The sequence below is a fragment of the Tiliqua scincoides genome, chromosome 9 (assembly GCF_035046505.1).
Source record: "Tiliqua scincoides isolate rTilSci1 chromosome 9, rTilSci1.hap2, whole genome shotgun sequence".
Lineage (NCBI taxonomy): Eukaryota > Metazoa > Chordata > Lepidosauria > Squamata > Scincidae > Tiliqua > Tiliqua scincoides.
The window spans coordinates 26,255,262-26,326,875 of NC_089829.1; the positions used below are offsets into that span (position 1 = coordinate 26,255,262).

The window sequence follows — 71,614 nt, forward strand, 5'->3', positions numbered from 1 at the left end:
GTTAAGTCAGATAGAGGTTAAAAGAGAAGATGTTTCAGATCTCATTGATAAATTAAAGATCAATAAGTCACCGGGCCCTGATGGCATTTACCCAAGAGTTATTAAGGAATTGAAGAATGAAGTTGCAGATCTCTTGACTAAGGTATGCAACTTGTCCCTCAAAATGGCCACGGTGCCAGAAGATTGGAGGATAGCAAATGTCACGCCTATCTTTAAAAAGGGAAAGAGGGGGGACCCGGGAAACTATAAGCCGGTCAGCCTAACATCCATACCGGGTAAGATGGTGGAATGCCTCATCAAAGATAGGATCTCAAAACACATAGACGAACAGGCCTTGCTGAGGGAGAGTCAGCATGGCTTCTGTAAGGGTAAGTCTTGCCTCACAAACCTTATAGAATTCTTTGAAAAGGTCAACAGGCATGTGGATGCGGGAGAACCCGTGGACATTATATATCTGGACTTTCAGAAGGCGTTTGACACAGTCCCTCACCAAAGGCTGCTGAAAAAACTCCACAGGGAATTAGAGGACAGGTCCTCTCATGGATTGAGAACTGGTTGGAGGCTAGGAAGCAGAGAGTGGGTGTCAATGGGCAATTTTCACAATGGAGAGAGGTGGAAAGCAGTGTGCCCCAAGGATCTGTCCTGGGACCGGTGCTTTTCAATCTCTTCATAAATGACCTGGAGACAGGGTTGAGCAGTGAGGTGGCTAAGTTTGCAGACGACACCAAACTTTTCCGAGTGGTGAAGACCAGAAGTGATTGTGAGGAGCTCCAGAAGGATCTCTCCAGACTGGCAGAATGGGCAGCAAAGTGGCAGATGCGCTTCAATGTCAGTAAGTGTAAAGTCATGCACATTGGGGCAAAAAATCAAAACTTTAGATATAGACTGATGGGTTCTGAGCTGTCTGTGACAGGAGAGATCTTGGGGTGGTGGTGGACAGGTCGATGAAAGTGTCGACTCAATGTGCGGCTGCAGTGAAGAAGGCCAATTCTATGCTTGGGATCATTAGGAAGGGTATTGAGAACAAAACGGCTAATATTATAATGCCGTTGTACAAATCTATGGTAAGGCCACACCTGGAGTATTGTGTCCAGTTCTGGTCACCGCATCTCAAAAAAGACACAGTGGAAATGGAAAAGGTGCAAAAGAGAGCAACTAAGATGATTACGGGGCTGGGGCACCTTCCTTATGAGGAAAGGCTACGGCGTTTGGGCCTCTTCAGCCTAGAAAAGAGACGCCTGAGGGGGGACATGATTGAGACATACAAAATTATGCAGGGGATGGACAGAGTGGATAGGGAGATGCTCTTTACACTCTCACATAATACCAGAACCAGGGGACATCCACTAAAATTGAGTGTTGGGCAGGTTAGGACAGACAAAAGGAAATATTTCTTTACTCAGCGTGTGGTCGGTCTGTGGAACTCCTTGCCACAGGATGTGGTGCTGGTGTCAAGCCTACACGCCTTTAAAAGGGGATTGGACAAGTTTCTGGAGGAAAAATCCATTACGGGGTACAAGCCATGAGGTGTATGCGCAACCTCCTGATTTTAGAAATGGGTTATGTCAGAATGCCAGATGCAAGGGAGGGCACCAGGATGAGGTCTCTTGTTATCTGGTGTGCTCCCTGGGGCATTTGGTAGGCCGCTGTGAGATACAGGAAGCTGGACTAGATGGGCCTATGGCCTGATCCAGTGGGGCTGTTCTTATGAACCCCAAAACGTAGAATATCCAAGAAAAATGTAAGACGTAACAAAATAAAAGCTAAAAACACTCGTAAATAGATTTCATGTGGTTAATTGAAACCACATTGAAACCATATTGCTGATTATGAAATTTAAAACTATATTACATATAGTTATATTACCTATAATTTATTGCCTAAAATTTATAAATTACAAGAAGGCTATGAGCTGCCTGCAGGGGCCCGGTCACAGGGAAAAGGAGGACATATAAGTTCTTTTCCAGGACCCGAGGCTAAAAACAGGACATGACCTGGAAAAAGAGGGTGTCTGATCAGCTTGCTGTGCACACGCCAGGATACGGTGAGTGGGGAACTTGCACTCTGCACATCGCCAAAGGCACTCTTTCCCTTCCCTTGCCCTTCAGCAGGAGTGCCAAGTGTGAGCCTAGAGAATAAGCTTTGGAGAGGGTGTGGGGAGGAAAGCTGAGACCTGGATGGGCACTGGAGACCACAGGCACAAACACCACTTGCAGTCATGCACCAGCTGGAGGCTTCAGAAGAGGAAGCTGCAGAGAGGGAGAGGGAGGGGAGGAGGAAGGCGGTCCATGCGCTGCGCATGCGCAAGTAGAAGAGGCTCTCTAGGAATAGAGGCGAAGGCTCGAATGCTCGCACCAGACACTTCCGGTTTCCATTCCGCCGCCGCCATTTGCGGGGCAGTACCACTCTGAGCATGAGTGGGCACCGCGGAGTCTTCTTTCCCGTAACCCCTTTGAAGCCGGGCGGCCGGCGTCGTGCGCATGCGCCTCCCGTTCCCTCGGAGGGCTGGGCCTCTGAGGGCGTGGCGCATGCGCGCTGAGCAGGGCTGGCTTCCTGGGCTCGCGCTCGCTCTGGCTTCTCAAGACGGCGGCGGGGTCCGGACCGGCGGCGGCTTCTCACACGGCCTTCGCTCGGCGGGCCCTGAGCGGCCGCGTTGCCGCCTCTCGTCCCGGGATGGGCCGGAGTCCGGCACGCGTTACCCCCAACTGTCGTCGACCGAAGCGAAGGTGAGTCTGTGAGGAAGGGGCCAGGTGTGAGGGAGTGAAGCCACGCCCCTTCGAAAGCTCCCTCCTGGCCACGCCCCTTCGAACGCTCCCTCTTGGCCACGCCCCTTCCTCTGTTAACCTGTGAAGTGCATCCCCGACCAATCCCTCCCTCCTGCTCCCTTGAGGCCACGCCCACTCGCTCCTCCCTCTCCTTTTTAGGGCGGGGCCATAGTTCAGGGGCACAGACCTTGCTCCCCATGCAGGGGGACCCAGCCTGGAGCTTTGGCAGCAGCCCAGCTGCAGGTGAGATGGGCAGAGCTCCCCCAGTCCCAGACAGGCACTGCCAGTCTGTTGACAGTGCTGCCTTGGACAGGCAGTGGATGGGGTGCTGGTGTTCTTTTCCCACGCACACCACACCAGGGGGCACCCCCTTAAATGGAGTGTCTGCAGAACTCTTTGCCACAGGATATGGTGATAGAGTGGATAGGGGGATTCTCTTTTCCCACTCATGCATCACCAGAACCAGGGGACAGCCATGAGCATTGAATATCTGTGGAACTCCTTGCCACAGGATATGGTGATAGAATGGATAGGGGGATCTTCTTTTCCCTCTTACACAACACTGGAACCTGGGAGCATCCACTCAAATGGAGTGTCTGTGGAACTTGCCACAGGATATGGTGATAGAATGGATAGGGGAATCTTCTCTTCCCGCTCACACAACACCAGAACCAGGGGACAGCCATGAACACTGAGTGTCTGTAGAACTCCTTGCCAAAGGATATGGTGATAGAATGAATATGGGGATGTTCTTTTCCCTCTTACACAACACCAGAATGGATATGGGGATGTTCTTTTCCCTCTTACACAACACCAGAACCAGGGAGCTTCAACTAACATTGAGTGTCTGTGGAACTCCTTGCCACAGGATGTGGTGACAGATAAAGAGGATATGGGGACCTTCTTTTCCCTCTCACACAACACAAGAACCAGGGGCAACCACTAACTTTGAGTGTCTGTGGAACCCCTTACCACAGGATATGGTGATAGAGAGGATAGGAGAATCTTCTTTTTCTTATCACATACCCCCAGAACCAGGGAACACCCACTAAAATGGAGTGTCAGGAGATTTCGTACAGACAAAAGGAAATCTTTATCTGTGGGACTCCTTGTCACGTGATATGGGGATAGACATTATGCAGCGGATAGATAGAGTAGATGGAGAGGTGTTCTTTTCCATCTCACACAACACTGGAACCAGGGAACATCCACTAAAATTGAGTGTTGGGAGAGTTAAGACAGACAGAAGAAAATACGTCTTTTCCCAGCACGTGATTAACCTGTTGAACTCTTTCCCACAGAATGTGGTGATGGCATCTGGCTTGGATGCCTTTAAAAGGGGATTGGGCAGATTTCTTTACAAGTCATGGTTGGTATGTGCAACCTCCTGGTTTTAGATGTAGGCTGCCTCAGAATGTCATGTACAAGGGAGTGGAAACAGGAATCGGGTCTATTGAAGCACCTGAGGGGGGACATGAGATGTACAAAATTATGCAGGGGGTAGAGTGGATAGAGGGATGTTCTTTTCCCTCTCAAATAACACCAGAATCAGGGGATATCCACTAAAACTGAGAGTCAGGAAAGTTAAAACAGGCAAAAGAAAACTTTTCTTTACCCAGCATGTAATCAGTCTGGAACTCCTTGCCACAGAATGTGGTGATGGCATCTGGTCTGGATGCCTTCAAAAGGGGATTGGGCAGATTTCTGGAGGAAGCGTCCATCACAGGTTATAAACTGTGATGGGTATGTGCAACCTCCTGATTTCAGAAGTAGGCTGTCTCAGAATGCCAGATGCAAGGGACGGCACCAGGATGCTAGTCTCTTACTGTCTTGTGTGCTCCCTGAGGCATCTGGTGGGCCACTGTGAGATATAGGAAGCTGGACTGGATGGGCCCCCTTTGGCCTGATCCAGCGAGGCTGTTCTTATGTTCTTATGTCAGACCAAGGTCCAGACTCGTAGGCAGCTTCTTATGCCCCTTTCCTAAATGCTTCTCCTCTCTTTCCCCCCCCCCAGCCTAGGAGTTTGCATCCCTCAACAACTCTCCCCGCCCTCCTCCAGCAGTGCTGCCTAGTGACTAGGGGCCTAGTCCTATACAATTTTCCAGTACCAGTGTAGCCGAAGTGCAGCCCCGAGGTAAGGGAGCAAATGTTCCCGTACCTTGAGGAAGCCTCTGTGACTGCCTTCCCCCCATAGGATGCAGTGCACACCCCATTGGTATGGCTGTACTGGCACTGGAAAGTTGGATAGAATTGGGCCCTAGAGCAGTGGTTCTGGAACCTTTTAACACTGGGACCCACTTTTTAGAATGATAATCTGTTGGGTCCCACCAGAAGTGATGTCGTGGCCAGAAGTGACATCATCAGTTTAGGTTTCAGAGCTAAGCCGCAATCAGCCCAAGGTCCCATAACACAGTGTGCTCCTGCTGTTATTTTGCATAGCTCAGAATTCAAACATTCCAGCTTGGAAGTCAAAGCAGAACACAGATTTGGATCCTTCCCCAACCACGCAGCCCTCAGCCCTCCCCCACCTTCCATCATCTCATCTTCACCCCTATTTAGGGCAAAGCACCATGCCTCTCTCCCACTGGGAGCCCGCCGTGCCCAGCAGCTCTGTACATTTTCAATGGCAGCTGAACTAGGTGCTATGAGACCCATCTGAAATTGGCTTGTGACCCACCTAGTGGGTCCTAACCCACTGTCTGAGAAACGCTGGACTAGAGTGTTGGATGTGGCCCTAGGTTTCAATTTTTTCTCAGTCATTAAGTTTGCTGTTTCTCACTCTACCTTGCAGTGTGGTTGTGATGGTAAAAAAGTGGTGGAGGGAGAAGGACAGATTCTTTGACAAGAGCACTCAAAGTTTTAGTGAATGACTGGATCCCATAAATGAGAATTGTGAATCTTGATGATGATGATGATGATTAGAATTGCTGTAAAATCCCTAGCTTTTCCATATGTATTGGTCCTAGTTGATGCCTCATTGTACTGAGAACAAGTATGGGAAGTCTGTGCTTTGTGTTGGTATTTCCCTATAAAAGCTTATTGCATAAACTCTCCAAACCATGAGTGACCCTAATGAACTCTATATATGAATCACAGATTTTGACGAGAGCTCTTGAATTCTTATCCCAGGCACAAATAACTCTGGCTCAAGTGACATAGTGTACTTGTTCTTGGCCGTTCAACATGATGACTCTTTATGTGGTAAAATTGCTGTTTAAAAAAGACACACACCTTCAGAAAAAAAGTTTTGTAAGCTGGCAAAACTTAGGAGTCAGCAGTTGAGTTGGCTGTGATGCGTACTCTCACTTGAACTTTGATTTGAAGTACTGCACACCTGAAACAAGAAGTTATGTCAAGCGTTTTATGATAGTGTCAATGGAGGCAATCTACTAATCAAAGAGATATGAAGTTGCTTCTATTGAACTGAGTCAGTCCATTTTCCCCCCAGTTTTAGATTCAGTTCCTAGTATCTCCAAGTAGGAATGGGAAAGACTGCATGAGACTATGGAGTCCCCACCAATCAGTGTGGACAAATATGTGGTGGATCAAAGATCTGACTCAGAAAGAGACAGCTTTGTATGTCTCTATGAGCTCCATTGCTAAGGAAGCATCAGACTCCAGTTGTCCTGGGCTGAACTTAATGTCCACTAACTCTCAGTTCAGGGTAATTTTAAGGGATGGTTTCCTTTGTTCTGTAACCACTCCTACCTTGTACGTTCACAATTCTCTAATGGTGGTAGCACTCAGGCAGGTCCTTGCTGAATAAGATGGCCTGCTGGCTTTCCCTCCCCTCCCTAGCAGGAATTTGAAGTATCTGGCTGTGTGACATCATTGTTTCACACAGTGTGGCTGGGCATGTCGCTGAAAGTGACTGGGGCTGTGAGCTTCTGACAAACCTCCATCTCAAGCAAGACCTTCTCCAACTTCCATGATGTGATGACATCATGCAGCACAGGGCAGGCCAGGGCAACAACTCAGAGGGCTGCAGGACCTCCAAGCCTTCCTCTACCACATAGCCAGAACACCTCACCCTTGTGAGTAGTCTGTGCGTGTGTGTATTTCCCCTTTGGTGAAGGAGAGAGTGCACGATGAAAGCATTTTGTGTGTGCCACACAAGGTATAATGCTAAAACCCCAGAAGACATGAAATGGAAAAGCTAGCATAACATTTCTTTATTTTGGCACATGTTGTATTGAAAAGCTGCATATAAATATTCTTAGTAACTATTATAGTTACACACACACACACACACACACACACACACACACACACACATTCATTGGTTTTGCTAAAGGTTAGCCAATGCTCGAAAAGGCAAGCTCTCACATAAGAGGTGTAACTTCAAGAATATTCTGACTATTCAGTTGCTGAAAAACTGGTGGTAGGCCAACTATAGCCTTGAGCATGGTCTACTTGGAATACACAGTTGTGGAGGGTGCTAATTGGGCACTTAGGTTGCGCCTGCTGCAGCTGCTGCTTTCCCATGGAAGGCCAGTCCCTGAATTACGATATTATGAAAATGACTTGCCTTTTTGTAAGGCAGGAGATGCTGACTGATTAGTAGAGCCCACTTCCAGTGTGATTTTTTTTTAGTGCAATAACTGTGTGTGACATCCTCTTTTGCATTGTCAAAGTGGACTATTTTATTAATATTTTCACAGGTGCCCACATTCAAAATTATGTAGTGTTTGCTGTGGACACTCCTTGTAAAATCTAAACTTTTAAAGCCTTCTTTTTAACTCTTAAGGCCTAATCAATGAAAATGATGATTTTTTTCTCCCCCAATTCTGTTTATGGCCATAGATTCGCAAGTGCTAGAACCTCTGGAAGAGCTGTGAGGCGACATGGTGCTTGAGAGTTTTCCTACTTTGTGTGCCCCAAGTTCTATTGTTCTAGTGAGCAATAGCAAACACCTGGTGCTGACATAATGTTTAATCTTGGTTAGCTAAACTCAAACTGGGTTGCATTGCCTGTGGTCTGGTTGATGCCATTGTAACACTTAACCATGATGGGATGTGATAGACGGTTTGGCACAATGAGAGAATGCAGGGATAAAGAAGCTAATAAGCAGCCCATCCTGGGGCATTCCATGTACAAATGCTTTTATGCAAATGCCCGAAGTCTCCAAACAAAGATGGGAGAACTGGAATGTCTGGTGACTAGGGAAAACATTGACATAGTGGGCATAACGGAAACCTGGTGGAATGCGGAGAATCAGTGGGATACCGCAATCCCGGGCTATAAACTCTACAGGAGGGACAGGGAGGGGCGTGTTGGAGGTGGGGTGGTCATTTATGTTAAGGAAGGGATAGAATCCAGCAAAGTAGAGATTGAAGGTGGCTCCGACTCCACCATAGAATGTCTATGGGTTAAATTACTAGGCCTGAGGAGTGATGTAGAACTGGGGGCATACTATCGTCCTCCAGACCAGAAACCGGAAGGGGACCTTGAAATGAGGAAACAGATCAGGGAGGTGACAAGGAGGGACAGGGTTGTAATCATAGGGGACTTCAATTATCCTTGTATTGACTGGGTCAATTTGCGTTCCGGTTTCGAAAAGGATACTGGATTCCTTGACATGCTAAATGACTGTGCCTTAGAGCTGCTAGTCATGGAGCCTACCAGAGGACAGGTGACTCTGGATTTAATATTGTGCGGTACTCAGGACCTGGTTAGAGATGTCAGTGTTACAGAGCCATTGGGAACAATGACTATGCTGCGATCTGTTTTGAGGTGCATGTCGGGGGAAGAGTACCGGGCAAATCTCTCACAAAAACCCTTGACTTCCAACAAGCGGACTTCCCTCAGATGAGGAGGCTGGTTAGAAGGAGGTTGAAAGGAAAGATAAAAAGAGTCCAATCTCTCCAGAGTGCATGGAGGCTGCTTAAAACAACAGTAACAGAGGCCCAGCAGAAGTGCATACCGCAACGGAAGAAGGGCTCGACTAAGTCCAGGAGGGTGCCCGCATGGCTAACGAGCCAAGTTAGAGAGGCCGTAAAGGGCAAGGAAGCTTCCTTCCGTAAATGGAAGTCATGCCCTAATGAGGACAATAAAAAGGAACATAAACCATGGCAAAAGAAATGTAAGAAGGTGATATGGGAGGCCAAGAGAGACTATGAGGAACACATGGCCAGCAGCATTAAGGGGAATAATAAAAGCTTCTTCAAATATGTTAGAAGCAGGAAACCCGCCAGAGAAGCGGTTGGCCCTCTAGGTGGTGAGGGGGGGAAGGGGAGATAAAAGGAGACTTAGAGATGGCAGAGAAATTAAATGAGTTCTTTGCATCTGTCTTCACGGCAGAAGACCTCAGGCAGATACCACTGCCCGAACGGCCCCTCCTGACCAAAAAATTAAGTCAGATAGATGTTAAAAGAGAAATGTTTCAGACCTCATTGATAAATTAAAGATCAAAAAGTCACCCGACCCTGATGGCATCCACCCAAGAGTTATTAAGGAATTGAAGAGTGAAGTTGCTGATTTCTTGACTAAAATATGCAACTTATCCCTCAAAATGGCCATGGTGCCAGAAGATTGGAGGATAGCAAATGTCACGCCAATGTTTAAAAAGGGAAGGAGAGGGAACCCAGGTAATTATAGGCCAGTCAGCCTAATATCTATTCCATGTAAGATGGTGGAATGCCTCATCAAAGATAGAATCTCCAGACACATAGACAAACAAGCCTTGCTGAGGGAGAATCAACATGGCTTCTGCCTCACGAACCTTTTAGAATTCTTTGAAAAGGTCAACAGGTCTGTGGATGCGGGAGAACCCGTGGACATTATATATCTGGACTTACAGAAGGCATTCGACACGGTCCCTCCCCAAAGGCTACTGAAAAAACTCCATAGGGAATTAGAAGGCAGGTCCTCTCATGGATTGAGAACTGGTTGAAAACCAGGAAACAGCGAGTGGGTGTCAATGGGCAATTTTCACAATGGAGGGAGGTGAAAAGTGGTGTGCCCCAAGGATCTGTGCTTTTCAACCTCTTCATAAATGACCTGGAGACAGGGTTGAGTAGTGAGGTGGCTAAGTTTGCAGACGACACCAAACTTTTTGGAGTGGTGAAGACCAGAAGTGATTGTGAGGAGCTCCAGAAGGATCCCTCCAAACTGGCAGAATGGGCAGCAAAATGGCAGATGCGTTTCAATGTCAGTAAGTGTAAAGTCATGCTCTTTGGGGCAAAAAATCAAAACTTCACATATAGGATCTAATGGGTTCTGAGCTGTCTGTGACAGATCAGGAGAGAGATTTTGGGGTGGTGGTGGACAGGTCGATGAAAGTGTCGACTCAATGTGCGGCGGCAGTAAAGAAGGCCAATTCTATGCCCATTAGAAAGGGTATTGAGAAAAAAAACTGCTAATTTTATAATGCCATTGTACAAATCAGTGATAAGGCCACACCTGGAGTATTGCTTCCAGTTCTGGTCGGCACATCTCAAAAAGGACATAGTGGAAATGGAAAAGGTGCAAAAGAGAGCGACTAAGATGATTACTGGGCTGGGGCACCTTCCTTATGAGGAAAGGCTACCACGTTTGGGCCTCTTCAGCCTAGAAAAGAGACTCCTGAGAGGGGACATGATATAGACATACAAAATTATTCATGGGAAGGATAAAGTGGATAGAGAGATGCTCTTTACACTCTCACATAACACCAGAACCAGGGGACATTCACTAAAATTGAGTGTTGGAAGGGTTAGGACAGACAAAAGAAAATATTTCTTTACTCAGTGTGTGGTTGGTCTGTGGAACTCCTTGCCGCAGGATGTGGTGATGGCATCTGGCCTAGATGCCTTTAAAAGGGGATTGGACAAGTTTCTGGAGGAAAAATCCATTACGGGTTACAAGCCATGATGTGTATGTGTGACCTGATTTTAGAAATGGGCTATGTCAGATGCAAGGGAGGGCACCAGGATGCAGGTCTCTTGTTATCAGGTGTGCTCCCTGGGGCATTTGGTGGGGCCGCTGTGAGATACAGGAAGCTGAACTAGATGGGCCTATGGCCTGATCCAGTAGGGATGTTCTTATGTTCTTATAACCATAGTTAGCACAAACTATGGTTTCACATCTTTGTTTGTGGCCTGCCTCTTATGCCTGGAACTGTTTTTCAGTATGTTCTCATGATGCTGCAGTATATCCGCATGATGCATCTTTAAATCCCTTCATTTTCATGAAATCTTTGACACAATCCCTTAGCCCTTGAATTCCACGTTAACTGCACCAAAAGTATTATAACTGAATAAAGATATGTTAAGGCCCAGCATGAGTTGCACTCAAACTGTCCGTTCTTCCTTTTTACTTCTAATTTTGCCTGCGTGCACCCTGACCCTGCCCCCAACCATTGCCTTTTATTCTTCCTTGCCCACTCAGTTGTTTCTTCAGGACACGCGTGACAGAACACACAGAGGGGCAGAGAAAGTCGCCCGCCCAGTCTGTTTCAAATTGGAGGTTGAGCAAGACAGGGAAGTGAAGCGGTGAGAACAGGGTCACATTAGACCCCTGCTTTCTCCTCCAACCCTGCTGTCGCATTTGCTTGCTTATGGCAGTGGTAGTGGAGGAAGAGATAGGTCACCATTGCTCCAGTTATTTTTTGGCCAGGGGAGGTGGCAAGCAGTCCCACCAATTGGCTGCCTTCCTCATGTACATGAGTACTTCAGTTCAGATGGAAAGCCTTATCCAGAGCTAAGGAAGGCACACTCAAGGTCAGAGGTGTCAAATTCATTTTCGATAGCGGGTCAGAGTTAGCATACATACCCCTGCTGTTTGGGTAAGAGGCACTTTTTCAAGTGGGTGCTCCTCTTTTTAGCAGGGGGAGAGTAACTGGCCCGCCTCACCCCAGCAGTGTCTTTTCTAGTGGCTGTCTGCTGGTGTTCTTTTTGCATCTTTTTAGAATGTGAGCCCTTTTGGGACAGGGAGCCATTAGTTATTTGATTATTCTCTGTAAACCGCTTTGTGAACTTTTAGTTGAAAAGTGGTATATAAATACTGTTAATAATAATAATAATAATACATGGCACCTGCTGAGGGCTGGAAGTGACATCATTAAGCAAAAAGTGACATCTTTAACCCTTTTCTGCCCAGCCCACAGGTGTACACATTTTATCCCTGTTGCATATATGCAACGTTGGGCAGAAGTGGCTTAAGCAGATTCAGAAATAAGCACTTTGTTCTCTCATAGAAACTCATTAGCTGCAAATGACAGAAGAAAAAAGTGCAAAACTTGTTCATAATTTCGAGATATGAGAGAGCTCAGTTAACATACTTAGGAGAGCCCAATTATAATGGGGGCCAGATAAATTGCTTCCAGGGCCCACATTCGACCCACGGGCCTTATGTTTGACACCCCTGGTCTAGGTGGCTTATATTTCCCCAGAACCTAGCTGGAGTTTTAAAATGGAGACTTATAATGCCGAAATCTGACTTAAAATGTGCTGTTTCACTGCCTTCTCAGACAATCTTATTGGCTAGATTTAGTATTCAATTAATGTGTTGCCTTTCGTTTTTTTTGTTTTTTGCTTAGCAATGGGATTGAGAAAAGTCAAGTGGCGACAGCATGTTCTTCACCAGAGTGTGCCAGGTTTCCAGAGTGCAAGAGAGAGTGCCAAATCAGCATGTATTTTTCACTGCCTTCTTTTCATCCCACTGCTGATTCATATTACTTGGTCTGCATTCTGCTGAAAGTCAAAGCTTGCTTTAGACTGCAGCCATGTGCACACTTACCTATGAGAAAATTCCATTGGATTTTAGTTTTGTATGCTTAGGCTTGTGTTGTAATCCTAAGTACGCATACAAGGGAGTGACAACTTCCTCACTGAGTGAGAAGAGAGTGACTAGGAAGATGTCCTTCTTGCTAAAAGTGACTAGGATTGTTGCACATGAGCATTCAAAATATAAGTGCTTAAACCATTAATATGATGGGTATATCAGTCTTTGAACAGGGAAAGAATAACTTAAAATGGTGTGGTTCCCAAACTTTTTCGACTGGTGGCTCCCTTGACTTACTAGGCCAGCGGTTGCCAAACTTGTGACCACTGTGCACCACAAAACTGGTCCCCATTCAGACCGGAGCTTACCGTTCTGCCTCCACACCACATGAGTGCCATGTAAATCTGGGCACAAGGACACTCTGAGCAGTTGCATCTGTTGCCTGGTATCTCAGAATGCTGTGCAACAAGACATCCGGGCAGATGTGACTTCCCAGGATGTCCCTGTGCCCAGACCTACATGGCAGTCAGGTGGTGCCAAGGGGTAACAGTAAGTTCTGCTCATGGAGCAGAGAGCTTTCCCCACGCCCTGGAACTGGCCCCTGGGCTTGGTTTTGGAAAGCCTTGTGCTAGGCCATTGGTCGTGGCTCCCCATTAGGGCTACAATTCTAAACATTGTATAGGGTGGCAAGTTTTTCGTGAGGATTCTATGGCTCCCCTGGCTGGTTTCCATGTTTCCCCAGGAGCAATGGCTCACAGTTTGGTAACCACTGGTATACCATATTCTATAATTATTTGGTAGTACACTTCAGTGGAATTAGTCATAGGGATAAAATGACAAACGTGTGTGCCTTTTTAAACACAGTGATTTGATCCAGTGATGCTGAGATGCATGCAGTCAGTGTCTTCAGCTCACAGAGGCATTGTTTTACACTTCATGCTATTGTGGTGCACAAAAAAGTGAAACTATATCCAAGGCTGCTTGCACATGAAATTGTATATATGGAAACATGAGAATTGCCATTAGAACACTGCTTGAATTCTTGCACAGAAAGGAAAAAAAAAAACACTTAATGGTTGCTTATTTTGCAGGTGTGGGTCTATAGAATTCATCGTGGTTACCAACATGCAAACAGTAACTTTAGAGTGATCAAGGGCTTATGTAGAACCCATCGCAGTTTGCCAAAATTTCCAGAGTGATAATAAATTATCATTCCACTGAATGATAATAAAATAATGTCAAAATCATCATCGAACCCCCTCAAAATAAATAACAGAAGGGCAACATAAAACCAGTAAAATGTAAAACTCTGCAATAAAAATCAAAAGCAGCAGGGCAAATGGTTGGAGTCTGAGATTTCCTGAAACAGCTGATGGTTGATAATGCCTATCACTAACAGTGATCTCTATTCAGGAAAATGTGCCCCCCCTTTTCCCTCGAGATTCATTACATCCAAAAGAGAAGTGTAGAAGTTTGAACTTGATAAGCCAATCGGAGGTCAGAGTGAAAGTTCTTTTCCAATTATCGCAGTTTTCTGTGTTCTCCTGGTGTGTACTGTACTTCCATCTTATGCAGTAACTGTCTCTGGTTGAAATACCCTTGATGCTACGGTTGTGACTAATGAGTGGCTTTGTTATGTCTGTGCAGATTACATCAAATATGACTACATGCCTCCTGGAAGCCCAAAGGAGCAGCAAGATGTCAGAGTAACACTTGCACCCCTTGTCAGGTACGTGTTCATTCTGGATTCTTCACTGAGCCTTCCCCAGAGGCTCAGGGTGGGTCACAAACAGAAGCACCAACAATTAAATACCTTTATGCCCGTAATGGCGAGTCTCTGGTCTTCAGTGAGCTTTTTTTTTTCAGAGTTGTAAAAACAAAGCTGTCCATGCAGGTGCGATGACTTCCAACCAGCTGCGACAGAACACCTTAAATCAACACTGTAGGGAGGTTCCTTCAGCTGGCAAAACTAGACCAGCAGTGTGCCACTATGAACTGGTGTCACACAGAATCCCACTGTGTTTCACCTAGCAAGCTGCTGCACTCAGAGGACTACTCCTTTGTGTACATTGGACATGTACATGTAGGAGGTTCAGGCTACAATGCTTTGGGTGTTTTGAGGCTTGGTTCTCATCTGGAGAACCAGTGACTTTTAGGAAGCAAATTAATGCTCTAATGTACAAGGGTCTGTGTTATTTTGTCTCACAGCAGCTTCCTTTTAGAAACTCTTAAAGTGGTCAGTATTTGATTAATATTTTGGGATAACTGAACAGTGGTGCACAAGTACATCAAACGTACATCAGAAATGGCGTTAAATCTTGCTAGCTATTGGTCACGGAAACTGCCATGAGGTTTCAAGGAGGAAAAACAGCAAGGCATCTGCTTGGATATCACCAAATCAATGCAGAGCTTTCAGGTTGCTGTCTGGCATGGTCCTTAATAGCACCAAATCAATAGGGATTTGGGGACTGAATGTGCTTCTAGGGTTTCATGCTATTCCTGGCACATTTGGGGTTGGACTGCAGTCTGTTCATAATACTTTGATTTTCAACATAGATAGTTGGAGACTCGCTGGGACCTCCTTCCTATCCCTGGCGCGATTTGATTTAATGAGGCAAGATGCGATTAGAGGAAGCTCATTATAGCTCCACTCAAGACACCAAATGTAGTTCAGCGACTCCCTGGTTCTTGCTGGCAATGAAAGGAGAAGGGAAGAAAAGCAGCTACGTGTGCTCAGAGAAGAGGAAGGTTGTAGTCAAGCTAGGCAAAATGAAAACTAGCAGAGTGGATAAAAGTCAGTTGGTTGTATTGGGTTTTAAATTCAGATTTAAAAAAAAAATCAATTGTAGTGCCTTTCTTTAAAATGTAGGTAACGAACCTGGTTTGAAAGGAAATCAGAATTTAATACAGTCAAACATATTCAAGTCTGTACTTGTGATCTTTTCAGATTAAATCATGACCCATCTATCAAGTTCATTGAGACCTGCATTTTCCCTCCTTCCCACATGTTAGAGAGAAGACACCCCCTCCTGGTTTATTGGCAAACCAGGGTTACACTGTTACTTCTGATTCTGGTTTGCGGCCAGCTGGGAGCTGATGTGATGATGAGAGTGGCAGACTATGAATGGGGAGACCCACATTCAAATTCATATTCAGCACCCACAGAGCTCAGTGGCTGTGGGCCATTCACTGCCTCTCAGCCTCACTTATCAGGTCATTGAGAAGAACCACGAGTATGGTCATGACTTCCAGGAGAAATAGCAATATAAAAATCTAAGAAGTAGTAAGAGATTTCTGGGTTTGGTGGCTATGGTTTGTTGCTGGACAGGAAGATCCATGATTTCCATCTCTTACAATCAGAAAGTACCCAGTCGGGGATCTGGCTGTCCACTCGGTGTAACTACCTGGATGGGGGTTGGACTCAGACCTAAAAATCCAGTAGTTGCTGCAAGAACTGAAGGCACATGAGATACTGCTTTGATAATGCTTTAAAGATCCTTGCCTCATCAATTAGTCATAACCTTTTTTAAAAACAAAAAACAAACAAAAATCTGGACAGATGCCTACCCCCTAGATGGCTTCAGTCACCTTGACTTAAATCAGTCTGTGCTGAGGACTAGCCTAAACCCAGTATTTAACCTTAAGCAGCTTTTATGAAAAGGAAAAACAAATCTCATCCTATAGGGCAGGGAAAACATCCTGCTCCACCAAGGACTGTTTCTAAAACCCCAAACATGTGAGCAGCAAAAAGAACATCTGTTCTCTGGATTAAATTGCAGGTTGAAAATGCTGAGCGGAGCACAAGGCCCTTGTAGAGCTCTCACAGCTGCCAAGCCTGGAGTCATCAGTGCCCCCCCCCATTATGCTGAGTCATTGTGTAACTTGAGATGTGGTTTACTTTTACTGTGCGGGCCTTCTTGGCCGCCTCTACTCTCCAGCACCATATGGGATTGATTGTGCACTTGGGCTCTTGCTGGCTCTCTCTGTTCTCTCCAGCTACACAGAGGTATATTTTGAGTTTGTGACCCAAACATAGGAATGCAACTTCGCGTTCATGTAGTTTGATTTTATACTTCTGTCCATAACAGCTTACAAGGCAACAATATACAGACCTGGCTTCTCACCAGCCAATCGCATGTTGAAAACATCACATCACTACAGCACAATTTATAACATGACAGTAAACAAATCCAGCACCAGGTATTGATAAAACCAGAACAAATAATGCCAAATAAATAACTTTATGTTACTGTTAGATTTTTTTTTATTTTTAATTTTTTGAGATTGTGAGCCTCTTGGGGCAAGCACCACCTGTCTAGTATAACTACGAGATGTTTCACCAGGTAGAATATACTTGGGTGGTTGAAAAGGAAGGAAGGAAGGTTCTCAACCTATTACTGTTCTTATGTTTCTGAAGTAAGGTCAAAGTGGGGTCATACAGAATGTGCTTTCTATTCTAAAGTTGGCATCAGGTGGAAGTTAACCAGCGTAAATTTTCTCCTTAAGTAAAACATTGTCTCTCTTAAAAAGTTGTTTTTCTAGCTTGTCTTTGTACTTAAAGGAAAAGCTAAGGGGTGCAGAGAGTCTTTGGGTGGGGAAAGAAACTAGAATAGCTGAAACACAGGGGTGCAGAATGATTTGTAGTGGTGCAAAGAAGCAAAGATAGGCATCGTCGAAAAATGAGGCTGCAGAGCATGAGTGAGGAAACAGGAAAATTGAAGCAAAGTTATCATGCAGAGGGAGAAAGAAGGGAGCATGCAGTTTGGGGTGCAGGAGAAGAGGGAGCACAGCAGAGGGAGAAAAGAGAGAATTTACCTCAGAATGCCAGATGCAAGGGATGGCACCAGGATGCAGGTCTCTTGTCTTGTGTGCTCCCTGAGGCATTTGGTGAGCCACTGTGAGATACAGGAAGCTGGACTAAATGGGCCTGTGGCCTGATCCATTGGGGCTGTTCTCATGTTATTAAAGTGTGCCTTATGGAGTGCAGAGAAAAAAGTGGATTAAGAAAATCCTGGTGTAAAAAGTGCTTTGAAAAATACATTCTCATTCATTTCTCTTGAGCAGGTAAAATGCAAAAAAGACCTATAGAGGGACTTGCGTCATGCCCCATTGGACCAGCTTACTTGTATAATCTTACAACCGCAGCAATTCTGTGCAAGAGAGAGGAGTGGGAAAGACACAGGACAACTGTGACTGAAATCTTAGAAGAGACCCTCCAAGAGGCCTCTCCTTAAAAAGGTCACAGAGTTGTCATCTTTATGTTCAAACCTGCTTGCCTCCCACCATAATGGGACCTGACATCTGCTGTCAAAGTGCCTCAGTACATTGTGACTCTCCTGTTATTTTCCCGCAGGGTCAGTCTAGAAAACCATGCAGTCATCTGGGCACAGGTTCCGCGATGTCGAACATCACCCTCTGCTTGCCGAAAATGACAACTATGATTCTTCATCGTCCTCGTCGGAGGCCGACATGGCCGACAGGGTTTGGTTCATCCGTGATGGCTGCGGGATGGTCTGTGCAGTGATGACTTGGCTGCTTGTGGTGTATGCGGATTTTGTGGTGACGTTTGTCATGCTGCTGCCTTCCAAAGACTTTTGGTACTCGCTCATCAATGGAATTCTCTTCAACTGCTTGGCAGTGCTTGCGTTGTCCTCTCACCTGAGAACGATGTTGACCGATCCTGTGAGTAGGAGTGTTCCTCTCAAATTGGCTTGCCATCTTGTACCTATTGAAATCAGTGGCAGGCCGAGCATTCTTCATAGGCAGAATAATTTCTCAGTTGTTTAAATAGGGCCATCCATGCATGAGAGACTTACCAACAGATCGGAAAACAGGTCCCTGCTCCGAGGGCCTCCTATTCCAGAAATGGACATGGGAACAGAGGAAGGGAAGTGCATTTGATTTCAGTGACTCCTGTATGACTGAATGCCATTCTGTCATTTTTTAAAATGAGCCACCCTAGTAGCATGCTAGAGGCATACTAGAAACGTCACTTCCTCCTATTTGCTATTAGAAAAATGAATGCAGCCCCAGTAGGCACAGTTTTGAGGAGGGAGTTAAAGGAAATAATGGGAGGTCCTGTGAGGGAGGCATCAAGCAGGAGGCAGAATTATTTGGTACTTCTGTAGCAGATCAAATAGGAAGCTGAGGCCATTTGCTTTAATAGCTTTTAGTGGCTAAGAAGACTCTGCCCTCCGGCTTTTGAAAACGTCTGGTGTCCCTGTCCCCCTTCTCCTTCCTGATCCTGCCTGACCCACTCAGATCCTTTCGGGGAGGCCCTGCTCCACATTCCTCTGCCAACCAAACTCTGGTTGCTGACATGCCTGTCTTACTCTGTGAATCTCTGTGCCAATAAATGCAAGTGATTCTCAATAACAGGGCGCTATCTGCCTTTCCATTTACAATGCTGTAGGGGGCTGTTCCCAAAGGAAACGCCACAAAAGAGTACATGGAGAGTTTGCAGCTCAAGCCTGGCGAAGTGATCTACAAGTGTCCCAAGTGCTGCAGCATCAAGCCAGAACGTGCCCACCATTGCAGGTACGACCTGGACATTGTTCTCTGCCCAGACCATGAGTGGCTTCCGCTACCTGGGAGGTACCTACTCCTCTCTGGGCACTATCCTGGAGGTGTATTTTGTGCACATTCTTCTATTAAACGTTCTTTGATTCATGGCTAGCTGTTCCCAGTGGTGTAGCTGTGGGGGTGTGGAGTGGTAAATACTGCAGGTGCTACAACATGTAGTGTAAGCAACCTCTCCGAATCAGTGATAGCAATGCTCAGGAGCACTTCTGTGTGCTCCTAGCCCCTCCCCCCCAGCTACATCACTGTTCCTCCTGAAGCAGCTGCAGAGACTTTGAGTGGCTTCCAGAGTCCCTCCCTCTTACAGAAGGGCAGGGCCTCCTTTAACCATTTAAAGGCCAGCTGTTCAATTTGAGACTGCTGATGAGTAGCAGTTTTTTTTTAGGGGGGAGGTAAGGCTTGAGCTTTTTTCAAAAGAGATAGCTGCAGTGCAGTTCTAGGTTGCTGCCACTTCCCTGCTACCTGTGCAAAGGCGAGAGACAAGGCCATTGTCCTCAAACAGAAAGCTGCAAGGTCATTCTCTGGCTACTCGGCTGCTGAGTGCAACTGCTCCTTTAGTTCTGGGAAATTCAAATGAACACTTAAGAACCCTCCGCCTGAGTAGATCCCAATAAGGCTACAATTATTGCTGGTTAGAAAATCTCTCAGTCTCTGGAGCTCTACAAAAACAGTGCAGTAGCTTCATGAGGAATGCCCAAAAGCAATAGAAAGATCATTTTCCGAAATCTGTAGCCTTGCGTTTATAAGGCTGTGCTTCTTAAGCATTCGTTGTCACCTGTAAGAAAGCAAGGTCCTGTACACTGTTTTTTCCCTGTAACACACACAAAACAGATGTTATGGAGTTGCATTATGCTACTTGGATGTTTGCATCACCTTTATTCTGGAAACCTGTGGGCAGCTGTATTGGTGTCCAGCTCAAGTTCTGAAAGCTGCTTTGCTTCGCTGTCCTGTGCCCTGCGTGCCAACACCTGAGATCTTCAGCCAGGCAGACAACCCTCAGTAAGATGTCCGTAGTGCAGAGCCCAACTATGTTTGCTTTCTCCCTCTGTTAGTATTTGCAAGCGATGTATTCGGAAGATGGATCATCACTGTCCATGGGTTAATAACTGCGTGGGGGAAAGAAACCAGAGGTTTTTTGTGCTGTTTACGGTGAGTAGGAATTTTATTTTTTCCCAGGTTGGGGAAAAAAAAAACCTCTAACTAAATTGATAGTGGGAGTAAATCTACAAATTGGAATATACAGGAGCCCCACAATTCCACTCACTTCCCTTGCCATGTGAAAGGTCACCTTGGTCTCTGCCAAGGATAATGAGAGGAACATCGGCCTTCCTATCTAGATAGGAAATCTGGAAGGGGGCTGGTGTGGGGTGGTTGCCACACCGCACACCTGTGGAAAAGGTCCCCTCCCCCCGACTTCAGGGAAGAGACAGGCTGACTGTTTTGGTAAACGACTGCTATAACACTTGGGGTGCTGCCACCCACAGTCAGATACAGCTCTAGTTTCCCTGTTTAGCTCCATATTTGGAGCTGGAAGGGAAGAAGTGGTGATTGTTCACGTGATTGCAATGGTCTTCCAAGGCCCTATAGAGCCCAGAAAAACTGAAGGGGTGATTCCCTAGCCCCCTGCCCTATAGGGAGAGCTGGGCATTTCCCCTGATGTCTCACCCAGGAATATACAGCCCAATCTTTGCTTCTCTAGCTCCAGCATCTTCAGTCACCCAAAGGTCTCCCTGGGAACTCCCTCCCAGAGCAAAACCCTTCAAAACCCTCCTTGAAACTAAACCCTTTTTGTGAAGGCTTCTGCACAGCGTTCTGGTTTCCATACTACAACTTAGCCGAAGCATATGCATATCACGCTTCCCTTGTCTCTCTTTTTAGATTGTCAGCCCCTCCCATGTGTTTCAAAGCACCCTGTGCTTAAATGATGCTATGTACATAAGTAATCTGGCTGACCAATGTTGGACTTTGGCTTGCAGCAGAGAATTTTGCTTTGTGAAGTGGTATAGTAGTTGACCATGATGTGGATAAAAAAACATTGTATTAGGCCCATGCAGACGTTCAAGTTAACCAAAAATATATTTATTCTTAGACCCTGGGTGTGACATGTATGTGAATTAGCAATAAGGGATGCTTATGTCGATAACACAGGCCTACAAAACTGAGCGTCAGAAAAGTTTTTCCCAAACTTTATGGTGGTTTGATATGAATTTGGGGTGCCAGTTCCCAAAATGGCATCCATTTTGTCCTATCACGTCTAGTTTTGGGGATATAGTATAGCCTCATTAGTGAGTGGTTCAAGCAGCTTCCTCATGAGGAAGCCATGGTGTTGGTTTCCTCATGAGGAAGCTGCTTGAACCATTCACTAAAGAGGCTATGTCGTGTCTCCAAAACTAGATGTGATAGGGCAAAATGGATGCCATTTTTGGAATCAGCACCCCAAATATACCCAGGAATTGGTGTAACATTTAAGGAAGCAAAATGTGTGTTGGCCTGTGTAATAGACGGGAACCTGCCTTACCAGACTGTTTTCCAAATCTTCCTTCCAGATGTACATAGCTCTGATTTCAGCTCATGCTCTCATCCTGTGCGGGTTTCAGTTCTTCTCTTGTGTCAGAGGACAGTGGATTGGTAAGTATGTGCTTGAATCACTGTCATAATATGGCCTTTGATTTGATTGGCAACTCACTTCTCTGTTTTGGAGCTACATCTTGACTGTGCACTCACTCCAGCTGAGTTCTTACTTCAAGTCCTCTCCCTTTTTCAGAATGCAGTGATTTCTCTCCACCTGTGACAGTGATTCTGCTGATCTTCCTGTGCCTTGAGGGCTTTCTGTTCCTTACATTTACTGCAGTCATGTTCGGCACCCAGATCCACTCCATATGCAACGATGAAACGGTAAGTCTTTGGATTGACGCATGTGTCTTGCTTTAACGCCCAATCCGGTTAGTAGTCTGAGGCTACAATCCTATCCACATTTCCTGGGAGTAAGCACCATTGACTATAATGGGACTTACCTCTGAGTAGACAGGCATAGGCTTGGGCTCTAAATTATGCACCATTTAAGGTTTCTAGACAGTCTTCAAAGTCAGCTCCCTGTAGAACACGTTGCAGTAGTCCAGTCTAGACATTGCCAGTGCTTGAATAATTAACCAGGCCACATTTTTCCAAGAATGGCTACTGATGGATGATGTTGCATCATCAGGATAGTTATCATCCTGCATAACAGATGACAAACAAGGTTCTGCAGCAAAATGTCATGTATGCAGATATACCTGAGAGTCTCACTGGACTCAGTGGGGCTGATTTCAGTCTAATCATCCCTGGATCATGCTCTGACATTGCAAGGACTGGATTGAAGTCTTCAGTATTGAACAGACAGTCTTGCCTTTCCTCTTGCGCGCTCTCTCTTTGTTTCCAAATCCTCTTTCCAATTCTGTTTTCTCTTTCTCTGCATTTCTGTCTTTCTGTTTCCAGTGACACTCCTAAAGGAATCCAAACACTGTTTTTAAACCTCCCTAGGAAGCAAATCATTTGGGGGCTTTTTTTTTTTAACCCACTTTGGGCTTTCTGTTTTACAAAGTTTCTAACTTATGCAAAGCTCTACGTTCAGTAAGTACTCAGAAACCTCAGTCTTTGTAGTGGGTGATCCTTTGTTCTTTACAGTCCTATGGGCACTCCAAACCTGAGAGAGAGAATAATGTTGAACCCAAGTTATTTAGCCCTATTGTGTAGCACATCCTCTAAATTCAAGAAATGCCCATATATTTGCAGGAGATTGAAAGACTGAAGAGTGAGAAACCCACATGGGAACGGAGGCTACGCTGGGAAGGCATGAAATCTGTCTTTGGAGGTCAGCCGTCCCTCCTATGGATAAATCCTTTTGCTGGATTTCGAATCAGACGCCTGATGCTGAGGGCCAAGAAAGGAGGTCCTGAATTTTCTGTTTGAGCCTGCCTGTCTAATCATGCTGGAACTCAAGAAAAAAAAAAAAGAGCAAAAAAGAAAAAGTAGTACATTATATTGTATTTATTGGGGCCCAGAAAGAAAAGCTGCCTGCCTGTAACCTGTGACTGACAGAGACTGACACACATGAACCATGTTGCTTGTAGCAAGCAGAATTTTATACATTTATAGCCACAGGCATCTCATTAACTCTCAGAAGTGTAAACTGGACAACACCACAAAACGACTTTTTGAGCAGGATAACAAAAACACAAATCCCAAGTAAGGTGGATGGTCACGCTAAAGACGCCAAAATATCAACTTACTACAGTAACTCATTGTTTAGAGGACTAATGATGCATTTTTATTTGTCCAACCCCCCTTTATTTGTTCTGTGTGTTTGTTTTTTTAAAGAGTTGACCTCTTCTGTTTTTATAAGTTTGTGTCAAGGTGCAGTTGTCAATCATGATACACAAATGTGTAAAATGCTGGAAAATCGGCAGCCAAGAGCAATCTCTTTTGTCCCAGTTAGTTTTCAGGCAATTCCCAACCCCATCATGTCATGCTTCAGTTTTTCTTAAGACCCACTGAGCTGCATTTCTGTGTGTGAGTTTCTCAGCGGACCGGTGATCCATGACTGCGTAGCCAAAAACATGCAGTGCTGATCGGTGGCCAGAGTTTCCCTCAGCTTGTACAGATAATACATGTTAAATGTGCAGTAGTCATATTGCCAGGCTGTATATTCCTGCCTTCAGATTCTTGAGCAAATTCACTAATTGTTCTTGTGAATGATGACTTTTGGTCTTTATGCAAGAAAAAAAAAGGATCAGCAAGTCACTTTTCCTGTGGAATCAATGTACTGCAGATTAGATCACCAACAATCACTATTGTTTCTTGCTTTTTATTGCACAAAATTGGTCAGAGAACTGTCCCTAGAGCTTCTGAAAGCGGCCTTCTGCCCCAGGGTAGATCCGCTGTAGCCCCTGCTCCAAAGTAAGCAGGTTGCATACCAGCAGATAATATTGTAAGCAGGCATGTTTTTTCAAACATGTCAACTTTCATGCATATTCTAAATGTCTGCTAGTGAGAACACAGCCTTAGTAGGTCAAGAGGGTCTTAATTGCCCACATTTGGAGTTTCCTAGCTGCACCAGTGAGCACACCTGTACAAGCTTTCTTGTTCACTTCAGTGGTAAAGGTGCCTCTGAATGCAGATGGGCTTTGCGTGCCTGGCCCTTCAAAACAGTTAGCACAGCTCTTTTGCATGCAGGAGCTCCCACAGAAACAAGGAGCCCTTGGGCTGCAGCTTGAACATGTTTAGAATTACATGGTACTCATTGTTTGTTTAAGCTTCTTGGATCCCTACCAACTTAGCTGCTTTGTAGACCATAGCCCCACTTGTTGATCATGATAAGCAAGAGAGACAGAGAGACACCTTGAGAACCCAAGCTGTGCTCCACTGGTAGAAATCTGTGTAAGGAAAGTTTTGGAACACTCAAGGTTAAAAACAAAAAAGGTATTCTTGCTGAAATTTGATTTGAGGTAGAGAAATGAGTTGGATAAAAACAAGCATTTTTCCTGCCCCTAGAAAAGGCATGGTTTGAATGTGTTCTTTCAGTCTTCAAGTAATGAAGTGTGATCTGAAGGGAGTGAGCTGTATATTTAATGACCAAATTATTCTGAACAGAGCCTTCTGCCATGCTTTTAGTGACCTGGCAGACAACGATTCCAGGCCAAAATGTTGGTGTGATAGGAAAGTTTAAAAAAAATACTCTTTAAAATGCTTCTCTTATGAAATTTGCCTTAAATGTATCCAGGTTGAGCTTTTGTTTTACGCATAAACACTACGGTTCCACATGCTCAGGAATCTTTCATTCTGTATGTGGAATCCCAAAGAAGGCATATGAGTGTGCGTGGGACACAATTTGTTTGCCACTTTCACTCCAGCACTCTCTGCTACTGAAGAGACAAGCCATTTTTCTACTTAACAGTGTTGCTTCTCACTTCTGCTGTAGGAGTGAAAGCAGCAAACCAAACTTATTCCACACATGCAGATCTTTCTTCCTTGCTGTTCCATTGTTTGGATTCCAGCCCACAACTATACCGTAACGTAACCTGTCCCAAATAACTTCAGTATTTTCACCCATTTTGATAAGCACATTTGTCAGCATTGTCGCATATCATGACTTGAATCAGGTCTTATAGTGGAGGATGAGAGTGATGTCCTTGGGGATTTCTACACCCCAGTACAGCACTCCAGCATTAAACCCGAAGTGTTTGGGTGATAACAGGATGGGAAAGAGACAAGGGGGCAGTTGATACTACATTGATAATTATGTATGAGTACATGCCCTTCTCTGCAGAGATGCAATGTATGAGGAATCTCTTTTCTACATTGAAGTTTGTGGGCATGTATTCTAAATGGTTCTCCTTTTGAGGAGGAAGATTGGGCTCCTACGTGGAGAGTCTCTGATGTTACAATATTTTACATAGTGGAGCAGAAGGGGTTCCATTGGCCCTTCCCTCACACAAAGGGGATCCCAGGCCATTCAGCACATTTTTTAGTGCGCATCCCTCAGCAGAAAAGCTGTTGCGCAGCCTACCTCTTCCAACATCTGTTGTGCAGACAAATATGGTTAATGGCAGTAGGGTCCAGCTATGCTGAATAGACACCTTGTAAAAAAAAAAAAAAACCGCAGAAAATTCCTTGCTGGAGCTTTTCAGAACAGAGCTCTGCAGTTTTGTTTTTTTCTGATTTCCATATTCCCATTTCTTTTCAGTCTTGTGTTATCTGTTGCTGGGGGAACTGCCAAAGAGAAGTTGCAAGCCATGAGTAGAACTTGACATGGATCCCAAAAACAAGGGTGAAAATGTGGGCCGCTTCAGAAGTTCCTTTGCAGCTTTCCATTTTTTGCACCTTCCCAATTGGGGGAATTGGTTATACCAGCCTTTATCTCAAGCCTCTTTGAAAACCGACACTGCTGGAACTCAGCAAACCCCTTTTTAAGCAGCTGAACCTGTGTGTGACTTAGGAAGTGTGTGTGGTGTGTGTGTATGAAAATGGAGTTTCTTGGCTTTTCAGACACTTGTCCTGTTGTAATTTTTTTTAAATGTAAAATAAAGTAACTAATTGAAAACTTATCATCAGCTGTTTACCTTTCCCCACCTTATTGTGTGTGGTTATAGGGTGGGAGACATATTTCAGTGGTAGGACACCTGCTTTGCAAGTGTAGATTGAGTAGTGATAGTTTCAGGACAGGAAAAACAAAGTAGTTCTCTGCAGATAAGTACATTATGGAATTCATTGCCATAAATTGAGCTAGGAGGCAGCCTCATATATCATTGCTATGGTGATGTATGGTATTAATATATTACACTTTCCTATCTGTACACTTGAGATGAGTTAGAAGTAACCAAGTGCCTCTGGGAACTAAGTGCCAGGTAAGGCACAAGAGTTTAGCATCTGGGCGAGTTCAGCAGCAGGGCGAGGAGGCCAGGGCCCCATACGCTGCCCTTCCTCTTCCCTTGAGGAGAGGGCTGCTATCCAGTGTACGGTTTTTAAAAGGACCCCTAAATAAAACAACAACAAAAAAGCTATGCAGTCAGACAGCCAGCAGCAGGGTGGGGGCTATCCAGTGTTCTGCATCGAGTGCCACATGTATGATTATATGCCTCTGGGGCATAAGTCATGGGTGTGTCCTCGATGCAAGGAGCTCCAGGCTCTCAGGGAACGCATCCGCTCCCTTGAAGCCTTGGTGGCCGACCTGGAGAAGCGCAGGCAGCCAGAGGAGGACCGTGGGGAGACTTCTGGGGACGATCAGGCTTCGTCCCAACCTCAGGCGTGCAGCTCCTCGGCTGCCCGGGTGGGAAGTCTCGGGACTGGAGGACGTCATCCAGGAGAGGAGGGAAACAATCCCCTAGGGGGGATCCCTTCTCCAGGGGATGGGCCCGTATCCGAGCGCACTCGGGATACTCCTCAGCGGGAGGGGGGTCGGGGGCTTCTTGTAGTGGGGGATTCGATTATTAGAAACATAGAGAGGGGGGTTTGCGACGGATGTGAGGACCGCATGGTGACTTGCCTGCCTGGTGCGAAGGTTGCGGACATCACTTCTCGTCTAGACAGGCTGGTAGACAGTGCTGGGGGAGAGGTAGCGGCTGTGGTGCATGTTGGCACCAACGATGTGGGCAAGTGTAGCTGGGAGGTCCTGGAGGCCAAATTTAGGCTTTTAGGCAGGAAGCTGAAAGCCAGGACCTCAAAGGTAGCGTTTTCTGAAGTGCTACCTGTTCCACACGCAGGGCCAGCTAGGCAGGCGGAGATCAGGGGTCTCAATGCGTGGATGAGACGGTGGTGTAGGGAGGAGGGGTTTAGATTCGTTAGGCACTGGGGAACATTTTGGGACAAGCGGGGCCTGTACAAGAGGGACGGGCTCCATTTGAACCAGAACGGAACCAGACTGCTGGCGCATAACATTAAAAAGGTGGCAGAGCAGCTTTTAAACTGATCCCTTGGGGAAGGCCGACAGGAGCCGAGGGGCATCCGGTTCGGGACTCCTCATCCCTATGGGATGAGGATGGGGAGGTTATAGAACAACAAGACAAAGGCAGGGTAGGAGAAGAAATTGGGAAAGTTAGGGAGATGGGATGTGATAGATGGTTTGGCACAATGAGAGGATGCGGGGACAAAGGAGCGAATAAGCAGCCCATCCTGGGGCATTCCGTGTATAAATGCTTTTATGCGAATGCCCGAAGTCTACGAGCAAAGGTGGGAGAACTGGAATGTCTGGTGACAAGGGAAAATATTGACATAGTGGGCATAACGGAAACCTGGTGGAATGCGGAGAATCAGTGGGATACCGCAATCCCGGGCTATAAACTCTACAGGAGGGACAGGCAGGGGCGTGTTGGAGGTGGGGTGGCCCTTTATGTTAAGGAAGGGATAGAATCCAGCAAAGTAGAGATTGAAGGTGGGTCCGACTCCACCGTAGAATCTCTGTGGGTTAAATTACCAGGCTTGTGCAGCGATGTAATACTGGGGGCGTGCTATCGTCCTCCAGACCAGAAATCTGATGGGGACCTTGAAATGAGGAAACAGATCAGGGAGGTGACAAGGAAGGACAGGGTTGTAATCATGGGGGACTTCAATTATCCTCATATTGACTGGGTCAATTTGTGTTCTGGTCACGATAAGGAAACCGGATTTCTTGACGTGCTGAATGACTGTGGCTTAGATCAGCTAGTCACGGAGCCCACCAGAGGACAGGTGACTCTGGATTTAATTTTGTGCGGTACGCAGGACCTGGTTAGAGATGTAAACGTTACTGAGCCATTGGGGAACAGTGATCATGCTGCGATCCGTTTTGACGTGCACGTTGGGGGAAGAATACCAGGCAAATCTCTAACAAAAACCCTTGACTTCCGACGGGCGGACTTCCCTCAAATGAGGAGGCTGGTTAGAAGGAGGTTGAAAGGGAGGGTAAAAAGAGTCCAGTCTCTCCAGAATGCATGGAGGCTGCTTAAAACAACAGTAATAGAGGCCCAGCAGAGGTGTATACCGCAAAGAAAGAAGGGTTCCACTAAATCCAGGAGAGTGCCCGCATGGCTAACCAGCCAAGTTAGAGAGGCTGTGAAGGGCAAGGAAGCTTCCTTCCGTAAATGGAAGTCTTGCCCTAATGAAGAGAATAAAAAGGAACATAAACTGTGGCAAAAGAAATGTAAGAAGGTGATAGGGGAGGCCAAGCGAGACTATGAGGAACGCATGGCCAGCAACATTAAGGGGAATAATAAAAGCTTCTTCAAATATGTTAGAAGCAGGAAACCCGCCAGAGAAGCGGTTGGCCCTCTGGATGGTGAGGGAGGGAAAGGAGAGATAAAAGGAGACTTAGAGATGGCAGAGAAATTAAATGAGTTCTTTGCATCTGTCTTCACGGCAGAAGACCTCGGGCAGATACCGCTACCCGAACGGCCCCTCCTAACCAAGGAGTTAAGTCAGATAGAGGTTAAAAGAGAAGATGTTTCAGACCTCATTGATAAATTAAAGATCAATAAGTCACCGGGCCCTGATGGCATACACCCAAGGGTTATTAAGGAATTGAAGAATGAAGTTGCAGATCTCTTGACTAAGGTATGCAACTTGTCCCTCAAAACGGCCACAGTGCCAGAAGATTGGAGGATAGCAAATGTCACGCCTATTTTTAAAAAGGGAAAGAGGGGGGACCCGGGAAACTATAGGCCGGTCAGCCTAACATCCATACCGGGTAAGATGGTGGAATGCCTCATCAAAGATAGGATCTCAAAACACATAGACGAACAGGCCTTGCTGAGGGAGAGTCAGCATGGCTTCTGTAAGGGTAAGTCTTGCCTCACGAACCTTATAGAATTCTTTGAAAAGGTCAACAGGCATGTGGATGCGGGAGAACCCGTGGACATTATATATCTGGACTTTCAGAAGGCGTTTGACACGGTCCCTCACCAAAGGCTACTGAAAAAACTCCACAGTCAGGGAATTAGAGGACAGGTCCTCTCGTGGATTGAGAACTGGTTGGAGGCCAGGAAGCAGAGAGTGGGTGTCAATGGGCAATTTTCACAATGGAGAGAGGTGAAAAGCGGTGTGCCCCAAGGATCTGTCCTGGGACCGGTGCTTTTCAACCTCTTCATAAATGACCTGGAGACAGGGTTGAGCAGTGAAGTGGCTAAGTTTGCAGACGACACCAAACTTTTCCGAGTGGTAAAGACCAGAAGTGATTGTGAGGAGCTCCAGAAGGATCTCTCCAGACTGGCAGAATGGGCAGCAAAATGGCAGATGCGCTTCAATGTCAGTAAGTGTAAAGTCATGCACATTGGGGCAAAAAATCAAAACTTTAGATATAGGCTGATGGGTTCTGAGCTGTCTGTGACAGATCAGGAGAGAGATCTTGGGGTGGTGGTGGACAGGTCGATGAAAGTGTCGACCCAATGTGCGGTGGCAGTGAAGAAGGCCAATTCTATGCTTGGGATCATTAGGAAGGGTATTGAGAACAAAACGGCTAGTATTATAATGCCGTTGTACAAATCGATGGTAAGGCCACACCTGGAGTATTGTGTCCAGTTCTGGTCGCCGCATCTCAAAAAAGACATAGTGGAAATGGAAAAGGTGCAAAAGAGAGCGACTAAGATGATTACGGGGCTGGGGCACCTTCCTTATGAGGAAAGGCTACGGCGTTAGGCCTCTTCAGCCTAGAAAAGAGACGCTTGAGGGGGGACATGATTGAGACATACAAAATTATGCAGGGGATGGACAGAGTGGATAGGGAGATGCTCTTTACACTCTCACATAATACCAGAACCAGGGGACATCCACTAAAATTGAGTGTTGGGCGGGTTAGGACAGACAAAAGAAAATATTTCTTTACTCAGCACGTGGTCGGTCTGTGGAACTCCTTGCCACAGGATGTGGTGCTGGCGTCTAGCCTAGACGCCTTTAAAAGGGGATTGGACGAGTTTCTGGAGGAAAAATCCATTATGGGGTACAAGCCATGATGTGTATGCGCAACCTCCTGATTTTAGGAATGGGTTAAGTCAGAATGCCAGATGTAGGGGAGAGCACCAGGATGAGGTCTCTTGTTATCTGGTGTGCTCCCTGGGGCATTTGGTGGGCCGCTGTGAGATACAGGAAGCTGGACTAGATGGGCCTATGGCCTGATCCAGTGGGGCTGTTCTTATGTTCTTATGTTCTTAAGTATACCTAAGAAATCTTTATTTTTATTCAGCATGGGACTTGAGTGTCTATAGCCCCACCAACATGAATCTGCACCCCAGCTAAGATAATCTTTAGAGGTCTTTTTCCAAGTGCTTGTACCATCTCAGATGGTGAATAGGGAAAAATAGCATCTTCTGATAGGGGACACATGAAGGAGCATGAAGAATATGAAGGAACGTTTTAAACACTGATGGAGATCACTTATTACATGGGTAGACCTTGTGTTTAATATCTATTAACAGAATCCTCCTGCTTGAATAGAAAGTTATTAAGAAGTGCTTTATCATTCTAACAGAGGAAACAGCATAAAACTCTACAAAAAGGGCACCGGGATGGATAAGTTCTCATGTCTTCACAGAACGCTGCCATTTTGTTGGATGGTAGAAGAGGGTGTGGTGAAGAAGACTGGTCAGTTGCCACCATGGAAGTGAAGTTGGTTGGACATAAAATGCAATGACTTCAGCTATAGTTGTCGATCATTCCTCTGACTTGCTTCTTTATAGAATCTCCTGTTTGGGTATGATAGCTGGTGGCAAAAGAGTTGTAGGGACATCAGACCCAGGGGTTGGGCCTAGTTTGTAATCTTCACTTCCTGTACTTGTGGAAGGAGATGGAAGAGATGTCTCAGGTGAATCTGTAAATGAGATAATAAAAATATGTGATGTAGATTAGTTTAAAGCAGGAATCAGCAGACTTCAGGCTTTTTTTTTTTTAACAGAACCCCAAGACACCTGCCATCTAGAGGCAGGTGTAAATAGTGGGGCATGGAACTAGATGCAATATGGTTTCTTGGGGCAGAGCCAATTAGCTACCGCACTCCATGAGCCACACACTGGGATAACTTGCATACTCAAGGTCAAGTGTACATCTGAATTAGTATAAAACAGATATTTGAACACAAAATTCTGATCTTGAAAGTGTACGCACACACATGCCCACAGTGGCTCCACCATGTTTTTGAGAGTGCCAGCACAAAGCCCTGCAATGAACCTCTCCAAAGTGCCACTCACACAGCACCCTAATCATTCCTTGGATCACCGTCACTGGTAATGAGAATTAAAGGGCTTGTCCAGCTTAGTGGGTCCTCTGATGGGATCTCAATCACCACCCAGCCTGGCTGACCTGATGCTGTTCGTCCTCATACATTTGGAGTAATAAAAAATATTTTTTATTAAATGTTCTGGTATCTACAAATTCAAAGCCTTTTTTTTTGTATTCCGGAGTAAGCTCCCCAGACCCTCAATAGGCTCAAATTTTAACCAGGAAATTGGACACCTACAGACTGAAACCGTGTGAATGACAGAACCGATGTTGCTGGGAAGCACTATGTGCCCCGAAAGGGGTTCCGTGTTGAGGCTGGAAGGCACCGATTGGTACTGTGGTGTGTCCATGGTCGTACCTGCATGAGAAGAGAGAAAGTCAAGTCCTGCCAAATGCTATCATTGTTTGGAACCTGCTGCGTTTCAATAGCATCCTGCCCTAATGGTATCATGTTTTCTTTTAGTGGGCTCAACTCTGAGCCTTCCATCTCTCTATGCCAATTTCTTTGTTAGCAATATGTGTATGCAATTGTTAGCAATGTGTGGTATGTGTGCAATGAATTGATTGATCTATTTCTAGCATTCCCCAAAGCTCTACAGCCCATTTTCAGCCACAACACACCACCACCCCCATGTTGTACCTCCCAGAAGCATCTCTTGCAGCAAGCTGTCAATCCTTGCCACTCCAAAGAGCTTGACAAACTGGACCTGCTCAATCATTTGCCAAGTGATGCTCTGGAGAGGAGGCAGGAGCAGAAGGATGTCACTGAATCTGCCCCGGGAGTCGTACTGCCTGTCGTTGATGTAATCTTCCAGGTTCACCTGCACTTGGAAACGCATGTTCTTCACTTTTCCAGGCTCACTCAGGTTTTTGCAATCTGGGAGGAAGAGAGGGGGGTTTGAAATCAGTTTGGCTTTTGTCATACCAAGCATTTGTGCAAGCAGTACACCACTGTTTTTTTGGCTGGAACAGCTACTGAGTGTCCCCCCCCCCCCGAACTGTCAAATTGGGTACATAATGAACACAGAGAGATCCAGCATTATTAGCATGAATTATGGGCTGGAACAAATGATGACGTTGGGACCAAATTTGCAAGGTGCGGCCAAAAAAGAAGCTTCCAGCATCATCCCTTCCTGGACAGTTTAGAAGTTATGGATTATAACTGTCCCTAAATTGTCCCTTCCTGGACAGTTTAGAAGTTATAATGGAGGAAAGGAGGCAACAGCCTTTTCCCGGATGGCTGTCCTGGAAGGAGAACCAACAGGAACATCATAGCCTTGGTGACCTCCTCCTCCAGCTGTACCACTGTGACCTTTGTCAGTGGTACTAGATAAGGAGAAGCCACACACCCTTTTCGCATGCACTTTCCTTGGCACCCCAATAACCCAAGCCTGCCCCTTGAAGCAGCTGCTTTACCTGGCCTTGCAGTTGGGCTGCCACTGCCCTTAGCAAAGTGTATGGACCCACTATAGAGATTAAATCTTGTAGTGTCATCAGAGGATGGTATGTGAATACAGAAGTCTACTGGTCTAACATTCCATATTTATGTCCATTTCATTAGGAAGAAGAGTTACACCTTGAGTCTTTTCTTGTTGCTCAGCAACAGCAATCAACCAATCACATTTGGAAGAAAAATTACTCATCTTTTTGAATAAATGTGCGAATAGGAAGCTTCTAGAAGGAGCTGAAACCAACTTCCTTTTGTTGTCCTAACCTTGATCTTTATCAGTTAATGGGAGCCATTCTGCTATAACTTTTCCAACTTGGCTTCTCATTATTTCAGGCAATTAGTTGCAACACCTGGCAAAAATTGTCCCATCCCAGGGGGGAAAAAAGATAAATTTGTGCACAAAATGGCTCTTTTCATTGATTTCTTTGCAAGGAGACGGACAATGGATAACAAGAGTTGACAATCTAAAATTGATAGAAGAGAGTGAGAGAGACAGTGTGAGCAAATGCTACCATATGTTGAGTGCCAGTCTGATGTGGTGGATAGAGGATGCCAGACTAGGAGTGGTGAAGTCCAGGTTTAAACCTCAATCAGCCATGAGGCCCACTGGTTGACACTATTGAGCTAAAAAGATTTTGTCACTATACCGTGGGTCCTTAGTATTCACAGGGGATCTGTTTGAGGACTCTCTGCAGTTATTTAATTTTGTGGATAATTTAATCTACAAAGGACCAGGGTCGTGACACTGCAGGGACTGAACTGGAGGCCATGTCTGTGGCTTCCTGGCCTCCTTAGAAGGCCTCCAGGATACGACTGGAAGGCACTTCTGGTTCACACCAAGATCTTCCAGTCACATCCAGGAGATGTCCTGAGACCCTCCAGCTGCAGGTTCAGCATTCATGGATACCCAAATCCACAGATGCTGAGCCCACGGATAAGGAGGGCCCATTGAATGCATTTCCCAGGAGAAAGTTCTGGGGAACCAAAAAACAAAGTGTCATCCATTACCACTTAAGTTACCACTTATGGTAATTGGGTAGCAGGGCCAGTAAGCTGTGAGAGAACCATACCTGGGTCAAAGAACACAATGGCTTTGAGGCAAGCATATTCATTGTTGTCGATGTGAATTTCCCTCAAGGGCTTCACCAGCTCATCTAAGATCCTGGTGGCCACCCGTGCTATTTCAAGCTCTGGACACTGCATTGGAATTATAAAATCATTTCCTGGAGGGGAGAAAGAGGAAGGGGAAGAGGTGTCAGGTTGACCAAAGTGCTGAGCATCAATATTGCTGAACAGTGATTCTTTCCAAAGAACTAGTCAACTTCTACTGGTGTGTACAAGCATCTGTGTCAACAGTGAACAATTCTCTTTCTGCCATGGGAAGTTTAGGTACTGCTCTAGGTTGTTACGTGAAAATCCCCTTTTTCCCTTCCAAGTTGTGATTTTGTATATATCATACAGGCCAAGCAAACAAGCCCAATTCCAAAAACCTGGTAAAGGTCACAAGTTGTGATTGCATCCCCTCCTCCAGTCTAGGAATGTCTCCTGATTATGCAAAACAAGCCTGCACCTCCAGAGGAAAAGATCTATTGTTCTTTTGTTGTACTCTTATGCAGATTGCCTCCCTCCCCCAGAGTCAGGCTTTGCTGATAGCTGATTTCTGGACCCTTCCACCTTTTTTTCACCTGGGTGTATACTGAGCATGTGCACAGCTCTGGGATACTTCCGGTCAGTTTAGGTCAACTTCCAGGTAAAAGACAATCCTTATAAGAGAGAACTCAGAGCACATGTCTCTCTCTCTCTCTGATTGCCCTCCTGCAGAAGTGGTCCTACACGGGACTCTTCCTCCAACCGCCCCCCCCCCGGACAGGTAAATATATCTTGCGTCTAAACTTCCTCCCTTCTTCCCTATCTATTTCTCCCTTCTCCCCCATCTTTAGTTAGCAAACTGGGTTTAGCAGTTTAAGGAACCCCTAAATCCCTACACCCTATCCGTTTCTGATTCCTTTTCGGATGCACCCAAATACATAGCACGTGCAGCCACCACTAGCTAGGTACACTATACACAAGTACTAGAAATCTATACTTATCCATTCTCCATGTGTATTATGTTTACCTTTGTGTGTTTTTGCAATAAAAATATAATCCTTTGATTGAAAGTTACCTTTCTCCCAGTCTCCTCATTAAGCTAGGCAAGGGATCTCTTTGCTTTACGCTATCTTGTTATCCAGCCTATGGTCCCAAAAGTTTCCAAAAGGTTAATATACTAATTCCCCTAAACAAAACAGCCTTTTTGGTAACAGGTAGCTCTGGGCACAATCCTAACCAGGTCTACTCAGAAGTAAGTCATATTTTGTTCAATGGGGCTTACTCTCAGGAAAGTGTGGTTAGGATTGCAACCTCTGTGTTTCTTTGTGCAGGGGCTGTCATTTGCTAAGAGGGCAGAAACAGGCAATGGCTATTTCCTGCACACTGATAGGCTTTCCAGAAACATCTAGTTGACTGCCCCAGAAAGCTGAGGATGCAGGACTAGACAGAGCTTTGACCTCATCCTGCAAGGCTCATTATTTTCTTATGCTAGACTCCAGTGATAGATGGGTGGGAACTTATAAATGGATGGCTATGACTTACCACGGGGAGTTGGGTTATGTGGCTTTGGGATACTTGCTAGCCCTGTAATTGGTGTATTTTTTTTCCTCAGCAGAGAATACACAGAAGGCCGACGCAGTATTGTTTACGCTTTGCTTTGTTTAGTGGTTTTTATGTACAGTGCCTAACATTTTTCTAGGTGACATGCACAGGTTTAAAAAATAGCAAAGGCCTGGCCTGCAGGCTTACGACGTTATAGTTGAGATATGAATGCAGAAAAGAAAAGAGATGGGGAGGGAAGAGGAAAGCTAACTAACTCCAAGTCACTTCTGTGGAAACCAGTAATAGAAAAGGATGATGTCATTTTACCTAATAACAGAAAGTCTGTATATGGTATAGACCGCTTGGCGACTCCCAAGAGCAAGTGTTCTCCAGCATGGGCTCTTAACAAGGCAACCTGCAAATGGCAAAAACAAACAAACAGAAAAGTCACTTTCATTCTCCAGAATCCACCTGCTATCTATTTTTGGCACCGCTACTGCTATTCTGTACTGAAAGTGGAGATAGCCAGCCCTGGCTCCCAACCTGAAGCACTGCAAAGTCAATTCAAAGTCTCCTTTTTGGCAGCACCTTCTTGCATCTATTCCTTATCTCTTCTGTCCTTCTCCTCAGGCCTCTTTCTCCTCCATCTACCCCCTCCCTGAGGTTCTCCTTTTTCAATCTGTTACACCAGTGGTTCCCAAATTGTGAGCCGTGGCTCCCCAGAGAGCCGTGGAAACCAGCTAAGGGAGCCACGGAATCTTCATGAGAAACCTACTGCCCTATACAGTGTATAGGATTGTAGCCCTAATAGGGAGCAACGGCCAATGAGTAGGTCAAGGGAGCTACCAGTTGAAAACGTTTGGGAACCACTGCATTACACCCTTCCTGTAGTCCCCTTGCCTCTGGAACTCATAGCTTCCTTTTCTCCTGGGAAATCTTTCCAGTCCTTAGCCTGCCTCTCAAAGCTACTCTGTTCTATCCCTGAGATCTGTCTGAGACTTTCATATCACCCAAACTGACAATGGTCATTTCCCTAACAGAAACAGGAAATGTCACGGGAGAGGGATGTTTACAAGTGTTCTGTGATGCCAGCCCAACTCTGCCAATCATAATCAGAGACTTCATTGTCTCAGGACCAGTGCAGTACAGATGGTAATCTGCAAAACCCCAGTATTTTACACCCTGTCAGTAGTGTCTCCCCCCCCCCCCTTAATGGCTAAATGTAAATAATTCACAGTTGCAGTAAAGCATTTTGCATTAGGAGGATATTCATGTTAATTTAAAAAAAAAAATTAGAGAAATTCTTTGGGCATGTCACAGATTTTGACAAGGAAAGCACAAATTACTAAGAAGTCAAAGAGAACTTTCAAAGGTTGCATGTGTGAAAAGCTACCTATGGGGGAAAAAGATAAATAAGTGGCCCTTTTTTCACCTGGTCGTCCAGTGGAAGCTCACAGAATGCTGGGATGTGTTTTGCCCACTCAACAAGGACCAGCAGTTGCTGCTTCATTGACTCACAGACGTCATTGATCGTTGCAACCTTCTTCATAACTATATCCGCGCTATGCACAGGGCGGAGAGCTGAGTACTGGAAGAGAGAAGATCAAGTGCCCTTTGTTCAGGCAATTCAGAAGGAAAAATGATGGGACATTTTTTTTTCGCCTACGATTCCCCGTTAAAACCACTCCAACATATTAACAGAACTTCTGCTCCTTAAATCACAGCATGGAGCTGAGTTTAGTTTTAGAAATTAACAGAATGGAACAGTTTGTGTTGTCCAGCAGGTGGCAATAGACCACAGCTATTTGGGGGAATGGAAAGTGTGTTAAATCTTCAGAATACCCCCATCTGAAACCATACTAGAAGGAAAGATCCTTCAGTGGAACTTGAATAGAACTGCAGCAGATGCTTGAGGCCTTATTTAGAATTCTTGTAGTCCAGAATAATGGACATTGACTTGTAGTGTCTCTCTAGGACCTCAAGCAAGGAGAGATCTTTCCCTGGCAAAGTGGAGATGCCAGGAACCTCTCTTCCAGTGGAAGAGAGACACATAAGATTGACGGTTCATCCACTGGTGTAGCAAGTGGGGGATGGGGGCAGTACCCCCTTGGGTGCCAGGGTGAAATGGGGTGCCACAAAATGTGAGTGAGCTTTTCTTGAGTCAGAAAAAGGTTGGCGTGAAATCACCCCAGATTTCAGTGTGATTGTGCAATGAGAGCCTCCAAAGGAGTAGGAAGGGGCACGGCAGCCAGATCAAGAAATCAGAGAAATGGGAACAGAAAATCTTCAAGTTCACCAAACAGGAAGAGGAGGAGGAACAACTTCTCCTGGGTTCTTCCTCTAGGAGAACCCAGAAATGATTTCACAACATTGAGTGATGTCACATCACTGTCCCGGACACCACAGCCCTGGGCAACATGACTGTTGATGTTCCATACAGTAACGCCCTGAATGTGGAAAATGAACATGTCAGTGTGAATGTACTGTAATGGGATGTAAGTGTGAATGCCAGATGTACTGGCATGGTGTACCAACTATTGCCCCACCTCCTTGACCTGGAAATGTGCCAGCCTCTGCTTCTACTCACCAGATTAGAAAAGGAAAAAAGGAATGAACCATAAGACAAAGTAAAGAGGAGAGGGAAGTGGAGGACTTGAGCATCTCCAATGCTCTCTAATCCACCCATCTCCTCTCCTCCACTCTTCCTCTTCTGTTCCACGTCCCGCTTCCATTTTCAATCCAAGGAGTGGGAGGAGGAAGAGGAGCAGTGAAGGCAAGTGGGCAGATAGAGGCAGGTGACTCTGCCAACTTGCTGCCTAAGGCAACCATCTCAGCCGATCTCATGGATGAGCCGGACATGACCTCACCTGCAGTCTCTATGCTCAGCCAGGTTTACCCTGACCTGCTGTTTCTGAGAAGTAGCTATGTGAATCCAAACCTCCATAACATTGGAATGGAAGAAGCAAGAAGCAGCGGGTGTTCTTACCTGCTGTGCCATGGCCTCTGCTTGGGTCAAGACAGTGATGGAGAGGGCGCCATTGTCTTCGTAGCTGCTCCGGCGGATGCTGATCCTGTCACGCTCATTCTGCACGGCTGACGAAAGAGACACAGGGAACAGTGGGACATCGGGCAGGGCTTGGCGGGGGAGCACACCACTGACTGTGGATTAGTAAGGCCTGACTTGTGCCGCTGTCTTTCCAAGGCATCAACATCCACAGCACATTAGCCTTCTGGATGAGATGCAGGTGATGGGAAGCCTGGGAAACTAGCAATTCCAGACAGACTTTGGGTTGGGTGAAACTGCTAGATTCCAGCAAGCTTTATCCATCTTGCACCAGTATGGCAGATATTCTGATGCCTTTTCTCCCTGGATAAGGCTCAGGGCACAGTCCTAACCAGGTCTACTCAGAAGTAAGTCCTATTTTGTTCAATGGGACTTATTCTCAGGAAAGTGTGATTAGGACTGCAGCCTCAGAGGGATAGAACCAATACACAGGAGGACAAGAGAAGTATGTCTGGCAGCCTCAACCCCAAGTCTGCTAGGAATCTCTGAATCAAACGTTTCTGTGTGTATAAAGTTAAGACTAGTCCCTTCGGGAGCCTGTGAGAAAGAACATTCCATTTCACCAGGCTTCAAGAGGGCTCTGAGTGATTTGTCACTGTTCTAACCTATAGTTCTAAATTGCTGTGAATTTGTAATATGCTGGATTTTATCTTGGATTTTGATTTTTGTTGTAAGTTGTCATGTGACTGAGAGTCCAATCCTAGGCATGTCTACCCAGACATTATAGTCCCATTATAGTCAGTGGGACTTATTCCCAGGAAAATGTGGATTGGATTGGAGTAAAAAAAAAGCAGGGTATAAACCCATTTCTGCCCAGCCCACAGGTGTGCACATTTGATCCCAGTTACATATATGCAACATTGGACAGAAATGGCTTAAACAATAACTACTACTACTACTACTACTACTACTACTACTACTACTACTACTACTACAATAAACCATGAATAATAATAAAATTAAATGCTGTGAGCCTGAACCTCACAGTCATTAACTCACAATAATTTCAGAAAGTGATCACACATTTAAATTATTTAAGATATTTTCAACCCAACCTTTAGGATAAGATTGTAATTTTTTTTTAAATGGTTGGCATTTTTAATCAATCAAATCAACTAAAACACCTATGATCATATTATTATTATTATTATTATTATTTTAAAGCAGCCAATCAAATATTATTGCTGAAATTAGCAATCAATGTTAACTAGAGAGTTGTTATAGGGGCTTGGTGGATAAAGAGTTCCAAATGGTTCCAAAGGTTCCAGGCCTGGGCATGCTGGTCCCATGGAAGGTTTGGACACCAGAGAGCCCTGAGGGAGACCAAGCAAGCCCCACTTGTTTGTTCCTCCTCCTCACTGTAGCTGCAGAGAGCCTAATTCAAACCATCCCAAAAACAATGTAACCACAAGGCTTTGACAAGTTATGATCCATCCCCTACGCACCCACAGATTTTTATTTTTAAGCAATTGTGGAAATTTCTCAACAGAGTAAAGATATGTCTCTGATTTGTAACTGAAAGCTAAACGTTGCCATACAATGGACACAAAGGATTATTGTGTGGTAGCTCCTTTAAAGAGGAGATTGTGATCTTGTGGCATTCGCTTTCAGAAGCCTGGATCCATTTCATCAGATGAATGAAATGATCGTCCAATAGATAAGGGTGAAGAGTACAGAAAGAATATATATGTATAGCTAGTTTTATCATAAAGTGAAATGAAAGGTCATCATCCGTGCCAGCGATAGCCATAGGTGTGTCATGTAGTGCGCAAAGTGTAAAAGGATGCAAGATCCAATCAAAGGAATATGAGATCCGGTCATAAGAGTGAGTTTTTATTAATGCTTCTATCAGAGCCACACCCTTTTGAGAGAGAAAAAGCCTCCCCGTTTATCTTATGTGTGTATCTGCAACGGATTTTATGGCGCACATCTCAGTATTTTCTCTTTTGCGCCGATAACAATCCTCAAGGTGTAACTGGATGGTACGGCAACAATGTTCTTAGATGCTTTCGGTGTTATCGCAAAAAGTACCTTGGAAGAAATGCCCTCACATGCCAAGAGGAGTTAATGTTTTACCTACTGTAAAAAAAGCAGTTATTAGTAGGTAGTTGGAGGCTCTCAATTTGTTTCTTGAACCGATAGTTTGAAAAAAGATATAAGCAAGGTTGAACATACTCAGAGGATGCCTGGAAGTAGATGATGAGGGGCGGGGGAGGGGTTGCTATGTAGCGGTAGACCCCTTGCTTTCCCAGTTTCAATCTGTGGCAGCATCTGTGTTGGGCTGGAAACACAGCCCAACAGCAGCAGATCCCTGGAGAGCTGCTACCATTCAGTGCAAATAACATTGAATTAAAGGGACCAGTGGACTGACTCGGCACTTGGCAGCTTCCTCTTGACAACAGAGCAAGCTTTGATCCATTGACAAGGTTAGCCAAAACGTTTGCTATACGAGAGAGGAAGAAGGGTGCTGGGAAGAGGACAAAAGACTAGATTTACCATAAAGCAGGTCACTTTGAAGGGGAATTAGTACACCAATTCCTGCATGAAAACCGACAATTCACATTTCAAGGTTGGGGTGGTTATTACTTGTCATCATTGTAACTTTGGAATTGATCCAGTGCATGAGGCTTTAAAAAGTTCATTTTGCACGTGAATAAACTGGACTGCGAACCAGTATACAGGTTGTGTAGGAGAGAGTGAGTTGCAAATCAGGTAGTTGTTGATTGAAATCTTGCTTCTGCCACAAAAAAATATTAGGTGACCATCTCTCTCTCTCTCTCTCTCTCTCTCTCTCTCTCTCTCTCTCTCTCTCTCTCTCTCTCAGCCCCACACCTGCAATATGGGAATAAGAAGACCTACCAACCCTACAGATAATACATCCAGATAATGCATGTGAAAGGATCTGAATGGAAGAGCTTCCCTAGGCCTTGTAGGTCCTTGTAGTCAATCGCAACAGACGCTGAGGAAATTTGAGCTTATACATTGCTACGTGGAAGTGGGGAGGGAAGAACCTTGACATAGGTTCATGCTGAGCCCTGTAACTAGACAGAGGAGGAGGTGTATCGGCTGGTGTTCCAGCAACAAGGCCTGGCATATGATCTGTCACGACTGGAGGTGGGAGGTGGGTGGAAAGCAAACATGTCTGTCTTATGTCTGATGAAACAGGGGGGTGGGGCGGAGAATCTAATGTGTAGAGAAGCCTCGTACGTACATTCCCTCTTTGTGAGTCCCACATGAGGCTGAGGGTTCTGCAACAGAATCCTCAAAGCGCTTTCCATGCCCAAAAGCTTGGGCAAACAAAGCTTGAATCACAATTAGCCAATCAAATGGTCTCATTTTTTCCAAACTTTGTGTTCTTATGTTGCCACAGACAGCAAGGGGGTGGGGTGGGTGGGGCGGAGGTGGTGGAAATTAGAAGTCACCAAAAAAATCAATACATGTTCCAGTAGAGATGACTTCCACGTCAAAGGCAGCAAATCAGTAACTTTCCAAACCTTTTGTTAGACAGCCACATATCTGGTGTCAACTTTGGAAGTAATTGCACAATAACTACAGATTCAGTGCTGGGTGGCAAGGAGAGGCAGTCAATTAAATAGTAGTGGAATGCCCTAAAACTGTTGTCTTCAATCTTTTTCATGGCATGACCCTAATAAGTAAATAAATAAATAAATAAATAATGAGACTGGGGACCCCCTCCCAGGATTCTATCCACACATGCCTGCCTCCATTCTACCCTCCCAGCACAGTTCATTGCAACCATATATTCTTATTAGTGAGAGAAGAAAAAGTTACCGTGAAACCTGACCCTACTGAAAGCTATTTTTGCACAATACCTGGTGGTGCTCTAGTCCTGTTGTCTTCAACTTCATTCTTATAAGTTGCTGCAACCCCACAACTGAGGATTAGTGATCCCATTGGAATCCTGACCCCAAGGTTGAAGAACACTGCCCTAAAATATATGGATTTGATTCAGGGTCACACTGTTTGCCACACTTGGACCCAAGAAAGCCTTGTTCTCCAGTCCATATTGGTTAGTGTATGGGAAGTGGAGAAGTAGGGCTGGTTTCTTCTCTAATGTCTGGTACAGCTTCCTCAGCTAAGACTTATCTTCATAGATTTGCTTCAAAAATTACTTTTGGTGTAGACCTGTCTCAGGTTAATGGTTTTAGGCTGTGCATAGGGCTTCATTGTGGCTGGCTTCCTAATGGCAGGACCTTGTGTGAATGAAGGTAGTGTACAGAAAGAGTGATCTTGATGTTCCTTTCAGCACGAGGATTCTGAGTGGAAAAGGTATGCCAAGACTAGTGGTGTATAAGCCATTTAGATCCTATTTTGGGAGCTGGGGGGGGGCAACCAGAATCTCAAGATATTGGCAAGGACTAAGACAGTGGTTCCCAAAGTGTGTGTCGCAATGCCTTAGAGCAGGAGTCTCCAAACTTTTTGGCCAGAGGGCCACATGAAATACCTGGCATGTTGTTGAGGGCCGGGAAAAAAATTTAAATATAAAATTTATATAAATAAATTAGAGATGGAACTTAGATGAGTGAATAAATGAATGAATGGGCTCATTCATTCAACCTCTCTGGCCCTTAGAACACCCTCCAGACACAACCAGAGCATAGTTCCTGTCACGTTCGGCCAAACAGGCCAGAGGCTTTCAGGGGACAAGAGGCTGGCTGCGGACCAGATAGAGGCTTGCCGTGGGCCGCATTTGGACCCCAGGCCAGGGTTTGGAGACCCCGGCCTTAGAGCATTGCGGCAACACTCACAGGGGCATATTGGAATGTCCCTAGTGGCCCTTCCTAAATGTTCTCTTGGGCATCACCATCTTGAATCTCACAAAATCTCACAAGATTTGGGTGCTGCTTTCTTGAATCTCATGAGCTTTCATAAGATGCAAGATGGTGGCACCCAGCTGAGTCGGAAAGAAGAGGCTGCAAGGGTGTTGTGACCTAGGTATTTGGGAACCACTGGACTAAGGTAACATTTTCAAGCTGCAGATTATATGAGGCATGACCCTGATAGCTGAGTCATAACAGGAGTGGGGAAAAGGGCACCAAAGACTAACTTCAGTGTTCCCAAGTGCAAGATCTCTTCCTGGTTCTGCAGTGTATATGACACCGTGCCAGCCCTTTCCTCCCACAATGTACTGCATCTACAGTGGTGAACCAGGACACCTTGCTGTGAAATTTCTCAAGAACAATGCTGGTATGAACTTTCTCATACGTGCAGTTTTCTCCCAAATTTTAAGGTGAGCCTCTCAAGAATCCTTCATCGCTAGGAGAGCACCCCTTTTCCAGCTTCTCTGTTCTCCCACTTTGTCTGTTCACCCCTCATAATTCCAAGCATCTGACTTCAATCTGTCAGCCACACAACCAGCAGCAAAACCAAGAGTCTTGTTGTGCCTTAGAGACTAATAAAAGGAAATAATTCCAGCACACGCTCTTGCAGACTGACAACAGGTCAACAGATGCAGTAGGCAGATGTGTGTGAATATATATCATGCACAGCCTGATCTGAACCTGTGCTGAAACAGGTAGGCTGAGTGCCCTGTGCTGTATCCAGTACAGGTTAGGAGGTGGCTGGAGGTCAACTCGGGGTGAGGGGATATTTTTCCTGCATCAAGCCCCAGCCACCCCTATGGGGCTACTTGGATCTGCTCCAGAGAATCCACTGGTGCAAATCCAAGCAGCCTGTATAAGGCTGCTTAGGCAAGGGATGGGGGAAAGGATATGGCGTGGGCTGCTGTGGTCGATCCTGCCCCCTCCCAGGTCCAGTCTGCCCTCCCCTGGCCCTAAAACACCCCCTCCATACTTCCGTTCTGGCCTCCTGTCATCCTCTTCCCACCCGGCACAAACCCTCTTCGGCTGCTGCAAATTCACTCTGTCTGAGGTTGGATGTCACCTCTGGAAGCAGACATAGGCCTCTGCACCAGACTAGCCAGCTCTTGAGCTTGAGTAACCTCAAACATGCTTTATGGCATGTTCGTGACACTCCTGGGCTAGCACAGGGGGCCTATGCAGGCCTATCTCAGAGTCAGGATTGTGCTGACATACTTATACGGGTACAAAGGGAAAAACAAACATGCACACCTGAAATCAAGAGCATCAGGTGGTAGGAAATGGAAGTGTTTAAAGCAGTGATTTTCAACCTTTTTCATCTCATGGCTCACTGACAAGGTACTAAAATTGACAATGCATGTCATGCTGTTGGTGGGGGGCTCATATCCCCCAATGGTCCTATTAATAAATGACACTCCACCAAACTCCCGCAGCACACCTGGGGACCACTCGCAGCACACCAGTGTGCCACGGCACAGTGGTTGAAAATGGCTGGTTTAAAGAATGTACCTGGGAGTAAGTCCCATTAAATTCAATGTCTAGAGGTGCATAGGAATGTGCTATATATCTAGTGAGAAGCTTAAGTGTCCAGGATCAGCATGGGGACAATTCACAATTGGAAAGATCAAGAAACCAGATGACGGTTTTGAGACTGGCCAAGAAGGACTTTGGAAGGGGAAATTGGTTTCATCAAGATGGTGGAGCTCATTTGACGAAAGAATAGAGGGGAAAAAGAATGAGTCTTGTAGCAGCCCTGCTCAAAAACCTCTCAGCAGAAATCCTCTTGCCTTGCATCTCTGTGACTCAGCGGTGCCCAAATAAGTTGCCTTCCAACTGCTGAGGAGGAATTTGCCGATGTGGCACTCAGGATGAGTCAGACGCTCACCCAGCAGCAACAGCTGCTTCCCAGTGTCAAGGTTAGCATCGTGGTGCACTCGGGACTTGAGATCAGGTGATAGCTGCTGCAATGTTTTCCAGTGCCACCTACCTTCTTTCTTCATTCCGGCCCGGAAACATTTCTTCAGCCTGCAGTATCTACACTGATTCCTCTTGTCTTTGTCTATCACACACTGTCTGCTGAATCTGGGAAAAGAAAGAGGGTTGTGTTGTGTTGTGGTTAGAGTGCAACTGGGGGACCCAGGAAAATATCCTGGCTCTGCCATGTGAATAAAAGGGGAAGAAACCATGTACACTGCTCCTGGGGAAAAAGTGTGGCATACAAATGCAATCATTTTGCCAATAAACCTTGAGAAGTTCCTAAAGATTACACAGGCCCATACACATTTTGCTTTTTTAAAGTTAAGGGCACAATCCTAACTAGGTCTCCTCAGAAGTAAGTTCTACGGTGTTCAATGGGACTTGCTCCCAGGAAAGGGAGGTTAGGATTGCAGCCTAAGTCTATTCTTGGGGATATTTGGGGGCCTGGATCCAAAAACAGCATTGGTTTTGCCTGACTGGCTCTAGTTTGGGGAGAACGTTATAGCCACCTTATATGCTGATTCAAGCAGCTTCCATGGCATCGGCTTCCTCATGAGGAAGCTCCTTGAATCAGCATATAAGGTGGCTATGCTGTACTTCCCAAATCTAGAGCCAATTGGGCAAAACCAATGTCATTTTGGGATTCAGCACCCCCAAAGTATCCTAAATTCATTCAAACATCCTAGGCAACAAAAAAAGGCGTTTTCTTTCTTTTTCTTTCTTTCTTGGTAGGCCTTTTTTGGTTATCAATCCATCAATCATATATTCATACTCCACTTTTTAATCAAGGTTGGCTCCCAAAGTGGCTAACAATTGAACTCTCTCCAGAGATGTAATATGTAGATATAACATAAGAGCCTCATTCTTCACCTAATGTAGCAGTTATTTGCTTGGTTGCAGTGGAATGAAGTTGCAATAGCTCTTGTACTCCAGTAATAATGATAATAATTATTATTATTGTTATAAATTCTCAGTTGCGGCATGCCATGCAAGTAGCAATGGCTAATGCTAATGCTTGACTTGGGTGCCTGGGAAAGCTAGGATCTCCCTGGGATTATATGTTGGGAATTTGTCTAAGAAACTTCCCAGGACCCTCCCCCTTTCAAACTTATAGTTACCTGCAAGAATAGACATGATTCTTACGGACACTCCTTCTGAAGAATCCTTTGCAGCCATCACAGCTGGAAGCCCCATAATGCTTCCCAGTAGCGCGGTCCCCACAGATAGCACACAATGAACTGATCCCATTCCCAAGCAAGCTGGTGTTGCTAGGCTCTGAGACTATGGGTTCTGCAATGACAAAACTGAATCAGGTGGGCTTCCCAAGCAAGAGAGAGGTGCACTGAGTATGAGTGTATTGCAGCAGTAAAACAATAAAATTAAAACAGAATGGCAGAATGGGTGGCAGCAATAAAAAATTGGTCTAAAATGGGTCTAAAAGGATGGCAGCAATAAAACAAAGACCCATGGGTTACCGGAAAGCTAACCATCAATTGGTCAAATGGACTACACCTGCCATCTAAATTCCAGCAGTGATGGAACCTGAAGTGTCTCTCTTGGAAGGGATTTCCCCAGTTTTTGGGTCACCACTGCAAAGATCCTGCAATGTATATGCATTCACAGCACATCAGTAGGAAGAAAAGAGATACAGAGAAGGGGGACTGATAGATAATGATCTAAGGGCACAATCCTAACCCCTTATGTCAGTGCTTTCCAGTACTGGCATAGCAGTGCCAATGGGACATGTGCTGCATCCTGCAGTTGGGTGTCACTCACGGAGGCCTCCTCAAAGTAAGGGAATGTTTGTTCCCTTACCTTAGAGCTGGAAAGCACTGACATAAGGAGTTAGGATTGGCCCTAAGTAGGTGAATACATTTATATGGAAAGAGGTGGTCTTTAAGATATTTTGGACCCATTTAGGTCTTTGAAAGCCAAGATTTGAAAAAGTATTTTAACAGACTTTTAGACCAGTGGGTGAGCACCTGCTCTGCATGAAGAAGGTCCCAGTTTCCATTTCCTGTGTGTCTCCAGGTATGACTGGGAAAGAGCCCTCAAAAGTTTCTAGCAGTCAGTGTAGGTAGACCTGATTGAGGTAGACTGAAGCACTGATGCCATGTAAAACAGCTTCCTGTATTCTCACAATTGGGACCAACTGGAATCTAGCAAGCAGGGCATGAAAGCAAGACACTTGCCCTGCTGTTATCTCTTTGCAACCCACACACAACCTATGAACACGGAGGCCTCCTAAAGTTCAATAATGGCTAACAGCGTGTGACACACATTTGTTGTGTAGACTCTATATGTCCATTGCTCAAAGCCTTGTTCCTTGCCTAAAGGTGTTCTCTAAAGTGGTCATCTCATAACCAATAAGTCGTGTCATAAGAACATAAGACAAACGCCGCTGAATCAGGCCAAAGGCCCATCTAGTCCAGCTTCCTATATCTCACAGTGGCTTGCACATGCCTCAGGGAGCACACAAGGGACCTGCATCCTATTGTCACTCTTTTGCACCTGGCATTCTGAAATAGCCTACTTTTAGAATCAGGAGGTTGTGTATACCCATCATGGTTTGTAACCTGTCACGGTCCTTTTTTCCAGAAACCTGCCCACTCCCATTTTAAAGACACCTAGGCCAGGTGCCATCCCTACATCCTGTGGCAAAGGGTTCCACAGATTAATTGCATGATCATGTTCTCATCATGGCTGAGAGACTCTTGTAACATGGCAGCCATACACAACATGACGATGGGTTGGTGTCACCTAGCCAATCATCCTTCTGAAATGTTTTCTTGCAATCCTAGGCATACCTACTCAAAAGAAAGCCCCATTGTGTTCAATTGTGTTTACCCTCAGGAAAGTGTGCAAAAGATTGCTGCCTTAATTCCACCATTTGTTGATAGTGACCGTCTCTCATTCAATTGAACTCAGCAAAGCAAATGTTAGCTTGACATACATTTTTATTGGCCATAAACCATTACCAGCTGCTTTTACAGTGCTTTCAAAAAGAGAAAAATTAGAAGGATCTTTAAAAAAAAAAAAGGAGGGATGATAATATTGATCCAATTGTTAAGTCAAAGATGAGAATTTGATTCCATTACCCTTATTGCTTTTATGAGTTGGGGGTGTACCATCTATACTGTAAAGCCATCTTGAAATGTGGAATACAGTCACGATTGGAGCATGCAAGGAAGTTGTTTTGAGATGTTTTCATTACAGGTGATAGCAATTCTTTGGAATAGGCCTGGAAAGGCTCTTTGTTGACAGACAGGTGAAACTGCATTACACCAGATTTTCCCCCACCATCATGTTCTGCTAATACCTGAAGGAAAGATTTTTTTTCCCATCATAGCTAATAGCAGCTCCAAGAGATCATTTGGATTTGGGGCACAGCATGAGGAGAAAGAGATAAACAACCTAATGTTCAGCTCCAGTTTGACTTTGGAGGGGTGGGACATTGCTATATTATATTTTTTTAAAAATTAATGCACAGAGTTTCAATGTAATGATGTGCAGAATATTATACGGAATGAATGGTTCAGTTCCAGCCAAAGAGGTTTGAGAGATGCCATTTAAAAAGAGATGCCTTTTAAAAAGAGATGCCATTTCTTCTTGAGAGCTTATGGAACGGGGAATAATTCCTAGAATGTTTTTTAAAAATATGTTAACAAAGAATGTCTCTGGGATATAGTTGTGGCCAGAATCCTCTGGCAGAAAAATCATCTTCAGGGTCCAACATCCACATGCACTTTGGCTGTGATGACCACATCATGTGTGGTTGGAGAATTTACTACCTAACTTTGGAGACATAGATTTATCCTTATGAACCCACCAGGTTTAGAAGAAATGCTCATATTATTGATCTTCAGCATATACAATGAGACATGTATTAGCACACAACAGGCCTGGCATTTAAATGTACAAAGTGGAGGGTCTTGTTTGTTCTCCGTAAGATGAGCTTCTATCCTTTTTCATCACTTGCTTCCTGGACGGGTATTGCCATTTTCAAAATAAATGGGAATAAACTATGTGCCTTTCACAGATGTATCACAAAAGGTATAAACATGTGATGCTTCTTCTGGAATAGAAATCTCATGATGGGGAAAGAGCTTTGAAGGTTGATTTCTGCTTGGTGAAGCTGTGAAAAGCACAGAGCTCCTCTCTCATTCATTTTAAGAACATGAGAACATAAGAAGAGCCTTGCTGGATCAGGCCATAGGCCCATAAAGTCCAGCTTCCTGTATCTCACAGTAGCCCACCAAGTGCTGTATCTCACAGCGGCCTACCATTTTCAGACTGGAATCTTAGTTACTCTTTGAGAGAATGGCATATTACAAAGAGCACTGAAGACAACAGCCACTCCAAAAATTTCCCTCTCCTTTTCTACAACATCAGCTCTCCCTGAATCCTGATGTCTTTGATTATGTGTATCTCCCTGCCAATGCTAACCAGTGATGTGGGATGGAGCCAGCCAAGAGTCCATCATCATGGCATCTGGTCTTGAAGCATACTAATGTTATCTAGCCTGTTCGGTCATGCCTCAAGGGAAGAAGGAATGGGTCACCATAACTGGTGGAGCCACTTTTGTGCCAGTTCTCCATGAATCCAGATGTGTGACCCTGCAGCTCACTCTTTCTTTCTTGCAATCCTGTTTTATAATGCATTTGAATAACCTAACTTGGTCACACTAGCAAGTGCCCTGCTGCAGCTGTGACCTCACGTGACCTTTTTATGCAAGGGACATGTCGAACTTCTGGAACTGGGAAAACATTAGATGTGTTTGTGTGAAGGAGCATCCTTTGAAGAGAAGGTCTGTTTTGGAGACAGTTCTCAAAGTGATTCCAATCAATGTAACACTTGGGCCAAATAAAAAAAAGTCCTAGAAGAGCAAATATGAAGAAATATAGTGTGACACAGGTGCTAGTCCAGCTGAAATGATGGTGCATGAGAAGACCCGGCGGGCTATAAAGGTACCCAAGAGAAAAATAAACAGATATATGCGGAGCATTTCTCAGTGTAGTAAGGCCAGTTTTGGAAAGGAAAGGACAGATAAAATGCTGCTGTCCTGAGTTTGGCTTTTGCCAGACAAAAAGGGATGGCATTGTCTTGTCTCTTGGATGAATCTACTGTTTCCATCATGGGTTCATTCAATCTGTCATCACAAGATGTGGGAATGGCTGCTGGTTTAGCAGGCTCTAAAAGGGGTGTATTTGTGGCATGGGTCAAACTACAGCCTGAGGTGCGTTAGCTAAGCAGAGCTTCCAGGTAAAAAGGCCACTGAATATCACTTCCCCGGAGATAACAGCAGAAGACAATGGGCGTCAGGTCCTGCTTGTGATCTTCCTATAGTCATCTGATTGGCCAAATGGGAAATAAGATGCTGAGCTAGAGGAACGTGTGGTCTGCTCCTGCAGGGCTTGTCATCCACTCTTAATTGAGCTGTGATGTTCACTCCAGAGGATGCTCTGACTTCAGCAAGACAGCCTGAATTGACTGGGTCACATCTAAAGCCTTTTCTGAGAATGAGTTTATCAAGAAACGCATGCAGTGAAGTTGCTCATTCCCTGTGCAAGATAAGTCCCAAATGTTTGTTTTCTACATCGTGCTTTTGTTTGGGGGGGGGGGGGAGGTCACATTTTCCTAGCACTCAAGTGATTGCAATGTCCTGCGGCTGGGGAAAAATGTGGTCTTTTTTCAGCCAGGGATTTGTTGGAAGGGGTGATGCACTCACTCATCTGGATGTCCAAGACACCTCACAAAGTATGTTTGTAATCCCATGGATTAAAAGCAATGTGAGCACCCCTCCGCCCCCATCTCAACACCATATTGGTACGATTTCAAAACATTTCCAAGTAATTCTTTTTTTACGCTCTTTGAAGCCTGCTTTGCTACGCCCCTGATGGACTACCCAAATTCTCAAGAATAAACAAAAGGAAGGCTAATGAAATGACAGCTTTTGCTAGCATTTTCTTAATGTTGTTTAAATGCAAGCTTCCTTGCAAGGATCTAGAGAAGGGCATGCAGCTTAGATGTTAGCCCACCCGCTTTGTATGCAAGAAGTGTGAGGTTTAGTTGCTGGCATCTCCGGGCAGGCGTGGGGAAGACTCCTCTCTGCCTGAAACCCTGCAGAGCAGCTGCCAATATTGACTTGGATGGCCCAATGCTCTGACTCAGAATTGTGCAGTTTCCTATGTTCATGCCCTCCCTCTATCCAATGACAACATTTTGTCTTTTTTTCTTTTGTTAAAAAAAGATGTGAAAGAGCAGTGGTGGGTGGAAGATAGATCAGGCTTCGCTGGCACATCTCTGAATGATTTGCAGTGAATTGACAAAGGTACCCGACTCCCAATAGTTCAACAATACAACAGCCTCCCTCCACCCTTCCTAAATTAGGGTGCTGACATGAAGGAAGCCTATGGGGGCAAACCCGGAGTGGATTTGCCATATGTACAGCCCGTCAATGACTTCTAATCATTACAGCTGGATGGAACCTCTGTGTACAGTGATAGTAAAGAATGCTAAATCTCTAGCAGGATGCTGTACTAGTTTGGGAGTTGGATTTAGACCTGGAAGACCCAGGTTCAAATCCGCTCAGCCATGAAGCTTCATAGGTGACCTTGGGTCTCTCTCTCTCTCTCTCTCTCTCTCAACCTCACCAACCTTACAGGGGGTTATTGTGAGAATAAAAAACAGGAGAGGAACCATGCACACTAACCTGAGCTCCTTGGAGGAAGGGTGGCAAGCAAGCAAGCAAGCAAGCAAGCAAACAAACAAACAAACAAACAAACAAATAAATAAATAAATAAATAAATAAATAAATAAATAAATAAATCTGAGGGCTAACAAGGGAAGACTGCAGTCTTCATGCCTTGCTGGAGGACTTCCCTAAGGGCATTTGGCTGTCCGATATGGGAATCCGATACTGGATTTGCTGGATCTTTGGCCTTATCTACCAGACCATGAACATGTAATCTAATCTGGATTAGAGGTTCAGGAAAGACAGAGCTTCTAATGGCTATTAGTCATGATGGCTGTATGGAACCTCAGAGATTGCAGACACAAGAATAGCAGGTGTTGGAGACTGCAGCTTCAAGCTCTGTTTGTCATTCATGTGCTACTCATGGACTTTTTAGAGACATTTGGGAAGTGGGATGCTGACCTACCCGAACCTTTTGTCTGATCTAGTTCTTCTTACATTAACTTTACATAAATACCAAAAGAAGTATCTGTTTCTCTATTGTAACTTCTGACAAAACTCTGTAGCTAGAATGACGACATTAGGGTATCTTGGCCAATAGGGCATGTCCAGGTCTGGGACCTTTGGCAATTTTTTTGAAAGCTGTTTTGACAATTTTTTGAAGAGGATGCTTGCTCAGGACAAACAAGCTAATTTCAAAACAGCTAGTTCCTGAGCAAGCTGGATTACTGATTAACCGGTTGGTAAACACCACAAATGCCACTTTGAGATAGCCTTCACCTCTAGGAAAACCGAGCATGCTCTTTCTACACTATAATTCTGTGTCAGAGGAAATTATTTATATGGAATTGTTTCGATAATATGATGAATTAATATGTAATTCCCCCAATTCGATTCACCCAGAAAATGATAAGTTTTATCTTGAATCTGATTTACCTGACTGATTTTGCATTTCAGTTGGTGCAAAACTGCTTGACAGCTGAGAAAGGTTGACAGTCTTAGGGCACAATCCTATCCAGGTCTATTCAGAAGTCTATTTTGTTCAATGGGGCTTACTCTCAGGAAAGTGTGGTTAGGATTGCAGCCTTATTGACATTCTTTTGTGCCTCCCAAAAGATTTTTCCCCATGCAATGACAAAGGGGGGGGGCTCTATATATACCTCAAATGGCTGCTTTTAGGGCACTGATGCCGTGGGACTACAGCTTAGTGGAAGAGCCCTATTTTTCCTGGAGACGGTCTCTGATCTACTCTTTGACATCTCTGTTGGGACTCTTCTTTATCCCAAAACTAGGATAGTTGCTGCCAGCCAGTGTAGGGTATGCTGAAGTAGATTGACCAAAGGTCTGGCTCAGGATACAACTTGACAGGTGCACAATTTTAGTGAGAGCAGAGATTGATCTTTTTCCCAGCAAGGCCTGAACAAAGGGCATAAGGCAATGTGGTACTCAAATGTGGTATGCTCAAATTTCTAGCAAGACATCTTCATCATATTCACAAAAGTAGTATACTTTTTATTTTATTTTATTTTAAGGCAACCAAGTCTCGTGGTACTGAAAGATGCCCAGATTTGTTCTGATATCGGCTTTTGGGAACTGGACCCCACTTGGACAGATTCATGAACAGTTATCCTTACGTCATAAATTGAGCATTCGATGTTTCGTTGTTAGAGATTGAGCTACACGTCATGACTTCCCTGGTTTGAATCTCACCTCTCTCAAGCACTCATGAGGTGGCCTTAGGCAAGCCACCCCTTCAGGAGTAGTACAGGGGTGATACCTACCTCATAAGGTTGTTGTACATGATATATGATGAGCTTTGCACTTTGATAAAGCTCTCTATATCAATATTATCCCTGGTTGGTCCTATGCTACCCAGAGTAGTTCCTTTATTTCATAGTCTTTATATTTTTCCCCTTAGTCACAATTGATGCAGAAGTCATAGAAACAACTGGATCACTGTAGGTCCTAGCACAGCTTTGTAGAGCATAACGTTATAAGGGATGGACTCTGGGCAAACTGAAAGGGCTCAACAGTGGCAGATCAGCTCTATTCTATTTGACAAGAGACAATTGCCAAAAGTAGTGTGCTTTTGGTGGCTGGGTAAAAGCAGAACACTTCCCCCCCGTCAGTTGTCATGATTGTCCTCTACCCAGCCTCCCGTCCAAACATTAGAACTCCATCTTAGATTAATGCTCCGAGAATTTCTACCTCCAGTTCAAGCACACATTTAAGGAGTGTTTAGCATAAAATGCTGCTATTGCAACCCGTGTTTATAGAGAGAGGGGCAAACGAGAGAGAGGGGCATGGAAAAAAAGACGAACAATGTGTACCAAATCTATGTCAAGTTTCAGCATATACAATATAAGCACAGTAACTATTCACAAGGAATAATGCATGGGAAAAATCCCGACAACCACTTTTTCGAAGAATAGCAGCTTTGGGAGAAACAGAGAAGGTCTTACGGCTAAGTTGTACATTCCCTATAGGAAGCATTTGCTTATTTCATGAGAATTTTTTTTAAAAAAATGGTTTCCACTCTCTCACTGAATCCTGTGCATCGCTACCACGAAAAGCCAAACACAATGGCAGCCATACAAAATACAACAGAATTTGTGATCAGTACTTTTCAACTGCGATATTCAGAAAGATGATACGATCTCCTCCAGGCTTAATGTTAAATTGTTCTTAATATTGGTAAGGGTCTTGCTTCCTTGAGATGAAATTAAAAGGACTAAGAAGTGACGTGGGGGAAAATACAGCTTATTACTTACTTACTTACTTATTACAGCTTACTCCTGACACCCTTCGACCTCATTCCTCTTCGTCCACCCAAGAGGATGATTTTTGAACGTAAAGGTGACAAAGCCCAATTGGAGAGGAACAGAAGGATCACCTCACCTGATGAACTCGTGGGCAGCACTCTCAGGTTCTCAAACTCCAACATGGTATACGAAGAGTCTAGAGACTCAGCATAATCTGGCATCTCCATGTCCATTAGGGATTGACAAAGTTTCATTATTACTGGCCCCTGCAACCTTGCTGTCAATCACAGCCAGGGTTTCCAGCAGAGGAGGTTTGACTATCCCAAGCTCTTGGGATGACAAATCATTACCTAACTCCCCCTCTACTCCCGCCCAGCTCCAGCAGAAGGTTGGAAGTTAGAAATGACCTGGTCTTTATTGCTCTCTTGCTTGCATGCTCTCATTTCCCCCACCCCACCCCACCCCACCCCCCACAGCTCTGGATCATGATTATATGATGCAGATAAGGCCTGGTCTGAATCAACTCAAATTGCATCCCCAGTTCAAGAGCATGTGGTTTATGGCAATCCTTGGGTAAACATTTTGAAAAGTGTAGACAGAAAAAGAGAGAGAGAAAAGTTGGCTGTTTCACAGGGTACAAGGCATCCCATGATGCTGTAAACGTGTTACCTTTGAGGGTTCTTTTATTTCTCTGAGGATTTTATTGTCTGTGTTTAAAAAAAGGAATTCTCCAAGCACGATCTTTTTTGTGCTCGAAAAGGAAGTTTTCAGTTACAGGATGGAAATTATATAATGGCAACACTCTTGTCAGATATATGAAGGCAACCAGACAATTCCTGCTGATGCACAGTCCATTCTTGGCTCTGGTGCACAAAAAGTATCTACATGAATTTCTGCTGGGAAAACAGCTGCTGATTTGAAAATTCTATCTCTAGGAAGTGATGGCAAAATGAACTAATTATGTTAATACACTGATAGTTTCATTTTTGGGGGAGGGGGTTATTCTAATGGAGGGACATGGTGGCACAGCGAGTTACACCACTGAGCCGATGAGCCTGTTGACCACAAGGTTGGCAGTTCGAATCCATGCAACAGAGTGAGCTCCTGTTGCTTGTCCCAGCTCCTGCCAACCTAGCAGATCGAAAGCATGTAAATGCGAGTAGATAAATAGGTACCACCTTGGTGGGAAGGTAACGGCGTTCCATGCACTTAGCCATCTAGTCATGCTGGCCACATGCCCACGAAAACTGTCTATGGACAAACACCGACTCTTGGGTTTAGAAATGGAAATGAGTACTGCCCCTAGAGTCAGACATGACTAGGCTTAACGCCAGAGGGGGACCGGCATGAAGGCAGAATTTACCTTTAATTCTAATGGAGCCAATATTGGCCAATCCTTGACTCAACATTTTAGCAGATACAGCAACACCTTGTACTTTCACCTGGTTAGGAACCAGGGATTGGATGAAAGTCAAAAATGGATGAATGTCAAAGCAGAGCCTTACTTCACTTACATGTTTATTTTGACCATAAAAAATGAAAGTAACTAATGATATAATACACTCAAATGCATGTGAAACATAAACAGAAATAAAAGAAACATAAACATAAGAATATCTACAAACATCATGGAATGAGGAAAGAGGAAATTATGTGGACAAAATTTGAAATGTAATTATAATTGAAAGCAGTTGAAAGAGCAAAGCAATGAATGTAAAGTGGATGAACGTCAAGGTATGCCTGTAAGTGCTTATGGTCTTAGGACTACAAAAGGCTGCCCCTGAGGTGTGAACATTTGGGGTTTTCAGGTCATTTTTCCATGCAAGCTGCTTCCATTCTTGTTGTCTAACTTGATAAACATGCATGCATGTAGAAATAGTTGCCATATTTCACACCTAAACAGATGACGCATGCAGCAGGATTATGTATGGATGGCAAATATGGAAGCTATTTACATGCATACGTGAGAGCATGTTTATATTCAGTTATAATGTTTACATATGTGCAGTTGCATTCCTAAAATTGACAAGGGAAGTGGAAGCATAAAATTATGTTAAAACAACAAATCCAAATTAATTTTTTAAAAAAACACAAATCAATAAAAAACAAAAAGGCAAAGTGGCAGCTCAACAATTAAGATTCAATTACAGAGCAAGAAACAATCAGTCAAAAGTTCAGTGGAGCAGAGACATTTTAATACCACTTCAAAACGCCAGCCAAGAGGGGGCAGTTCTAAACTCTATTAAATTGCATCTAAAGTATGTGTGGAACATGGGCTCTGGAATCCAAAGCAGCTTGTGTTGCCAAGAGGACCTCCACATGATCTTCCCCCAAAAATTTCATCTCCCCAAAATGGGACCACTGGAAAAGGAAAGATTAAGTTGTTATTGAAACACTATATAACCCTGTTCTGAAATGCAGTCATGTTTCCAGAGAAAAAGATCTTGAGAGAACAGAGAAATGCAATTTGCAGAAGGAAGGATATGGGCCAACGTCAGAGGGTTGCCAACTGCTTTTCCAGCCAAATTGCCTGAACTCTGATTCAACCCCATTAAGAGTGAGGCCCAGCGTAACTTAACAAATCCTGTAATAAAACAAATTATAGAAGCAGCCAGAGCCAACCTTTGAAAAACTTGAGATCTCTGACAAATTTTCTTCCTTGTCATTTCAATCCACTTCTCACAGTGGATGTTCTTTTCACCAGAGGTTGTTAGGCTTGGCTCCTGATCATCATCTCACAGCCGAATCCTAATGTGGAGATCTGCCGGAGCAGCAATACCTTCAGTGGCAAAAGGTGTTGCAAACATGCCGTAAGGCAAGTTGTGACATCCAGTGAGTAAGCAGCGCTGGTAGAGTGGCCTGCGCTGCCCCACTGCTGCTGCGTCCAGCCTGATGGCTATGGCAGAGAGAAGATTTCTGCTAGGTAATGTAAGGGCATCAGGAGGAAGATGGAAGATGGGGGCAGGGGAAGGGCAAATCAGTGCCAGATCAGTGCCAGGAGGAGGCAGGATCCATGGAAGGCCGATCTGAGTAGTCCTGTAAGGCAGGCTGGGGCATTACTTGGGGTAAGAAGGAAAAAGTCCCCTTCTTCCAAGGAGACCTCCAGCCTGCTTCTAAACTGTGTTGGATGCAGGTTAGGATTGGGCTGCCAATTTGTAAGATAGGGAAAGAGGAAAAGGAGGTCATATTATCCATTTCAGGCCATGAGCTGGGAAGATGAGATCTGCCTGCCACCACCCTGAGGAAAAAAAAAATCAAGGCAAAGCTTCCCCAACATCTATCTTTGAGTAAGAACATTTGATTGTGTTGCATTATCATTTGTGAGATATAAAATAATTAAGTTATACAATCAATTTTCCTTTGTTTCACAGCATCAAACATATGACTCCTTGGAAAGATAAGAGTTTATGTTTTTTTATCCTTGGACTATGTACCAAGGCGCACAGTCATGCCAACATCAGCTCAATTTGTTGTTAATTAGTAGTTACAATCTTGTTTGAAACTCTTGGGGTGAGTCTGGCCAAGTTAGGATACAATCCAGCAGGGGATGTAGATTTCCCAGGAACAGGGGACAATGCATTTATCTCTCATCATGGGAGATGGATCACTTTCCACTTTAAAAAAATGTTACACAGGAAGTATAACCATCAGTCCCTGTCCTGCCCACGCTTGGCAAGACCAAGATGCACTTTCTCCTCCATATGTCTTTGGAAGCTCCTTTCGACCTGACTATGAGTTAGAAATGAACATTCCCTTTTGGGGGTGAGATAAATCTCTCCAGTTTTGTGTGCTACAAGCACAAACCTTCCTCTCACTCAGGGTGGGCTGCAGCTTTGGAGCTTTCTTTCAGTCACTGCCAAAGTCAAGTGTCAATCCAGGCAACCGTTGCTAGTTGCAAAGTATGAAAGCTGTTGGAAACCGGCCTGTTTCAAACAGACATTATCTCTCCTTTCTAGAGCATTGAGACCATAAACTTTTATTAAACACAACTTGGAATGAGAAATGGTTGATCAATATCAGGGTGGAGACTTGATATCTTCAAAGAGGAAAGCCCACCCAGTGGCGTAGCAAGAAGGGGGTGCAAAGCATTAAGTTTTGCAGGGAGCCTCACTGCAGCATGCAAATGGTCCCTTTCCCTCCCCTTTGGAGCCATTCCAGGCAGTGGGAGCAAAGTATGGCTTTGAAGTGGAAGTGGAAGGGGAGGGGCTGCCTCTATGCCATGGTGAGGCTTCCTGCAAAACTTAGTGCTTTGCACCCCCTCTAGCTATGCTACTAAGTCCACCCAACCCCATTATAACTTTTCAACACTTTGTCTTGACTTGATTCCTTTTTAATATATGACAGAGACCCAACATACACAGTACAGGGAGACATGTGGACCCCACCAACCCATATATAATCCAAGTCACCTGTGATGTCCTCATCTTCTTTTCCCCCCCTCTTTTCTTCCTGATATTCTTATCCTGCTTTAACATATCAAAATTACTCAAAGCAGTCAACCTAATTTCTAAAATACAGGAGGCAATTTAACAAACACAATAATAAAATGTTGTAGATCCACCTCGATGCACCTTGACTCATCACCATTGAGGCGTGAGAGGGGAGATAGGATACAGCGACAGCCTCTGATGTTGTCCCCACCCCCCTCCTGGGCCTGAACTGTACCTCCCCCTGCCCTCCCCTGCCCCAAAACACTCACTCCCAACCCTTGTTCTTCCCTCCACTTCCTCACTGGCCAGTGGTGTAGGTACCCGAGTTGGCGGGCTCTGCTCCAGTGCAGGTGGAGGCCTGCTGGCAGAAGCCTCTCTGCCTATGGCACTGGCCTCCGCATGGCCACAACATACTTTACAGCATGTTTGTGACCGTGTAAGTGCCCATCCACAACCTGGAGCTGGTGTAGCATTGGGCTGTGAGACTCAGTGAACTGATCTCTAGGGTATGGTTAACACATTGGCAGCCCACTTTGAACAGCTGAAGAGAGGAATTGTTTCTATTCATCCCAGTGTAGGAGGGACTGCTTTCCAAATAATTTGCACCTTCCAGCAATTCCACCGTGTGAATTGAAATAATTTTTTAAAAAGTTGACTCTGACCATGGACAGAGTGTTTTCCCCTCCCCACTCAGAAACCATAGCTATATGGAATTAGAGGAGAGGTCTTCCATGTGATCATGCCCCAGTGAAGTTGCTGCAGCCCACCATGTAGGGATGGAGATGTAGCAAGACGTAGCCCATGCACCTGACCTGCCAGCATACTTTGGCTACCTTACAGGTTTACTATGATGGAGTTTCCCTTCCATGCTCTTCCTTCCATCCAAGGTGAATCTCAGCACTGAAGAGCAAGTACACTCTCCTCTGTACGTATACACATAAGGCGTGGCAGTATTGGCTATGAGTTCCAGGTAAGAAGAAAAGGATACTAGCGCTCTGCTCTGGACCAAATGAAGCAGACTATTGAGTTCTCAAAAACAGAAATATCTTATTTTAAAATATTGAAAAGGGAATGTGGGTACGGTTCAAACAGGTGCTTGAAATGAGAGGCAAAATAAAACTGAATCTGACTTTTGCCTGCCTAGAATTCATTTACTCAGTTCCAATTCCATTGTTTGCCTTCCAGGTCCACAGGGGAGGGACAGCTATGTGCAATTAACTCTGCAAACGCTGGAACAAAACATTCACTACGTCAATCAGCTGTCCCTTTTTATAAGATTTGGGGGAAGGAAAGAAGAATTTTTTTTTTCCCATTGGCTATTTCAACAGTCAGTTATCTTAGCTCAGCCTCCTGGACCTCCTCCCTCAAGCATGATCAGGGGGATAGACATGACCAATAGACAGGTGCGACCAAACTCAGTGGGGTGCTTGTGTTTTCCTCCTAACTCCTTATTCTGCCAGAGCTGGGTGTTGCCCACATTTCTGGGGGTCACCCACATTGGTGCTGTCCAGACACATCCCAGGTGAAGCCGGTGGATATGCAGGCTACTGAAGTGTGATGATAGAGCTCCCCAAGCAAATTCACCTCCATGTTCTATATAAGCAAGAAGGAGCTTCCCCGTGAGGGGGTCTCATTCATCACACCAGTCAATGAACTTGACTTAATCTCCATCCTGTATCTCTTAAAATTAACTACAAGTGAAAGTCTTTTTGTATAGCTCTTTGAAAAAAAGTCTACCATCAGACAAGTGGGTGTTTCCAATCCATGGGAAATTCTAACCCAGAGGTTCCCAAACTTACCTGTGTTCACAATGTTCCTCTTCTTCCCAGGTGAGCCGGGTCACTCACAACATTTGGTGAGATCCAAGATGGTGGCACCCAAGTCTTGTAAGATTTGATCTCATCTTGGATCTCATGAGATCTCACAAGCCATCTTGGATCTCATGAGATCTCACAAGCTCTAAATGGTGGTGCCCAGGAGAAAAGGTAGGAGGGGCAACCAGGAACATCCATTGGCACCCCCGTGATTCTGCCATGATGCCCTATGGTGTCGCAATGTACACATTGGGAACCCCTACTCTAATCTCTTGAATGAAGCCAACAGATCTGCAACTTGCTAACCATCATAGGAAAACTGGCCTTGGGTAGCTGACATTTTCATGGTGGCCAGCAAGATGAATCTTTTCTAAAGGCCCCCATTTCATGTAGCCACCCGGGAAGATTACAAGTTCTACAGTAAGCTAACAACTCTTTCGTTCCTTCTCCCTGAGCTGTTGTAGGGAATGCACTCATTCATTTAGGAAAACTTCATATGTTGGAGATGATTACTGGGAAGAGAAAATTGCCTTGGCCCAAAACACAATAGATCAACTCAACATAAAATCAGTAGCAGAAATACAGAAGCCAACAGAGGCATTGGTGGGGGAAACATATAATTAGAAACAGCAGCCAATAGTGGTGTGACATCAAATCATTAGAATCTAATTTTGTAGCGGCAGCCATAACAGATTTACCCAAACCAGATGGCTGGGTAATCAGTGGCCTTGTCTCTACAATAACACTTTGAACACCCCGAGTCGTATTGCACACTGAATGGATGCCTGGAATGTGCTTGGGAGCCACTGGTCTTTTGCTGATGCCAGGTACTTCTCCCCAATCAGCAGCAAAGCTGTCATTTATTTTGTGGAAAAGACCATGCTGAATCTATGCTTACTTATACTTATATGTTGAGGTGTATGTTGAGTATACTTATATGTTGAGCATATGAGGTTGAATGGATTCCATCCATTCAGTTCCTGAACTAGGCCGCTGATTTTCTGTGCCTTGAGTCCTATTCTTTTCAATATCCATTTCCTAAGATGCATTGTATGATTCTACTGAGCTATTTCCATATTTGGGGGAAACAGTTTGGTTTATTGCCAAGCCAAGCCACTCTGAGTGGGGAAGCTCACTCATCACAGGCTATGAGTAAGCAAGACCACTAGATTCAAGGAATGGAGGGGCAGAACTTGTGCATTTCCATTTGTGTTTGAATTTTCAAATCAATCATTCACACCCTTTGAATGGGAAGCAACCTTCTTTCTCTTGGTCTGATTTAGGAAAGTGGTTCTGCTGAGAGAACCATCAGCAGACATGGTCAGCAGACAATTGGGAGGGGGGGGGAACAGAAGCTGGAGATACACAGACACTGAATCAGACAGAGCCGAATGATGAAATTGGGGAGTTTTTTGTGGGAGGAGATGCAGCTGTTGAGCATCCCCTGCCTCTGTTTGCTGTAAACTTATATAGCATTCCTTTATTGAATATGTGACAGTAGTGCCTGTTAGGATGGCTCCAGTCTCCACTAATGACTTGAGAAATTGAGAGATCATCACAGGAGGACCATCATCTAAATGGGAAAGGATGTCCATCCATGCAAGATCTCAGAAATAAATCAATGTTCCACTGGTGCTCTTTCTCCTTTGATGCAAGAGAGGCAGCCAATGGAAGGAGCTCATGTCATGGTCTCTACCTCTTGTAGGGTATGCCCACACTTCCAACCTGGACTAGGGTCCTTAGTCTTGGTGACAGTAGGGTATGGGCATGAGGATTGAGGCACTATGTCAATGGCCTCGCAGAATGATGGCGGCACGGTTCCCACCACTGCCACCCTTTTCCCTGCCCTGCCTCCTCAGAATGAGGCACAGGCGTGAAATTGAATCAACCTGATTAGCTGCTATGCTGTGTAAGGAACAAGACCGCCCAGCACATGACAGGAGGACTTGCCTCTCTATCGTTAGCGTCTGGTCACTCAATCCACTTGCCCACTCTGCGTTCAGTTTGAGATTATCTTGTTGCGTTAAGGAACCAGGTAGGAATTTTTTGCCTTCACCCTGATTGGCACTTGGTCAAGTTTTTTGTCTATGCCACACTGTCGAGGTGTGGTGCAATTCTTAGGTTAGGGACAGGTTAGTTTTGGTCACTTTTGGGCAGAAATTGTGAAGTTTGGATAGGCAGGCATTGACCTTGGCGTCCATTCTGTTGCTTACCCAGCTTGGTGAGGCTGGCTGGCAGATGGTAAGGAATACTGTGTGGCTTGGCCAGTGGGAATCTGAGCTTCCTCTACCCTTTGGGTCAGTCATGATAAGCTTGCCCTTTTTTATGGCTTTGAGTCTGGTGGTATGGCCATGCTTTACCTGGGGAGGCAGGTAGCACTGTGTCCCCTGCCTTAGTGCCTACATGGCCAGTGGGTTTGAGTTTTTCCTGTAGCAACTGTTTAATGTTATAGTTTAATAAAAGTGGTCCTATTAATCCAAAGACTCTGTCTTTATTATGTGGGGTACAAGGGTAATAGGGGAATCTGAGACAGGATCACATAAGTGTTGTATGTTCAGACATGACAAACTCATTGACTATCAAAACTCATCTGGCAATAGTAGTTGGCAACCTTTAGTCTCGAAAGACTATGGTATCGTACTCTGAATGGTGGTTCTGGAACAGCGTCTAGTGTGGCTGAAAAGGCAGATTCGGGAGTGACAATCCCTTCCACACCGGGAGCAAGTGCAGTCTGTCCCTGGTCTGTCTCCCTGGCTATGGGCCTTCCTTCTTTGCCTCAGTCTGTTGGCCAAGTGTCTCTTCAAACTGGGAAAGGCCATGCTGCACAGCCTGCCTCCAAGCGGGCCACTCAGAGGCCAGGGTTTCCCACTTGTTGAGGTCCACTCCTAAAGCCTTCAGATCCGTCTTGCAGATGTCTTTGTATCGCAGCTGTGGTCTACCTGTAGGGCACTTTCCCTGCACGAGTTCTCCATAGACGAGATCCTTTGGGATCCAGCCATCATTCATTCTCACGACATGACCGAGCCAACGCAGGCGTCTCTGTTTCAGCAGTGCATACATGCTAGGGATTCCAGCTCATTCCAGGGCTGTGTTGTTTGAAACTTTGTCCTGCCACGTGATACCAAAGATGCGTCGGAGGCAGAGCATGCGGAAAGCGTTCGGTTTCCTCTCCTGTTGTGAGCGAAGAGTCCATGACTCGTTGCAGTACGGAAGTGTACACAGGACGCAAGCTCTGCAGACCTGGATCTTGGTATGTTCCGTCAGCTTCTTGCTGGACACAAAGTCATGGACAACCTCCAGTTCATGGACAGAGATTGTAATGCAGGGAGGCGAGTCCACATCCTGAACCATGACCTGTGTTTTCTTAAGGCTGATCGTCAGTGCAAAATCTTGGCAGGCCTTGCTAAAACGAATCATGAGCTGCTGGAGATCTTTGGCAGAGTGGGTAGTGACAGCTGCATTGTCGGCAAAGAGGAAATCACACAGACATTTCAGCTGGACTTTGGACTTTGCTCTCAGTCTGGAGAGGTTGAAGAGCTTTCCGACTGATCTGGTCCGGAGATAGATGCCTTCTGTTGCAGTTCTAAAGGCCTGCTTCAGCAGGACAGTGAAGAAAATCCCAAGCAAGGTTGGCACAAGAACACAGCCCTGCTTCACTCTGCTTCGGATGGCAAAGGGGTCTGATGTGGAGCCATCAAAGACAACAGTGCCCTTCATGTCCTTGTGGAAAGACCTGATGATGCTGAGGAGCCTGGGTGGACATCCGATCTTGGGGAGAATCTTGAAGAGGCCGTCCCTGCTGACCAGGTTGAAAGCCTTCGTGAGATCTATGAAAGCTATAAAGAGTGGCTGTCGTCATTCCCTGCATTTCTCCTGCAGTTGTCTAAGGGAGAATACCATATCAGTGGTGGACCTGTTGGCTCGGAATCCGCACTGTGATTCTGGATAAATGCTCTCTGCAAGTACCTGGAGCCTCTTTAGTGCAACTCGGGCAAACAACTTTCCTATAACCAGGGCTTTTTTCTAATGGAATGCGGGGGGACGGAGTTCCGGCACCTTTTTGCAGGGGCCCCTCCCCTTTGGAGGCATTCCAGGGGGGAGCAAAATAGAGGCATTCGCTGGGTGGGTGCTGCAGGATGGGCGGGCGCCTGACCCCTGCCTGACCGCACAACGACCCCTTCCTGCCCCCATCTCCAAGCTCTCGCCTGAGCCCAGCCCGCCTCCCCTCCCCCCACGCTCTGCTTCCCAGAGCAGCTTCCAAGCTGGTGGAGGGCGTGGGGGACACGTGCCGACGCCGAGGAGGAGGACAGACAGCCAGCCAGCCAGCCAGCCAGAGAGACAGGCTGCGGCACCCACGGAACGCCTAGGTACTGGTTTGGCGGAGGAGGAGGGGAAGGAAACTGGCTGGTGCAGCCCCGTGCCAATCTGCAGCACAAGCCTAGGCATGTCTACTCAGAAGTATGTCTCATTGTGCTCAATGGGGCTTGCTCCTGGGAAAGGGTGGATAGCCTTGCAGCCTGAGAGCCCAAGAATGTCTACTCAGAAGTAAGTTCCACTGTGTTCAATGGGCTTACTCCCGGGAAAGTGTCATAGCCTTGCAGCCTGAGTAGACAGGCAGAGGAAGGGCTCTGTGGCTGCAGTCCTCTCCACACTTTCCTGGGAGGAAGCCCCACTACCTCTAGTGGGACTGACTTCTGAGGAGACAGGCACAGGATTGGGCCCTGAGGCTGCCATCCTATCCACAGTAAGCCCCATTCACTATAATGGAACCTACTTCTGAGTAGACAGGCACAGGATTGGACTCTAAGGCTGCCATCCTATCCACAGTAAGCCCCATTCACTAAAGTGGACTTTTGAGTAGACATGCATAGGATTGGGCTCTTAGGCTGCAATCCTAGGCACTTTCCTGGGAGTAAGCTCCATTGACTAGAACAAGACTTACTTCAGAGTAGACATACCTGGGATTGGGCTCTTAATCCTGGCAGAGATAAATATCTGCACCCATTTTCACATGCTAAGGGCAGGTGAAAAGGGATTCTACATGTGTACAACGTGCTGTCCAGCCTTGCCAGAGATAATAATAATAAACTTTATTTTTATCCCGCCCTTCTCCCCAAAGGGACCCAGGGCGGCCAGAGATCCTCCTCATCCTTCCCCCACAAGCATGCCCTCCACCAGCCAGCGTTTGCAGCTCCTCTCCAGCAATGCACAGCAGCTGCTCAGGGCAGCAGAGAACATACAGTTGCATGTCAAGCACCTTCCCAAAGACACAGAGTATTCTAATACCTGAATTAAACCATATTTAATCGCTTGTTTGCAAACGTAGCTGTTTCTATGTGCACCTAAGGACCCCTCTCGTGTAAGAATTCTTTTTTTGTTCTTACTCCCACAGTTGCTTAGAGTAATTTTACTACATGGAACTCATGCAAGCCATTTTTCAGAATCCATTCACTGCTTCCTCTCCTTGAAGTAGTGCCACACTACATACTACACGCTACAAGTGCACCTGTACACCTTTTTTCCCCATGTGTAGAAAAAGAAGCTAGGGGGAAGGGGATGTGGAGACTGACAGCCCAATCCTATGCATGTCTACTCAGAAGTAAGTTCATCTTTAGGGTGGAAGCACATAAAAAATATTTTATTTCTCCAATAAAAAATGGTTTAAAAATAAATAAATAAATTAACAAGTTGTGAGTTCCTGCACCTTTTTATTTACAAAAAAAGCACTGCCTATAACACTAAGGAGAGAGATGCCACGCTAGTTGTTGCAGTCACCCCTTTCGCCTTTGTTCTTGTACAGCATGATTATGTTTGCATCCTTCATGTCCTGAGGTACTCCACCTTCTCTCCAGCAGACAGAGGATTTCATGCAGCTCAGTGATGATGATCTCTTTGCAGCACTTTAGGACTTCAGCAGGGATGCTGTCTTTTGCAGGTGCCTTGCCAAAGGCAAGGGAATCCAGGGCCACGTGAAGCTCTTCTAGGGTTGGTTCACTGTCAAGTTCCTCCAACACAGGCAGGCACTCAATGTTGTTCAGCGCTTCTTCGGTGACAACATTTTCTCTGGAATATAGCTCAGAGTAGTGTTGTACCCAGTGTTCCATCTGCTGCACCTGATCCTGGATGACCTTGCCTGCGGCAGACTTCAGAGGGGCAATTTTCTTCTGTGTTGGACCTAGGGCCTGCTTGATACCATCATACATCCCCTTGATGTTGCCCGTGTCAGCTGCTATCTGTATCTGGGAACAGAGCTGGAGCCAGTAGTCGTTAGCACATCTCCTGGCAGTCTGCTGGACTTTGCTGCGAGCAGCTCGGAGGACCTGCAGGTTGCGCTCACTGGGACAGGCCTTGTTTGCTGCTTGAGCTCTCTTCTTTTCCTCAATGACTGGTTCTAAATCCTCAGAGTGGGTTTCAAACCAGTCTGCTGTCTTGTTGGTCTTCTTGCCGAATATGGACAAGGCGGTGTTGTAAACAGCATTCTTGAAATGTTCCCATCTGTTGGATGCATCTGCATCGGCTGGGCCTGGAAGAGATTCCTCAAGCGCTCGTGCAAATTCCTCCACTTTTCTCTGGTCCCGCGTCTTGCTGGTGTCAATGCGAGGTCTTCCTTCCTTTTTTGTGTGATACAGTCACTTTGTTCACAGTTTCACTTTGCTGCACACCAGGGAGTGGTCAGTGTCGCAGGCAGCACACTGATAACTGCGTGTGATCTTGATGCTGGGAAGGCTGGAGCATCTAGCAATATCCATGTTAAAACTAGCAGACAGGCTGTTACGAAGCACATCGTATCACTTAGACCCTTTGTAGGTTGAAAGACTGGAATACATTTGAAATCATTTCTAAGAAACTGCAGATCTATTTGTCTTATTGCAGCAGTCATGTTGGTTTTTTTAACTGGGGGAGAAAATTAGAACAGAACCAGCAACAAAATCTTCTCATACAGTGCAGAAGATCAACAACTTCTAAAGGCCAAGAAAAGATGGATTTAACTTGTCAATATAAGAACATAAGAACGTAAGAACAGCCCTGCTAGATCAGGCCATAGGCCCATCTAGTCCAGCTTCCTGTATCTCACAGTGGCCCACCAAATGCCCCAGGGAGCACACCAGATAACAAGAGACCTCATGCTGGTGCCCTCCCTTGCATCTGGCATTCTGACATAACCCATTTCTAAAATCAGGAGTTATAATACTTTTGCTGCAGTTAACGTGGAATTCAAGGGCTAAGGGATTGTGTCAAAGACTTCATGGAAATGAAGGGATTTAAAGATGCATCATGTGGATATACTGCAGCATCATGAGAACATACTGAAAAACAGTTCCAGGCATAAGAGGCAGGCCACAAACAAAGATGTGAAAGCATGGTTTGTGCTAACTATGGTTATAAGAACATAAGAACATCTCTACTGGATCAGGCCATAGGCCCATCTAGTTCAGCTTCCTGTATCTCACAGCAGCCCCACCAAATGCCCCAGGGAGCACACCTGATAACAAGAGACCTGCATCCTGGTGCCCTCCCTTGCATCTGACATAGCCCATTTCTAAAATCAGGAGGTCACACATACACATCATGGCTTGTAACCAGTAACGGATTTTTCCTCCAGAAACTTGTTCAATCCCCTTTTAAAGGCGTCCAGGCCAGATGCCATCACCACATCCTGCGGCAAGGAGTTCCACAGACCAACCACACGCTGAGTAAATAAATATTTTCTTTTGTCTGTTCTAACTCTCCCAACACTCAATTTTAGTGGCTGTCCCCTGGTTCTGGTGTTATGTGAAAGTGTAAAGAGCATCTCTCTATCCACTCTGTCCATCTCCTGCATAATTGTCCCCTGCACAATGAAAACCATATGTATCTTAAACAGTCTCAAATCCATTTCTCACTCACTATTCTTTAGATTGATGCACCAGGGACAGCTATTTCTCAAACGATCCAGACTTGAATATTTTTCTTCTCTAATAATCTCTCCCCCAGGCCTATAAATAAAAATGCAGAGTGGGGTGATGAGACATGTTTTGGACTAAATGGCACAATAATTCTTCTCTAGAAACGACATCTCTGTGTCGTGAACAGGTTGGCCTACCCATGAGACCAACTGAGACAGTTGCATCAGGCAGCAGTCTGCAAGGGGGCTCTCACTACAGGCCTCTGCCTATTTTCCTTCACCAGTCGCTGCTGCTCCCTCTCCCACGCAGGGGAGGAGAACTGTGGAGGAGAATGGTGACTTAGAGCCACTCTAGAGCTACTCTGCTGTCCTCTACACTTCGTCTTCTGCTTGATTCTCCTCTTCCTTCTCAAAGCCAGGAAGTGGGAGATAGAGGAATAGTGGAAAAGATCTCTGGCAGTCAGAGTAGATCAGTGGTTCCCAAACTTACCAGGGTCATGATACCTCTTCAGCCTCTTCTTCCTGGCTTAGCTGGGCACTACCATCTTGAATCTTGCACCATCTTGGATCTTGCAAGATTCAAGATGGCAGCACCCAAATTTTGTGATGGTGGTGCCTGGGGGAAAAGATAGGAGAGGCCACTGGAGACATTTCACTGCACATGGAAGGACTACTGCTAGGGATGGGGGAAAGCAGTCAGGCAACGTCTCCCAAATGATGCAGTGGGGGACTGTAACAGCGGCTGCAAGAAGATGACTTGACCCTCAGCAAATGAGCAGAAGAGATACCATATCTCAGAGAAAACTGTTGGGCTTGCTCACTCCATGAGTTGCTACACAGCCCATCCCATTCTATAAATCATTAATCAATATTTCAGGGTTAATCGTTAGCTATTCACTTCTTCCCAATATATGCAGTATCATAAAATATATCCATCTCAAGCAACCTTGTTTGCAGAATGTGCTGGGAGCTGGCTGACGGCTGCCAACAACTGGGTATTCTTCTCTTGGTTTGTGAAGTCCTTGGTATATATTTATAGTGTGACTGTGGTCAACTGATGGCTGAAACTGTGTAGTTTGAGGTGAGCAGGGAGAGAGGCCAGCCGGCAGTCATGGTACGCGTTGCAGGTGACACGTCGCTATGCATTGCTAAACCTCAGAAATGCAAATCCTAGACAGCACACTAATCCTGGGTTGCAAAATAAAGGCAAGGAAGGCAAGGGCAAGGAGGGATTCTGAGGCAATGCTATCCCCAGGAATCCCTGAGCATCACTGTGGTTGAACGCATGGAAGAGCAGGTAGCAAGGAACATACGTAACATTGCATAGCAGTGGCTGACAATCCACGTTTTTTGTTCCTAAAATCAGTGCACATTGACGCATAAGATGGCAGATGAAGTCAGAACACGGCATTTCAACAGAGACAGACATGACAACCTGAGAAAAAAAACAACAGTAGCAGCAAATACACATAATCTCTGTAAGCACCAGAAGCTTAAACAAATGAGATGTAGTGGCTTAACTATGGGGGGGGGGGAAGGACTCCAGGAACCACGACACACCATGTAAGTGGCCCCTTTCATTCACTGTTGGAGCCATTCTGGACAGCGACAGCAACATGCCGGCACTTGCCAAACCAAACAGTGTCTCCTGCACATTGCTATCACTGCCTGGAATGGTTCTGATGGCGAGTGGGAAGAGCTACTAACAAAGCACATTGCGGCACCTGCAGCCAGTGATGTCACTTGGGAGGTGCGGGGATGCGTGCCGCACTAGGTGACATGCACAGTGGGGATGACACCACCACTGGCCAAAATTTTTTAAATCTTGGTATTTTTTCATAATACCATCATGTCAGACATCATTTGATGTGCGTTTTCATGCAGAATGCCATGGAACAAACCACATTGAAATATCTATATTCGATCAAAAGTTATAGCCAAAAACCAGCAGGGGGTAGGGTGGTGGAGCATTACCAAGCCCACTACCCAGAGCATTGCCCCACCGCATCAGAGGAGGTTCATCATGGAGGTGACTCGCCAACCTCCTGTATGGGGTGATGCAAATCCTAGTGACACATCTGCCTGCAGTATTTACCACCTTCCTTGTAGCCATGCCACTGATGGGATATATGTAAATGTGGGGAGTTGTTTCATACTGAGTTGGACCATATAAGTTAGACTGAGTTCAGTTTTGCTTTCATGAACTGGCAATGGCTGTCCAAGATTTGAGGCTGGTGTCTTTCTTAGCCCTGCCTGGAGGGGCTGCCAGGAATTGAAAAGGAAACCATCAGCATGAAAACCAA

General features: G+C 45.3%; 2 protein-coding genes across 2 annotated transcripts; one reads left to right on the forward strand and one right to left on the reverse strand.

Annotated features, from left to right (window-relative positions):
• The first annotated feature begins 2,548 nt into the window (after positions 1 to 2,548).
• On the forward strand, positions 2,549 to 23,121 carry ZDHHC7 (zinc finger DHHC-type palmitoyltransferase 7). The gene is made up of 8 exons (XM_066637804.1): positions 2,549 to 2,726; positions 14,115 to 14,196; positions 17,821 to 18,149; positions 18,880 to 19,004; positions 20,099 to 20,195; positions 21,593 to 21,674; positions 21,811 to 21,941; positions 22,818 to 23,121. Exons 3-8 carry the CDS (start codon positions 17,838 to 17,840, stop codon positions 22,992 to 22,994), a joined length of 924 nt encoding a protein of 307 aa, XP_066493901.1. The 5' UTR covers positions 2,549 to 2,726; positions 14,115 to 14,196; positions 17,821 to 17,837; the 3' UTR covers positions 22,995 to 23,121.
• Positions 23,122 to 31,219: 8,098 nt separating this feature from the next.
• On the reverse strand, positions 31,220 to 55,436 carry LOC136660117 (hepatocyte nuclear factor 4-beta-like). Its single transcript, XM_066637149.1, has 10 exons — positions 55,319 to 55,436; positions 46,845 to 47,016; positions 45,737 to 45,831; positions 38,831 to 38,937; positions 37,277 to 37,432; positions 36,172 to 36,259; positions 34,284 to 34,436; positions 32,404 to 32,640; positions 32,002 to 32,121; positions 31,220 to 31,356 (listed from the first exon to the last, which is right to left on the reverse strand). The coding sequence occupies exons 1-10, from the start codon at positions 55,434 to 55,436 to the stop codon at positions 31,220 to 31,222; spliced, it is 1,383 nt and encodes a 460-aa protein (XP_066493246.1).
• Between the last annotated feature and the right edge of the window lie 16,178 nt (positions 55,437 to 71,614).

Bases quoted from the DNA above. Each gene is read 5' to 3' on its own strand.
- ZDHHC7 (XM_066637804.1), top strand. From the start codon at position 17,838: ATGCAGTCATCTGGGCACAGGTTCCGCGATGTCGAACATCACCCTCTG. The intron at 21,675-21,810 runs GTAAGTATGTGC...TCCCTTTTTCAG, and splicing joins TGTCAGAGGACAGTGGATTG to AATGCAGTGATTTCTCTCCA. The intron at 21,942-22,817 runs GTAAGTCTTTGG...ATATATTTGCAG, and splicing joins CCATATGCAACGATGAAACG to GAGATTGAAAGACTGAAGAG.
- LOC136660117 (XM_066637149.1), bottom strand. From the start codon at position 55,436: ATGAAACTTTGTCAATCCCTAATGGACATGGAGATGCCAGATTATGCT. The intron at 47,017-55,318 runs GTGAGGTGATCC...TTGTCATTGCAG, and splicing joins GCTGCCCACGAGTTCATCAG to AACCCATAGTCTCAGAGCCT. The intron at 37,433-38,830 runs GTAAGAACACCC...TCTCTCTTCCAG, and splicing joins CAGAGGCCATGGCACAGCAG to TACTCAGCTCTCCGCCCTGT.